Raw genomic sequence first — 71318 nt, forward strand, 5'->3', positions numbered from 1 at the left:
CAGTGCTCATCACCTTCCCACATCCCCAGCGAGGGTGTCAAAGCATCTGTCACCCTCCAAGCAGTGGGGCTTTCCCCTGCCCCTTGCTGACCAGGATGTGCTCCTGAGTCCCCAGAGAAAGGGAGAGGCCCCAGGGATGGCTGTGGGGTTGGTTGCCAAAGGAGAGCATAGCTCCTTGAGGTTCCACTACCAAGAGCCCATGGCGGGCCATGGGGGGACAGGTACTGCATGGGGAGCAATGGGGTTAGAGGGGGCCCATCAGCCAATCAGGGCAGTTTGGGTTGAGCTTGCTCCTGCAGGTTTCTGATACCACTGAGCCTTCATTCAGCAATCAGGAGCCCAGGGGTTACTTCTCACTGCCGGCAGGGATTGAGCAGAGCCTAGGACCGGATCCAGCCCCCTGCTAAAGGGAGCCCTCTGCTCTGTGCTTACCTAGGAACCTGATGGCCAGTTCTCTAATTGGAGCCTGCGTGTTCTCCAGAAAGGCCATAGTCTGACACAGGAAGGTTTCTGCTCTCCCCTTGTAGCGCGCCACCGAGGAGCCAGAACAAGGGAGCACCAGGTTATGAAAGGCCTTTCCGTCCCGCAGGCTGGGTTCCAGGTCTGTGGAGTGTCCTGCTTTCGCCCCTCCTTCCTGTGCCGGGGGATCACGGAGAGGGACTACACCCAGGGCCAGGTGTGGTCCCGGGGCTGGGGCTCGGTGTGGGCACAGAGCCGGGCAATGGGGGGTGCCCTATCCACCGATTCGCCCACTCCTGCCAGCGAGGGCTGTCCAGTGAATGACCCGAGGGCTCCCTCACCCGGCAGTCACAGCTTCGCCACCGCTCCTTTTGCTGGATGAGGGCACTGAGCTGGCGCCACCTCAGGAATTGCGCAGCACTGCTGAGGGTGTCCCAACACACCTGCAAAACAAGAGGGGCCGGAGCGAGCCGGCCACGATTACGGGAGCTGGAAGCCGGGGCCATCCCTAGGCATATGCAGCTGCGTAGGGAACCAAATTGCCCCAAATTTCATGGTGCCCCTAGGCAGCTGCGTTCTGCATACGGAGCAGCCCAAGCCCCAGCGACCAGCCCCATCTCTCGGCCAGCCCCACGCAGGCTGTGCCCACTACTAAGGGCAGGGCAGTCCGTGTGGGGGGTCCCAGAAAACTCCCTCCACCCTGCCTCTTACCCTTCCCCCTGCTCCGCCCCTGGCCCGCCCCCATTCCACCTCTTCTCCGCAAGCCTCTTCCCCCAGCGACCCCACACTCACCAGCAGTGGCAGGAAGTGGAGCAACCCGGTCCCAGCCCACTCTACTCCGCCAGCTCCCAGCCACGGCGCTTCACTTCCCTGCGCCAGAGAGTGTGGGGAAAGGATCGCCCCCCACACTCACCAGCAGCGGGAAGTGGAGCAACGTGGGCCCAGCCTGCTCCACTTCCCTTGCCCTGGCCCCAGCCATGTCACTCGGGTGGGGAAAGGACTGCCCCACGCTCTCACCGGCGGCGGGAAGTGGAGCGCCACAGCTAGGAGCTGGCAGAGTAGAGTGGGCTGGGGCCAGGCTGCTCTGCTTCCTGCTGCTGTCAGTGAGTGGCGGGGTAGGATCCCTTTCCTGAAACCTCTTTCCCCAAGTGACACGGCTGGAGCTGTGGCGAGGGAAGCAGAGCGGGCTGCTCCTGGCTTTCCGCTAATCCACCGGGCCACTCTGGGCCTGTAGGGCCCCCAAAAGTGGTCCCCCACAGCTCCTGCCTCCCAGACCTTGGTGGGGGGTGGAGGGGGAGGCCTGGAGCTTCTCACAGCCCCACCTCAGGGGGGCTGCATAGGTCACCCAAATGGCTAGGGACGGCCCATCTCTGCTGGACTAACCCTCCTCAGTCTCTTTGGGACAGGACTCTTAGTCAGCAAGGAAAAAGGAAGAGGGTCAGGGATGAGATGTTCAGCAACATGCTCTACAGCACTGATTACCTGCTGGAGTAGTAGAAGGCGAAGGAGGAATGGGACGCCCAGCAGGAGGAAGGAATACTGGCTCAATTCCTCAAGCATGAAGAGAGCAATTGGGACCAGGACCAGTTGCCGATGGAGCAGTTGATCGACCTGGTGGCCATTGGGTACAACCTCCACCTCCAGTACCAGGGCACAGCCCACTACAGCACCAACTCCATGAGTACAAACTTCCACTCCAGGGCTGCACTGTTCTGGCTGCAGGACGTGGTAACCTGCAGAACAGGCCCTGGAAACTCTGTGGTTGGGTGGTCAGTGAACAGCTGTATGTGCTGGAATGGACAGAGGTTCCCTGTGCACACCACCCACATCACCTGTACAGCTGTGTGCAACATGGGCAACACATTCTGTTGGGGGCAGGAGAGCAGGGGCCAGACTTCTGACAGATTTAGTGCAACACTATGAAACCTCCCTGCATCACATTCCCCCAACACATGCCCCATCACTGCATTACAGGCTCCTCATCCCTGCGTTGCCAGGACGTGGGCACACAAGGCATCCCTCATTTCCCTTCCTTGCCTGGATCCAGCCCCAGTGAGGATAGGAGCACTGTCTGGTTGCTAGTAGACAGGGCAGGTGAATCAATTGGAAGCTCCCAGCTCAGTCAAGGAGGAGCTCAGCTACTGGGAGGCCAGAGAGCAGAACTCAGCTAGCTCACAGCCCCTAGAAGGAGGGCCACAAACCCTGATCTAAAGGAGTGAAATTACAGGCCGGACATGATTTGAACCACAGAGCCCCAGAAGGCAGATTGTGGAAACCCTGACCTGAGGGGCTCACTTTGGGGAACTGAACTAGGTTGAATATATTAGACCCCAAGAGAGGAGGAATACTGCTTTGAAGACTTCTTGCTGTGAGTGGATTACTTTGGGGAAGCTAATGGGAAACTGATGGGCCACCCCAGACCACGAAGGGTTGCCCTGGGACAGAACCTGTCTACAGTCCCAATCTGGGATGGGATCTCCATTTTATCTTTTGAAAATTTGCAAGATGGAAAAACCATCCCTCCCCCAGCTCTACTATTTAGGTTTGCTTCTTTCCTGTGTCCCTGTAACGGGGTCGCTGCTTCTGAGCAGCGATCATGGCTGGGGATGGCTCTGCAGGTGCCTTTGCCTCAGTTTCTCCTCACCAGGCTTTTCCATCTCTCCCAAGAATTCACATTGCTCAGCCCTCCGGCCAGGTCACTCCCAGACTTCAGCCCCTTTCAGGGTACTCAAAATACAAAATAAACATGACCTGTGGCAATAGTCTCAAGTTAACATGAGGTGATGTTATGAGTGTAATATAATCTCATTGAAGGGTGACAGGGCCAGAAAGAGTTCATTAACTCCCAGACTGACCTGACCCATGGCGCAACTTCAGAGGCTGGTTTGGAAGATATGTAAATGAATAGAGCTTTGAAATGCAGCCTGTATTGTTAGAGATAGAAGAGTAGCTGTTTGCTCAGGTCTTGTGATGTAAGCAAACAAGTCTTGTCTATGGCTATAGCTTTGATTCAAAGATCAAAAAAGGAATATTAACATTTAGGAAGATACTTGAGTGAAACAGTATTATTGTCTATATGTCTCTTTGTGATATATGTGAACCTGTATCTGAACTGTTTAATGGATAAATTATCCTGTGCTAATTGCCATGATGTTGAGAAGAAGAAAAGTTAAGCCTATCGTTTTCTCAGGCCAAAAGGCTGCTGGAAATGTATAAAAATCTTGGGACACAATCCTTCATCTCAGATCCGCTTTGGGTTTCAAGAAGGGGAAACCTTAAGCCAGAAGGATTGAGATCCCCCGTCACTGACTGGAGTCACCCTGAATATGGACATTGGACTATAACCTATAGGCTATTTCTAAAAGGACTTTTGGCAACTACAAGCTCCTCTCTGCTGTGTATCTGAACCTCAAGAACTGAATTCAAGTCTGTCTGGATATTGATTTTTTAACCAACACTCTCTCTTTTCTTTAATACATTTTAGTTTAGTAAATAAGAATTGACTGTAAGCGTGTATTTGGGGTAAGATCTAAGTTATTATTTGACCTGGGTCTGGGGCTTGGTCCTTTGGGGTCAGGGGAACCTTTTCTTTTATATGATGAAATAAGATTTTCAGAATTTATCATCATATGTTTGACATGTGTGCCTGGATGGAGGCCTGAAGCTGGGTACTTTAAGGGAACTGCATTGTTTGGACTTCTGAGTAACCAGGGAGGTAATACAGAAGTTGTTTTGTGCTGGCTTGGCAAATCTAAGTATTAGAATATCTACCAGCGTTTGGAGTTTGTCTGCCCCGTTTTGTTTGCAGTTCACCCTATTTGAGTCATCTCAGCTGGCTCCCACGGGCAGCACCGTCACACATGAATTAAAGGTTTTCCATCCCTCCTGTCATGGAGTCCCCAGGTGATGCTCTGGAACTGCTCCCTATGAAGCCAGGCAGGACTCTGGGGAAGTCTCCTTTCTGTGAGCAGACTGTCTTCAGGACACACAGCTCACACAACTTCCACCTTCCTGAGTCTGACCTCGGAGCATTCAGCATTCTCTGCCCCTCCATGTGCTTCCCACAGCAAGTCCGCCCAGGTGGGGTCCTGGGGAAGCCAGAGGGTCCTGCACCCCAACTTTGCAGTCAGATGTGACTCTCAGCCAGCCAGTAAAACAAAAGGTTTATTAGAGGACAGGAACATGGTCTCAACCAGAGCTTGTAGGTGCAGAGAACAGGACCCCTCAGCTGGGTCCATTTTGGGGGGCAGTGAGCCAGACAACCACATCTGCACTTCACTCCAGGTCCCCAGCCAGCCCCAAACTGAAACTCTCTCCAGCCCCTCCTCCTCTGGGCTTTGTCCCTTTCCCGGGCCAGGAGGTCACCTGATTCCTTTGTTCTCCCACCCTTTAGCTCTCACCTTGCAGGGGGGAAGGGCCAGGTGCCAGGAAACAGGGTGTTGGCCATTCTGTGTGTCCAGACCCCTTCACACACCTGTCCTCTAGGGCTCTGCAATGATCATACATCCTTACCCCACCACCTAGATACTTAAGAACTGCATAGGGGAAATTGAGGCACCTCCACAATATTCAGAGGAAACATTAAGAACAGTCCCATTTCATCACACCTCCTGAGCTCAACTCACAGTTCTTCTCTCTCTCATGGGAGCACTCTCTGGGGTTTCCCTACTGGGAGTGCAAGTACAACACAAACAGAAACAGACTCCTGCGCCCTCCTAGGCTTCACACTCTCCTTAAACAAACTTGGTCTTAGTCCTTACCAGAGCGCTGACTCCCAGAGCTTTTCCTGGAGCCTGGCCTCTTCTCTGCCTTGGCAGGTCACTCCCAGCTGTACCTACCTGGAGACGTTTTCTCCCCTGCAGCCTCAGGGTCTCCTGCAGGAGCCTTCTTGCTTTCTGCAGCCATCTGCCACTGCCCCTTTCTGCCCAAACTGCTAGGCTAAATAAGGCCAGATTGTGTCATGTGACCCACTGTCATTCTCCCCACATGGAGAGAGTCACGGGTGGGGCTGGGCCCATTTCCCATTAAAGGGGCCAGTCACTCTGCAATAAATCCCTTTTCCTTGCCACCTCTTGTTTTCAGGGAGAGGAGGTAGGAAATATGACAAGCAGCTTCTTCCCCAGAACCTCACTGATTATAGACATTGGTGTCCTGGGAGGCAAAAGTGGAGCAAATTTCCATTGATCATGTGGGTTTATGGCTGACCCACAACACAGAGACTCAGAGATTGTAAGGCCAGAAAGGACCATTGTGATCATGTAGCCCAGGGGTGGGCAAACTTATTGGCCCAAGGACCACATCGGGTTGCGAAACTGTGTGGAGGGCTGGGTAGAGAAGGCTGTGCCTCCCCAAACAGCCTGGTCCCAGCCCCCTAACTGCCCCCTCCCACTTCCCGCCCCCTGACTGCCCCCCTCAGAACACCCGACCCATCCAACCTCCGCTGCTCCTTGTCCCCTGACTGCCCTCTCCCGGGACCCCCCCACATAACCGCCTCCCGTGTGAAAAAGAGCAGCCCCTAAAGTCCTTTTCCACAGCTCAGCACCAGATGTCAGGGTAGAGCTCATTCTGGCTCTGCTTACATATATATGTTTTCGTATAATTATACTTATGCTTGGATTTATTTGGATTTTAAATAAATTTAAACAAAGTCTTCCTGTTCCTATTTGTGTGATTCACCAATCTCACTTGATAATAATCTTAGATAGCTCCCTGAGTAAGGAACCTGTTATTAGTGACCTGTTCAATTTGCACCCTAAATTTATCAAAGGCTACACCTGTCAGGTAGCCACTTTTTAATCCATAACCAAGTTGAACATTATTTATCAACAAAATTTGTAGTCTCACCAAAAAGGGACATCAAGTTAATTTGACAGGATCCATTTTCTATAAACCCATGTTGTTTGGCATTCATTAAATTATACTCATTTAATTCTCTATTGATTGAGTCCCATATCAGAAGTTCTATTATTTTGCCTGGAACCAATGTCAGCCTCACAGACCTATAATTACCTTTGGGGTTTCTCAAACTGGTTGGGGGGGGGCATGACCCCTCAAGGGGTTGCCAGGTTATTACATGGCGGGTTGCGAGCCGTTAGCCTCCACCCACAAACCCAACTTCCCTGCCAGCATTTATAATAGTGTCAAATACGAATATATAATAACAAGTGGATAAATAGGTACCTGATATAGATAGATAGATAGATATTTTAATTTTTATAGCAGCCTTCACTTCCCCTCAAAGCCAGGTTGGTTTATTTTTAACTGCTGCAGCCCTTCTTCTTTCTTCTTTAAACCCCCTGCTAATAAAGCAGGAGATGGATTAATTGTTTATTATTAATAATAATAATAATTAATAATAATGATCAAATAGTTATTACATTTAAATTATTGAGGCACCCAAAGGCCCATTCAGGTCACAGATATAGACACACTCCCAGCTCCAGAGACCTGACAGTCCAAAAGACTCAAGAACAGATGCAGGATTGGATATGGGAGAAATAACATAAAAGCAAATTCACATGGTGATGATTGGTACAATTTCCTGTTTTGTCATTACTGTTTGTTTAAGTAGCAGTAGGGCTGAGTGAGGGGGAATGGCAGGATTGGGGAGCGGAGGTTGGTTAAAATAAGGAGAGGGAAAGAAGTGCAAGAGGCACACCCAGAGCTCCTCACCTGCCAAGCTAGTCACTGTCAAGTGTTTTTCCGGAATCACAACAGAGGGAGGGATCTCAAGAAAGGATTCGAAGGAGGATCAGGTGTTGGCTGCACAGATTTTTTGGGGGAGTTTTCTCCATAAAGAAAGGGCAGCATGGGAGAAAATGGAGAGGTAAAGAGTTAAAGATGTTTCCCTTAATCCCAGTATTTGTAACAGTTCTCTTGAGGAAGAGACTGCGGTAGGTGTGATGCCAGCCAGTCATTATTCTGAGCTATATGCCCCTTGCCTTGTGCCTGTTCCGTTATTTGTCTGTGTCCCAAGAATCAAGTAAACTTCTTTCCAAGGAGTCATCCCCCTACTGACAGCACTGATGGGCATAATGTGTGCCAAACATCCTGCTACCGCAAGAGAGGGTCATGGCCTACTCAGGAAGCCCTAAGATCTGCCTCTGCCACTAATGATCATGGTCTAGGCAGGAAACCCCAAGGTCTATTAGTAGAAGACTGTCAATATTACAGGTGGTGCTGAGGTAATTCCTCTTGTACAACGGCTGATCTCAGTGACACAACCTGGTTCTAGTGATTTGTCCTTGTCTCCAGTTGGGCATGTCCTATACTGGGAATTGGTCTTGTAATGATAACCTTTGGCACATGGGATTTCTTCCCTAGTTTTTAAGATAACCTGCCTCTAATGTCTCCCAACTGATGTCTAATACAACATAGAATCTATGAGGGTGAGAAACAGCTTAGATACATACAGTTTGTACAGCAGTTTTTCTTCCCGCACCAGAGATGGGGGTTAGCCGATGATCTGAGGCTGTGGTAAACCTGACGTCAGGAGGGGGCTCATCACTCATATATGGTGATGTTTGTTGCTTTTGAGTTTTATTGGATGTTTTAGCTTCATACATTCACAGATAAAACCACTGATAATAACTAAAAAGGCAGATGGGTTTGCTATTGGTTCCTTCCTGCAGCTGATGACAGCCTCTGAATCTATATATTTCCCTTCCACTGCTTTGTTGTCACTTGTCAGACATAGAGGAGCCCTGGCAGGTGTTTAGGGGCAGCCAGTGCAGTGAGTGAGGAGACAGCAGGTCAGGCTGGCAATGAAGGGTCATCTCTCCACTCTGGTGCTGTGGCTTCTTCTCCTCACAATTCAGGACACAGCAGGTAAGTCTCCTCTGTGTTTCACCAGGGGAGCTGGGTTAACTGGAACTAGGGTTGTGACTTTTACTGTCAACTTTTTACCATCGGTGCAAGGCTTGGACTTTTCCTTTTGGGATTGGATCTTGCCACTGTTACAGAGGCTTTTGTTACCTTGAGATTGGACTAATGCAATGACCTCTGTGTGGGGCTGCACCTTAAAACCTTTCCGAGAATAAAGCTGCTGGAAATGGCAGCGACTTACTGAGCGGGGCATCTGGCTGGGAGCATGTTACAGCCGTGCTGCAGGGTCTGCACTGGCTGCCCAGCTCTATGTGGAGGTTAAGGTGTGGTGATGATTTATAAATTCCTATATGGCCTGGGACGGGCCTCCCAGAGGGATCACCTCTCTACCCATGCTGTACGGCCACATCTGTCATCAGAAGGTTTGCCTGAGCTGGTTCCCCCTTTTATAAAGGAGAGAGTTGGCTGGTAGGGTGCTCTCTGTGAGGGCTCCAGGATGCTGGAACTTGATCTACTCTTTGGGTCAAAATAGCCCAAATTAGGTGACTTTCTGGGCACACTGCAACAGACACTTGTTTGGGGAGGGGGTGGGAAGGACTGACGCCATGCATCACATAATGAGAAATGGGTGGGAAGGAGTTTATGTAGGTGTCTGTCTGGCTGAGATCCTGTTGAAATGGTCACTTAATGTGGCACGGATTTGAGTGTGTTACCAATGCGTCCGGGTGCCCAGAGCCTTGGCTGGGGATCACTTTAGCATTTTAAACCCAAACAAATATGTCAATAATTTGGGATCCAACAGAAATGTTTGTTTGGTCCAGAATCTAACAGCTCCAAGGGCCAAGTCCCGGCTCCTCACTCCTCCATTCACTCACTGAAACCAGTAGAAGTTTTGCAAGTTTGAGGTGAGCAGGATTTATCTAAATAAACCCAGAGGTGATTCCTCCCTCACAGGTGTGTGTGTTTGTGTGTGTTGGGGTGCAGTGTGCAATGCCCTGTGCCCTTGGGGGTACTGGAAGCTCTGCCAGCAGGAAGATCTATCCTGCAGGAGCCCTGCCTCCCTCCCCCAGGGCTTCTGCTGGAGCAGAGAAGCTTTGAATCCTAGCTGGAGTCTAGAGAAGCCCGACCAGCACAAGCTGCATGGCAGAGGTGCTTCATCAGGGCCTCTCATGGCCATATTGGTTTCATTCCCTCAAGGCCACCCCTGCCCAGTTTCAGGTCCACTCTCATTCCTCCAGCACAGAGGGGGCTGCAGGCTCCTTGCTATCCAGTGTCCCAGCTGCAGGCAGACTTAACACCAGTGGGGGGAGAGGGGGCGGGGCAGGCAGACCATGGGTTACAGCAGCATGTGCTGTGGCAATTCATGGTGTGAATCTGGCCCAAAGACTCCAAAACTGATTAAAAATAAGGTCCCAATCTAATGTGGGCCCAGATACAGTTCAAATAATACAGTGACTGGAACCTGCTAGGCTGGTGTTAACAGCACGAGAATGATCCATGTGTCTGGCAGGGCAGTGAACTGCTCTTCAGTAGCTGGGTCACGGGAACCCTATGTGCTGCTGCGCCAGCCTGAGAAACTGACCCTGACCTTCATAATCAGCAAGGTCAGTCTCAATTATTGTCTTAGAGAAAAACCTGCCCTGATGTGTATTTCACAGACAGCTCAGTCACTGTGTGGTGAGTAGGGGGCTGGAACCCAGAAAATCCTGAGTAAACTGACTGTTCATCAGGTTACTTGGAGTTTATATTTCAAATTCTCAAGAAGTTCATATATAATGTGCTGGGGTTAGAGCCCATGACACAGCTGTGCATGACCAAAAGGCAGAGAATTCTATAGTGACCCCTGGTGAGGGATAAAGGACTGTGCAGTTATTTGTGGATAGTGTCCTATAATGATGCCAAGCACATGTTCAACTCAGTGGATTTTTGTTGGACTGATGAACATATGTGCATCATCCTCTAGAAAGTTTTTTGTTTTCTTTAGGAAGTTTGAGTATGTTTCACATGATGCAGACAGAGTGAGGCAGGGGTGTATGCAATGTAGGGGATATCACCATGTAGCTACTTTTTCCTTTCCCTCAGTGCCCCAATCCTCCTCCCTGAGCCCTGAGTAGAGGCCATGTCAGTCTTTGCCAGAAGATTGTGTTTCACAATTATTGGCCTATTTAAATTGTGTGGAAAAACAAATTTGTACAATGATGTGGGGTGCAGGCAAACAAATGAGAAAATATCAGGGACGGACCAAAGCCACGAGTTTCATTCCCAGACCCAGATGTGAACTTCCCCAGGGTTCAGGGTGCTGCATTTGGGTCATTATTCCAAGTTGGGCCACAGAATTAGTGGAAATATAAGATAGGTTCAGCATGCAAATGTGATTGTTATTCTCAGGGTCGGATTTACACCTTATGCACCCCTAGGCACAGCATCTTCAGCACCCTTTCCCCTCCCCATGTGGCCCTGCCTGGAGCCCCCCTCCCACATCCCCATGTGGCCCTGTGCCCCCCAGCAGCCCTGTGTGGCCCACTCTGCCTCCTGACTTGGCTCCAAGAAGGCTGCTGTAACTTTTCACTTGAGGAAAAAATGCATTGTCATAAATATAAAGGGAAGGGTAACCACCTTTCTGTATACAGTGCTATAAAATCCCTTCTGGCCAGAGGCAAATCCCTTTCACCTGTAAAGGGTTAAGAAGCTAAGGTAAGTAACCGCTGGCACCTGACCCAAAATGGCCAATGAGGGGACAAGATTCTTTCAAATCTGGAGGTGGGGGAACAAAGGGTTGGTCTGTCTGTGTGATGCTTTTGCTGGGAACAGATCAGGAATGCAGCCTCACAACTCCTGTAAAGTTAATAAGTAATCTAGCTAGAAAATGCCTTCGATTTTCTTTTGTTTAATGGCTTGTAAAATGAGCTGTGCTGGAGGGAATGTGTATTCCTGTTCTTGTGTCTTTTTGTAACTTAAGGTTTTGCCTAGAGGGATTCTCTGTGTTTTGAATCTGATTACCCTGTAAAGTATTTACCATCCTGATTTTACAGAGGTGATTCTTTTACCTTTTCTTTAATTAAAATTCTTCTTTTAAGAACCTGATTGATTTTTCATTGTTCTTAAGATCCAAGGGTTTGGGTCTGTGTTCACCTATACCAGTTGGTGAGGATATTATCATCAAGCCTTCCTCAAAAAGGGGGTGTAGGGGTTGGGGGGAGGGGATATTTTGGGGGAAGATGTCTCCAAGTGGGCTCTTTCCCTGGTCTTTGTTTAAAACTCTTGGTGGTGGCAGCATGTGGTTCAAGGACAAGGCAAAGTTTGTACCTTGGGGAAGTTTTTAACCTAAGCTGGTAAGAATAAGTTTAGGGGGTCTTTCATGCAGGTCCCCACATCTGTACCCTAGAGTTCAGAGTGGCGAAGGAACCTTGACATGCATCCACAACCCGACTGCTAGGTGTTTGCTGCTGCCCTCCAGACCAGTCAGCCTAAGCCTGCTCAGGCTGTTCTGGTACCACAGTGGCCTCTGGTGGGCAAAAGGCAGAACCGCAGCACCTTTTCTGCAGAAAAAAAAATTCTGCCTCCCTCAGACAAGAATTCTGCACGTGCTGCAAATGTCACCTAAGGGGAGGGGGCATGACGTGAAACAACATGAGACAAGGGGCTTGTGGGGCGTCTTGGCAGGGAGCGGGGCAAATAGGAGGCTCCCTCCCAAGAAATCCTGAGCAGTGCAGGCAGGGGGGAGGGATAGCTCAGTGGTTTGAGTATTGGCCTGCTAAACCCAGGGTTGTGAGTTCAATCCTTGAGGGGGCCATTTGGGGCAAAAATTGGGGATTGGTCCAGCTTTGAGCAGGGGGTTGCCTAGATGACCTCTTTAGGTCTCTTTCAACCCTAATCTTCTATGATTAGCAGCAGTAGGGCAGTAAACTATCCCAAAATACCTCAAATTGTGACTGCTAACCCCCCCTCCCACCCAGCAACTTACAGCTAGAAAATCTCATACTTGGCAACCTTCAGTGCCCCTACAATGCCAGAACCCCCTGGCATGTGCCTACTTTGCCTAACTGGAAATCCAGCCCTGGTTATCCAGAGAGGGGCTGATGGCTGCAATCAGGGAGTCTTCAATCCAAAGACAATCACAGATCTCATGAAAGCCAATGGCTGGGCCAATCACTCTCTTTTAGGCTCAACAGATGGAGCAATCAAGATCCTTTATGTAGTTGTAACAATGTTGGTTCTGATGGGACCCAACTGAGAGTGCCAATTCAGGACAAATTGCTTAAAGCAGGGCAGTTATAGCCCAAGGCTGGGGTTTCTGTGCACACCAAGGCAAACCAAATGAGCCAAACAAAGAAGACTTCAGTTTCACCCTACTGGCTTACCATAAGTCACACAAGCAATTCCCTTAGACACTCCAGTTTCCCAGTATCACCACCAGTGCCACTTGTTATGGGGACAAATGGTTATGAAACCAATACCCCAGTAAAAGAAAAGAGGTTCTCTCGATCCCAAAGGACCAAGCCCCAGACCCAGGTCAACATACAAATCAGACCTGACCCGCAAATCACGCTGTTGCCAATCCTTTAGAATCTAAAATCTAAAGGTTTATTCATAAAAGGAAAAAGATATAGATGAGAGCTAGAATTGGTTAAATGGAATCAACTACATACAGTAATGGCAAAACTCTTAGTTCAGGCTTGTAGCAGTGATGAAATAAACTGCAGGTTCAAATCAAGTCTCTGGAGAACATCCACAGCTGGGATGTGTCATTCAGTCCTTCGTGTAGAGCTTCCGTTTGTAGCAAAGTCCTTCCAGAGGTAAGAAGCAGGATTGAAAACAAGATGAAGGAGCTGCAGCAGTCTTTTATAGTCTTTTGTCATGCGGACTCTCTTTCTTTACTCCAAAAACAAGCATTGGCGCACATGGCAAGAAAAAACCTTGGCGATCTGTCCATAGGCAGGTCCCTGCATACCTTGCTGAGCCACAAGGTGTATCCGCCTTCTTTCAATGGGTCAGTTGTATAGCTGATGGTCCTGAATGGGCCATCCAGCAGGCTAGGCAGAGCTGACACCAACTTGTCTGGGGTGTTCCCCGGAAGCATAGCACAAGTTTGAAATACAGACAGTATAGAGCCAATATTCATAACTTCAACTACAAAATGATACACATATACAGAGAGCATAATTATAATCAGCCAATCATAACCCTCCCATAGACACCTCACACGACAACCTTCGTACAATATTTGATGCAAATATATAACAGAGGTTGCAACAGCGATCTATACGGTTACAGATTCTGTCAATAACGTCACAGTAGTTAAAACAGCTGCAGACAGCGGGGGCTACTGCCAAAGGCACTGGGCACATGGCAGGGCAGAGCTAAGCCAGGGGTTTCCCTTGTTCCCAATGCAGGGGCTAGGATGCTGGCGTCAGACTGTTTGAGGGAGAAGCCAGTAGAAGGAGTTGTGACCGGGATCCTGGAAGGGAGCAAAGAAACAAAGCCTGCTGGAGCTCGCTGGAGGGGCAGGCTGGGGGATTTCTGAAGAAGGAAACTGCCGGCTGTTGTTAGGTTTTACTGTGTACAGGGAAACAGGACTCTGTGTGCTCGTAGCTAGAGCAGCGTTACAGCCTTGGGTCCTGCCACAAGCGAACATTGCTGAGTTAACTCCATTGAAAAAAAAAAGCCCCCTTTTTCCTAGTGCAGACCAGGCCCAAGGGGTTTCCTTTGGGACTGGATTGAACAGAGCGGCACCTGGATAACCTTCCTTGTGGATTGCAGCAAAAGAAGTGTTTTATATTTGTTTGGCATTGAAGGAGCGGGATGGTCTGGCCACGTACTGGTGTGAACTGCACTGTTCTCTGAGCTCCATGAAGGCTCCATAAATGTGGTGTCCCTGGCTCAGCCATCCACTGCTGCAACCAGCCTGTTCCAGGGGTCACAGTGCACTTGGCATGTAGCCGTAACTCATGGGCATTATAATGATGCCCATACTTGCTCTCAGTACCAGGGACAGCCCTGGGTCTTCAAACCCTGTCCTGGGGACCAGTTCTCCCAGCCAATATCCCAGTGACCTCTCCTCACCTTCCCTGTTAACTGCTTCTCTCCCAGCAGCCAGCTTTGCATCTCCACAATCCCCAAAGATACAAAAAAAACTCTTGACACAACTGGGGGCAGGGGGTGGAACTCAGAGCTATTGGGGGAAAACTCAATGGCAGGGAGTGGAAGCAGAGTCTGCTGCTCATCTGGGGAAGGAGCAGCCTGTACTTGCAGGGTAGAGAGGCCAGGTAGAAAGGGGAGAAGAGGAGGGAGGAAGAGCCCAGGGGACGCAGGCGGGAAGAGACCAGCGTGGGGCTGGAACAATTTGTATAGTGGGGGTGCTAAAAGCATGTGGGCAAACTGTAAACCCTGTATATGATGGAAACCACTTCACGCCAAGGGGTGCGGAAGCGCCCCCAGCAGCCCTAGTTCCAGCACGTATGGAGACCAGCGGAAGAGAGAAACGTGTAGGAAGCAACTTTCCTTTTAAGCACCACTTTCCTCTTCTGAGTGTTGGAGCCTGTGGCACTAGTGTCCGTATGGGGGCGCTGATTTCAGTCCAAGAGAGGCCACTGCGGTTTAGCTCAACCCTGTGCCCAGTCGATTTAGCTGAATCCTCATGAGCTGCTCTTGGCCTGAGACTGCAGGGCCCACACAGGGATGTCACCTGTCTCACTGGGGCAGGTCGGGAGAGGAAGCTCCGGTGGGGAGCACTATTGCCAAGCGCCACAGATCAAAAAACATGAGACTATAAAAACCATCCACTCTTGCTTCTCAGTCTGTCTTTGGACTGTAGATCCCCCCTCTACGCCTCTGCCAGCGCGGGGGTGAGAATCGCAGGCTGAAAAATCACCCTTAGTGCACCCGAACTGCACGACTCCCCTGGCTGCTCAGCTGGAGACTGCGCTTACCCTCCCCTCACCCCTGAGACCGGGAACTGCCGTCCATTGCCCAGCACTGCCTTCACTCTCCCATCCTGGTTCAGTTCCTCCGACAGATGAAGGGCTGGCTGGGAAAGAGCTTGACAGCCACTGAGCTAATTCATGCAGCTTAGTTCACACTCACACACAGAACTTCTGTTACTGGTCAGGGGTGAGTTACAGACAGAGATACTGGAGACCTTCACACTGACATCAACCATTGACATCAACTACAATGTCACTGTAAACACAACAGGATTGATTTAGTCTTTTGCAAACAGCAACACTTCCCTGACCCCTGCCCCCAGACTTCTCTGCCTGAGACTGGGAAGCACTGTCCCCATACTAGAGCCCCCTCCCTTCCCTTCCCCATCTCTCCTGCCCCTCCCACTCCTGACCCCATCCCCTCCCTACTCCAGACTCCGTTCCCCTCCCCAATACTCCCTCCTGTCCCCCTGTTCCAGAATCCCTCCCCTACCTCCTGTCCACCAGCACCAGACCCCCCCACTCCATCCTGACTCCTCCATCCTCCCCAATACTCCCTCCTGTCCCCCTGCTCCAGGCTACCTCCACTCCCTCCCATTCTCTGCGCCACACCCCTCCCCTCCTCACCCTCTTGCTGCCCTGCTTCAGGCCCCCTGCATCCTTCCCCTACACATGATCACCCTTCCCCACCCCTCCCTCCTCCTTCCCCACTTATAAGAGCCCCTTTTCTCCCCATGCCTCCTTCTTTCCCCCTCTCTGCTCTCCCCCTTCCCCTCTCTCCCTCCTGCCCTGATTCCTCACCCCCTCCTCACTTCTTAATCCTGTCCCTCACTCCAGACCCCCTCCTCTCTCCACCTCTCCATGCAGACACCCTTCTCTAAACCGCTTCTCCTCCCCTCCCTCCTTCCCCCTGCTCCATAACCTCCTCCAACCCCATGCTCCCTGCTCTACCTCCAGACCACCCTCCGCTCCATCTCCACTCCTCCCTCCTGCCCCAATTTCAGATCCTTGTCCCCTCTCCTACACTCCCTTCTGACCCTCTCTCCTGCTTCCCTGTTAAACCCCACTGCAGACACCCCCCCACTTCTCCCTCCCACACCCCTCTGACCTCCCTCCCACCCTCCACTCCAGACCCTCCTCCCTCTGTCCCTCCTGCCCCCGTTACAGACTCTCTCCCTTCCCCACCCTCTTTCCTCCCCTTGCTCCAGAACCCCCTCTCCACCCTTCCCTCCGGCCGACTCATCGTCTTTACCCCAGTCCCTTGCAATCCTTGAATCTGCCTCCTGTCCCCTCAGTGCCCTGCTCCACTCACTCTCCCCAGCCTCCTTTCACAGGGTCTCTGCTACCCATCATGGTCCCAGGGTCCTCTCCAGCCCCCTCAGCCACACAGAGACAGCCATGTTCCGAGTGGGCTTTAGTGGGAAGTGGCAGCCAGCTTTATTCAGGGCGGCCATATGCCCACATGCTGACAGACTGTAGGGAGATGGCGGCATCTCACTGACTTCAGCCCCAGTGACAGGAGATGGCACCATTTGGAATAAGGGAAACTCCATGAGTTGGCGCCTTTCATCGTGTTCTCATGAGACAGGTAAAAATACCCCAAACCACCAGAGTGGGCATAAAATGGCGAGAGCTACAGCACTGACAGCCCCGAGTGGGGGCCCTGAGACGTGAGAAGGTGGCGCCATGAGGCAGCTCTGGGCATGGCCCATTCTCCTGGTTCTGGGCGCGGATCCCCTGCTGCCGGGCGCGGACTCTGCTGTTATAACGCTGGGGAGGGGGCTCTCTGCTGCTCTGACCCTGCTCTGTGTCTCTCTTTGAAGGTGCCAACCAGCTGAGGCTGGCGGATGGAGGCAGCCCCTGTGCCGGGAGAGTAGAGGTTAAACACCAGGACCAGTGGGGGACGGTGTGTGATTTTCGCTGGGACATGACAGATGCTGGGGTTGTCTGTAAGCAGTTGGGATGTGGAGCTGCTGTCAGTGCCCATCGTAATGCTCATTTTGGAGCAGGATCTGGACCAATTTGGCTTGATGACATTGCCTGTGCTGGTACCGAGTCTGCCCTCTGGCACTGTAGGAACAGTGGATGGAAAATAAATTACTGTGTTCATGACTGGGATGCTGGAGTGACCTGTTCAGGTAAGAATCAGTCAGCTCAGTCCTGAAAGGCAAATCCCCTCAGACAAAAGGACTTGAACACAGAGGACATCATGTGCCTGTGACCCTAGTGAGAGATGAACAAATAACAGAGCAAGTCCTGTCACTATTGTTATTACTGAGCTGTAATTATTACTGTTCAAGACACTGGCCACCGAGGATCCCCCTGTGTGACTGTGAAGCATTTTCATTATCTCATCTCCAGTTGTTTCCGTGCCACATCTTTCCTTTCCCTTTCCCTCAGAACGGGTCTAAAATGCAGATAGGAGAGAAAATGAAAAATGAAAATGTCGCTTAGGCTCCTAAGTCGCTGTGGCACTTTTGAAAATGTTACATTCATGCCAAAATCCAGACCCAGACAGCCAACTACAGAAGTACAGAGGATGGGGCATTTATGTAGCCCCTTTGCCACCCTCATAGGGTGATGGAGGAATGGGCAGATTCTCCCAGCTTGGCCAGAATTAGATTTAGCCGAGAGCACTCCCCCGTCTGCTCTGTTACTTCTCACATTTTGGACCAACCAGTAATAGAAGATTTCAAAATCTGTGATACCCTGTAGATCTAGCATAGCATAGAGGGCTCAGTCAAACATAAAACTCTACCCTACACAGCACAGGAATATCATATTATGGAGGCATTTACTGTGACTGAATAGTTAACATTACAACTACAGACCCATGATGTTTTATTTTTAACTCCTCTTTTTAACATTTAGTAGGAATAATATCATCACTAAGCCTCCTCTTCCCTGGACAGAGGTGCAGGGCCAGCTTATAGGGACAAACCCAGGATTCCTTACTCAGGCAATCGGCCACTGACTGTAATGTGAGTTTGCTTTGTACAAATTGAGTAGAGTCAGAATAAAGGACGCAGCATTTGGCCCATTCAGAATTATTCCAGAAATAACCAGCCAGCCATCAACAAACTAGCCCTGTGCACTGGATATCACTGAGAACAAACACATATTGTAAGAGAGACGTTTCTGCACGAAACGATTTTTGAGAGATGCTGTCCTGACAGAATACTAGCAAACTTTTGTCTGCTTATTTGTAGTGTTGCTGTAGCCGTGTTAGTCCCAGGATATTAGAGAGACAAGGTGGGTAAGGCAATATCTTTTATTGGACCCACTTCTGTTGGAGAGAGACAAGCTTTTGATCTGACAGAGGAGAGCTGTCTGTAGGCTCAGAAGCTTGTCTCTTTCACCAACAGGAGTGGGTCCAATAAAAGATATTACCTCAGCCACCTTGTCTCCCTCAACCACTTCTCGTCCAGCTTTCACTTTTCATTTCTGGTTGGATTAATACCAAACTTTGCCAAAACAGTCTCCTCTGCCAAGGTTCCTGCCTCCGTCAGTGCACAGGCTGGATGGTGCCCAGGGAGTGAATCAGGGATGCACAGTGACAGAGGCTGTTGTCTATAGGCCCACAGCCTCATTGGTTGCAGCAGCAGCATCACCATCATGGAAGATCCCTCCATTCGAGGATGATCTCTACCACAGATTTACAGATGGGTCCTGAAATGACTCAGGAGTCTGATTCTGGAACCAGAGATCTGCCCGCAGTACATACTGATGTTGCCTGACGGGTTTGCTGCCTGCTAGGAGAAAGTTCTTTTTCTTTCCTTCCTTCTCTCTCTCTTTTCAACTTCAAGGGCAAGGCACTTCTCCTTGAAGTGCACCACTGCCTGATGGAGGATATAGCTTCAGTGTGATCGGTTGGTTGCTTGCTCCTCCCAGCTTGTAATGTCCACTTGAGTTTTCTTGAGATACGCTTTCAGTGTGTCTTTGTAGGGTTTCCTCTGACTACCACGGGATCTCTGACCATGGGTGAGCTGAGAGTAGAGGGCTTGTTTTCAGAGGCAAGAGCCTGGCATCCACACACAATGTCCAGCCCAGCGGAGTTGGTGAGTGAGGATCATTGCTTCAATGCTGGTGACATTCGCTTCAATGAGGATGCTGGTGTTAGTGCAGCAATCTTCCCACTTGATGCAAAGGATCTTCCAGAGGCATCATGGGTGGTGCCACTCCAGACTCTTGAGGTGCTGTCGATAGGTCACCCAGGTTTCTCATCTATAAAGGAGTGTAGGAATAACAATTGTCTCATAGACCTGGATCTTGGTTTCCTCCCATAGGTCACAGTCTGTAAAAATGTGCCAGAGCAATTTCCTACAGGAAGCACTTGCACAATGGATCCTGTGCTGGATCACACTGCACATTTTTGCATTTTGAGAAAGTTGGCTACCGAGGTAACAGAAGTCCTCAATGCTCTCCAAAGTCTGTCCCTCGATGGTGCTTAAGGTGGCTCATGTGCAAGGCCTGAAGCAGGCTGATAGAGCACTTTCATTTTCTTGATATTGAGTGAGAGTTGTAGGCTTCGGTAAGCTTATACAAAAAAAATCCAGTGAGGACTGAAGGTCATTTTCAGTGTGTGTGATGCTGACACAGTCATCAGCATACTGAAGGTCAGTAATGGACGAGGAGAGGATTTTAGACTTTGAGAGGAAACGTCAAAGATTAATAAGCTTCCCATCCATTCTGTATTAAATGTCAACTCCAGTGGGGAGGTGGTCTTTAACAAGGACCAAAATGACTGCTAAATACATGGAGAGCAGGACTGCGGCAAAAACACATCCTTGCTAAACCCCAGTTTTGATGACGAAAGGATCCATCTCCAAGCCATTACAGAGAATGGTGGCAGTCATCTCATCATGAAGACGCCTTAGGCCCTTAATAAATTTTGGAGGGAAGCCAAATCTGGCCAGCACCTTCCACAGGGCTTCACGATTGACAGAATCAAAGGCCTTTGGCAAATCAATAAAGGCCATGTACAGATCCTGATTTTGCTCCCAAGTCTTTTCCTGGATTTGATGGGCAACGAAAATCATGTCGGTTGTCCTGCAGGATGGCGTGAAACTGCACTGAGATTCCAGCAATATTTCTTTAGCAAGGGAAAGTAATTGGTTTAAGAGGATACGGGTGAGAATTTTCCCTGCTGTAGATAGCAAGGCAATGCCACAATAATTTCCACACTCCAATTTATCTCCTTTCTTAAAGATTGTAACAACTTTAGCATTTCTCAAGTCTTACGGAATCTTCTCATGATACCAAATTTGAAGAAAAATGAATCTCCCGACAACTTCGCTCTGAGGATCATTGGAGCACACAAGCCCCTTCACCGCAACAAGCTGACGGTCCCCGAAGAGGAGCTGCAGCAGTGGCAAGATATGTAACCAATAAAATTATGCTGAAATTATGCTCCTGGCTGCTGTGGCCAGAGTGGCACCAGGCACTAGAACGGAGATGAGGGAGACTGTATCCACCTATTGGGCCCAGGCAGTGTGAGGAGGAAGCTACCTGAATTGAATGCAGACTGGGGTGGCAGGGGAAAGTAGATGAGGATAAGGATGCAGGGGGAATATTCTGAGTCCGGAGGCTGGTGGATGAAGAGAAACTGGGACTGGGAGAGAAAGCGGGAGATGGGGACTGGCTGGGCAAGGAGACTGGGACTGGGAGGAGCAGGAAAGAGATTAGGACAGGGAGTGGGAGGGGAGAGACTGTGACATGCTGAGCGGGGAGCTGTGGGAGTCTGGGACTCACTGGGGGAGGAGTCTGGGACTAGGAAGCAGTGGGGAGGAACTGGAGGTGGGTGAGGAAACAGACCAGATGAGGAACCAGGGTGTCAGGGGAGTCTAAGACTAACTGGGTGACGAGACTGGAATAAGCCGCCAGAGTGGGCTATGGGAGACTGAGAGCAGATCTACATGAACATTTAGTGCGTGGCAAGCCGGGGTGTAAATCTACCCTGCACTGTCCTGCCATGAACCGAGTGTCCATGTGGATGGTGTTGCTGCGCACTGAGTCCTTGTCGACACTACTGCTTAAGTTGATGTAAGTTACATCGCTCAGGGGTGTGAAAACACCTTCCCCCCAAGCAATGTAACTTACATTGACTTAAAGCAATGTCTCCATCGCACTATGTCAGTGGGAGATGCTCTCCCGCCATCAGAGCTTCTGCCTCTCGATGAGGTGGACTAATTATGTAGACAAAGGAGCGCTCGCCCATTGACGTAATGCATCTTCACCAGACGCGTTAAATCAGCTCCGCTGCATGGATACAGTGGCACTGATTTAGTGTGGGAGTGAAGAGAAGCCCGAGCAGTTCCCTTGTGTGCTTTGATCTCTCCCAGTTCCAAGCACTAGGGGACTGTCAGTTCGCAGCAGCTGGCTCCACACATACACTGAGTGTGCAGCAGGCTAATGCAAGGTAAATCTACACCCCAGTTTCACACAAACTAAGTGTGTGTAGAGAGAAATCCTGAGACAGAAAGAGGCATCCAGGGAGGGGAGCTGGGGTTTGGGGCAGACAGGACAACCCAAGGCAGGGATAAGTGTGAGAAACAGATCAGCTGAGGACCCCAGTGGGGGGGGACATCACAGAGAACAGGGGGGAAACTGGGACTTGGCTGGGGAAGTTAGAGGTGAAGTCCAGGATTGGCTTGTCCAGGAGACTGGGCCTGGGGATGAGAAGCTTGAGGAGTGGAGACTGGCACTGGGTAGAGAAGAAGAATGAGACTGGGACACAGAGCAAGGGATGGAGAAGAGACAAGGACCGATACAGGGACTGCTCAGAGGGGATGGCGCAGAAGGGGTGCTTTGGGGAACAGGAGAAGCGGGTCTGTCACTACCAGGACACACACCTCTCCAGAGCCTGGAATGGAACCAGGATCCCTGAGTTTTGCCATTCCCCTGCTGTCAGCAAATATCTGTCAAACCCTCCAACAAAATGTTCTGATCCCGCTCTAGTGCTGGTCCACAAACAGGATGACAACCTACGACTGTCAAGGTTCTTTCCCCACTCTGAACTCTAGGGTACAGATGTGGGGACCTGCATGAAAACCTCCTAAGCTTACTTTTACCAGCTTAGGTTAAAACTTCCCCAAGGTACACATTAATTTTACCCTTTGCCCTTGGATTTCCACTGCCACCACCAAACTTTATCTAGGTTTACTGGGAAACGGAGTTTGGACACGTCTTTCCCCAAAAAATCCTCCCAACCCTTGCACCCCACTTCCTGGGGAAGGTTGGGTAAAAATCCTCACCAATTTGCATAGGTGACCACAGACCCAAACCCTTGGATCTGAGAACAATGAAAAAACATTCAGTTTTCTTAGAAGAAGACTTTTAATAGAAGTAAAGGAATCACCTCTGTAAAATCAGGATGGTAGATACCTTACAGGGTAATTAGATTCAAAACATAGAGAATCCCTCTAGGCAAAACCTTAAGTTACAAAAAAGACGCACAGACAGGGATAGTCATTCTATTCATCACAGCTCTTTTCTCAGCCATTTAAAGAAATCATAATCTAACACATACCTAGCTAGATTACTTACTAAAAGTTCTAAGACTCCATTCCTGTTCTGTCCCCAGCAAAAGCAGCATACAGACAGATACAGACCCTTTGTTTTTCTCCCTCCTCCCAGCTTTTGAAAGTATCTTGTCTCCTCATTGGTCATTTTGGTCAGGTGCCAGCGAGGTTACCTTTAGCTTCTTAACCCTTTACAGGTGAGAGGATTTTTCCTCTGGCCAGGAGGGATTTTAAAGGGGTTTACCCTTCCCTTTATATTTATGACACGCCCCCCAAATCTCAGCTAGGGTGAAACGCTGACTGGGATTTCTTCCTGGAGCTCTAGGAAAAACAGAGTTAATAAGACACATGCACCTCTAAATATACTACCAAGTACATAAAGACTAACAATATTTTCCACATCTCAAGGACGATTTTAACCCATTGATTCTGGGAAACTTTCACAGGAGAGTGCATCAGCCACTTTGTTAGAAGCTCCTGAGATATGTTGGATGTCGAAATCAAAATCTTGGAGAGCTGAACTCCATCAAATAAGTTTTTGTTATTTCCCATGGCAGTATGAAGCCACTGTAGCGCAGCATGTCGGTTTGCAGGTGGAAACGCCGTCCCCAAACATATAGGCGTAGCTTTTCCAGGGCGTAGACAATGGCGTAATATTCTTTTTCACTGACTGACCAGTTGCTTTCCCTCTCAGACAGTTTTTTGCTGAGAAACACTACAGGGTGGAATTCTTGATCAGGTCCTTTCTGCATTAAAACTGCTCCCACACCACTCTCGGACGCATCTGTGATTACTAGGAATGGAAGGAATGTCTGGGGCCCTCAGTACAGGGTCAGACATGAGTGTCGCTTTAAGGTGGTTAAAGGCCTTCTGACACTCTTCAGTCCACTAAACAGCATTTGGCTGTTTCTTTTTGGTTAGGTCTGTCAGTGGGGCGGCGATTTGGCTGTATTGCGGTACAAATCGTCTGTAATATCTGGCCAAGCCTAAGAAGGATTGAACCTGTTTCTTTGACTTTGGGATACGTCACCTTTGGATATCATTCACTTTGGCCTGTAGGGGGCTGATAGTTCCTTGACCCACCTGGTGTCCAAGGTAAGTCACTCTGTTTAGGCCTATTTGACACTTCTTAGCCTTGACAGTTAGTCCCTTATGCGCTCAAGAACTTCTTGTAGATGTTCCAGGTGTTCTGCCCAGGAATCTGAAAATATGGCCACATCGTCAAGGTAGGCGACTGCATATTCTCCTAATCCCACTAGGAGACCATCTACAAGTCTTTGGAAGGTGGCGGGTGCATTTCACAGCCCGAAAGGAATACATTAAATTCATACAGCCCGAGATGTGTGGTGAAGGCTGACCTTTCCTTGGCGGATTCATCTAGCGGTACTTGCCAGTACCCCTTGGTTAAGTCCAAGGTAGAGATTAACTGGGCCCCTCCCTCTAATAGTTCATCTGTGCGTGGCATTGGATAGTTGTCTGGGCGAGTTACACTTTTGCATGGACTACTGTAAGCTAAATGCTGTATCTCCCCGTCTGGGAAATAGAACCACAGGAGATGCCCATGCACTTTCAGAGGGGTGGATTATACCCATCTGTAACATATCCTGGATCTCCCGTTCTATAGCAGCTTTAGCTTGAGGAGACACCCGGTAAGGTTGGACTTTAATTGGGAGAGCATTACCTGTGTCAATGGAGTGGTATGCCCGTTCAGTCAGTCCTGGGGTGCCTGAGAACGCTGGCGCGTATCTAGTGCACAGTTCCTTGATCTGCTGTCGCTGCATACGCCCTAGGGTCATGGAGAGGTTCACCTCTTCCACACCACCAGCACATTTCCCTTCGTAGTAGACACCTTCAGGCGACTCAGTGTCATCTCCTCCCTGGGCTGCAAACTGACAAACCTTTAATTCTCTGGAATAAAAGGGCTTTAGAGAATTAATATGGTACACCTTAGGCTTTCGGTTGGAGGTGGGGAATGCTATGAGATAATTAACAGCTCCCAGGCGCTCCTGGACCGTGAATGGCCCTTCCCATGATGCTTCCATTTTATGGGCCTGGAGCGCCTTTAAGATCATGACCTGGTCCCCTACCTTGAAGGAACGCTCTCTGGCATGTTTATCATACCAGGCTTTTTGCTCTTTTTGAGCATCCTGTAAGTTTTCTTTAGCAAGGGCTAAAGAGGTTCAGAGGGTGTTTTGTAGGTTGGTTACAAAGTCCAGAATGTTAGTTCCTGGAGAAGGCGTAAATCCCTCCCATTGCTGCTTCACCAACTGTAATGATTCCTTAACCTCACGGCCATATACAAGTTCAAATGGGGAAAACCCTAAAGTGGGATGTGGTATAGCTCTGTAGGCAAAGAACAACTGCTGCAACACTAGGTCCAAATCATTGGAGTGCTCATTTATGTATCATGGCCCCCAAAGTTCCATTAAACTTCTCCACCATGCCATTTGTTTGATGGTGGTAAGGAGTGGCAAGCAAGTGATTTACCCATGAGCTTCCCATAGTTCCTACCAGGAAATTAGTCCCTGCATCTGTGAGGATGTCGGAGGGCCAACCTACCCTGGCAGAAATGTCTGCTAGTGCCTGGCACACACTTTTAGCCCTGGTGTTGCTTAGAGCTACTGCTTCCGGCCATCGGGTGGCAAAATCCATGAAAGTCATGGATGAACTTCAATGATGGGGAGTGGCTGGAGAGGAGCTTTGACCTGGTCTGGGGATTTTCCCACTCTTTGGCATACTTCACAAGACCGGACATAGGTAGAAACATCCTTGCCCATTCCCTCCCAGTGGAATGACCCCCCCCCCAAACGGTCTTTGGTCCTGTTCACCCCAGCATGGCCACTAGGGTGATTGTGGGCTAAGCTCAAGAGCTTGGCCTGGTATTTAGTTGGAACTACCGACTGTCTCTGAGGGTGTCAGACTTCCTGATGTCCACCAGAAAGAGTTCTCTTGTATAAAAGTCATCTTTCTACAACAAACCTGGATCAATTAGAAGAGCTGAGAGGTGGTGGGTTGCTCCGTGCCGCCGTCCAAGCTCTCTGGAGGCTTTCATCTGCTTCCTGTTCGATCTGGAACTGTTCCCTTGATGCTGGAGACATCAGTTCCTCATTGGATTGTGGACCTATGCTTGGTCCCTCTGGAAGCGATGTAGGGGATGGGGCTGTTTCCATTGACTGTGAACTGCTCTCCGCTGGGACACTATGTTGGGGTTCAGGCTCTGGCTGAGCCTCTTGTGTAGGCTTATGGGCTGCTGCTGGTTCAGTTTTGGTGGGGCCCTCTGGTGTTGAGGTTGCAAGTACTGGATTCAGTGCTGGCAATGGGTCTGGTGCTGGTTGTTCCGCTGGTTCCAGGTCTGGGACTGGTTCCATCTGAGTCTCTGGGACTGGATCCACTACTGCTGTTGCAGACATTGGCCTGGGGTCCAGGTCCATCACCTCTGACCGGGTCCTGATAGAAGTTTCCGGAACAGAGCTAGGCCTCACGGCTTGTTTAGCCTGGCTGCGGGTGACCATTCCCACCCTCTTGGCCTGCTTCACATGATTGGCCAAGTCTTCCCCCAACAGCATGGGGATGGGATAATTATCATAGACTGCAAAAGTCCACGTTCCTGACCAGCCCTGGTACTGGACAGGCAACTTGGCTGTAGGCAAATTGAAAGAGTTGGACTTGAAGGGTTGAATCGTCGCTTGGATCTCTGGATTGATTAAATTGGGGTCCACTAAGGAAGCATGGATAGCTGACACTTGTGCTCCGGTGTCCCTCCACGTGGTGACCTTCTTCCCGCCCACATTCAGTTTCCCTCTGCTCCAAGAGTATCTGGGAGGTATCTGGGCCTGCGGATCTTTGGTGTGATTCTGGTGCAATGAACTGTAATCTGTTGGGGTTCTTGGGGCAGTTGGCCTTTACATGCCCCAGCTTGTTACATATAAAACATCGTCCAGCTGACGGGTCACTGGGGCGAGGTGGGTTGCTGGAGAACTGGGTGGTGGGACAATAAGGGGTCTGGAGGGTTCTTTGGGAGGTAGGTGAGGCCTTGGGTGGCTCCCGGTAATAGGGTGTGGTCTGGGGTTGTCCCTTCTGGTCTCCGCTCCAACTGCGACCAGTTTTCTTCTTCTCTGCCACCTCCACCCATCTGGCTCCAATCTCTCCTGCCTCGATTACAGTTTTGGGTTTCCCATCTAGGATGTATCTTTCTATTTCCTCAGGAACACCCTCTAAGAATTGAGGTTAGTCTCTAAATTGGTTAGTCTCTAAGGTGCCACAAGTACTCCATTTCTTTTTGCGAATACAGACTAACACGGCTGTTACTCTGAAACCTCTAAGAATTGTTCCATTTACATTAGGAAGGGCAAATTTACTGGAGATTCAACACTTGCTCCTGATATCCAGGCATCCCAGTGTTTCACAATGTGGTAGGCATGTCGGGTAAATGACACGTCTGGTTTCCACCTTAGGGCTCTGAACCTCCGACGAGAATGCTCGGGTGTTAGCCCCATTCTGACTCTCACCTTGGATTTAAACAGTTCATACTTGTTCATGTGTTCTTTAGGCATTTCAGCCGTCACCTCAGCTAAGGGTCCACTGAGCTGCGGCCTCAGCTCTACCATGTATTGGTCGGTAGAAATGCTATACCCAAGGCAGGCCCTTTCGAAGTTTTCTAAGAAGGCCTCCGTATCATCGCCTGCCTTGTAGGTGGAGAACTTTCTGGGATGAGAAGTGGTACTTGGAGAAGGATGGCTAGGGTTTGTTGGTATATTCTGCTGAGCCTTTACCTTCTCAATCTCCAGTGCATGCTTCCTCTCTTTTTCCTTTTCCTCCTCCACATGCTTCCTTGCCTCCATTTCCCTCCTGTGGGCAGCCTTCTCTACCTCCTTCTCCAGCCGCATGAGTTCTATCTGTCTTTCATGTTCCTTTTGTTTTTCCTCAGCCTGAAATCTGGCTAATTCCAGCTTTTGTTGAGCCGTGGATTCTGTCATCCTAACCTCTCTGTTTTTAACTAACTTTACACCCGAGGTTTAGAAATAAACAAACAAAACTTGGCTGTAAAATTTTGCTGTGCTGGAATAGGATACCTATTCTCTGATAGTGATTGTCAGCCTACAGAAAAAGACAATTCCCTTTGTCTCTGCTCTGGCCCCAAATCAAAGCAAAAACCTCCAACTACTTGGAAACCTGCTTACCAGCAGCCCAAAGGAAAAAAAAAATCCTTTTCAAACCTGTGCTCCTTGTAAAAAAAAATAATAATAAAAATCCTAAAAAAAAAAAAAACCCTGCCACTTTTGTCTCCAGGCAAATGGGTAGAACACCCCACTATTTACTTCTAGGGAAAAAAAAAACCTCTGGTTTGCGAAGACTGTGAATTTCCCTGCAGGAGTTAATTACTCTGCCTCCAGGCAAAGAAAACCTGCAATTCACAAAGATAATCCCCTTTTGTCTCTGCTCTGGCCCCAAAGCAGAGAAAAAACTAGCTGCTTTCAGTTGGACCTCCTTTCCAGCAGCCCCAAAGGAAAAAAAAATTCCTTTTCAAAATCTGTTTTTTCTGGTTCAAAAAATCTCAAATTGATCTCAAAAGGATTTCAGGTTAATCCCACCACTCTGCCACCATGTCAAGGTTCCTTCCCTACTCTGAACTCTAGGGTACAGATGTGGGGACCTGCATGAAAATCTCCTAAGCTTACTTTTACCAGCTTAGGTTAAAACTTCCCCAAGGTACACATTAATTTTACCCTTTGCCCTTGGATTTCCACTGCCACCACCAAACTTTATCTGGGTTTACTGGGAAATGTAGTTTGGACACATCTTTCCCACCAAAATCCTCCCAACGCTTGCACCCCACTTCCTGGGGAAGGTTTGGTAAAAATCCTCACCAATTTGCATAGGTGACCACAGACCCAAACCCTTGGATCTTAGAACAAAGAAAAAGCATTCAGTTTTCTTAGAAGAAGACTTTTAATAGAAGTAAAGGAATCACCTCTGTAAAATCAGGATGGTAGATACCTTACAGGGTAATTAGATTCAAAACATAGAGAATCCCTCTAGGCAAAACCTTAAGTTACAAAAAAGACACACAGACAGGAATAGTCATTCTATTCAGCACAGCTCTTTTCTCAGCCATTTAAAGAAATCATAATCTAACACATACCTAGCTAGATTACTTACTAAAAGTTCTAAGACTCCCAGACCCTTTGTTTTTCTCCCTCCTCCCAGCTTTTGAAAGTATCTTGTCTCCTCATTGGTCATTTTGGTCAGGTGCCAGCGAGGTTACCTTTAGCTTCTTAACCCTTTACAGCTGAGAGGATTTTTCCTCTGGCTAGCAGGGATTTTAAAAGGGTTTACCCTTCCTTTTATATTTATGACAACTACCACTGTCAGTTACTGTATTAGCTCAAGTGGCAGTGGTTTCTGTGGTGGATCTAAAGGTTCCAACCCTGCTGATGACCCATGTGGGTGTCACAGGGTTCCCATCTTTTTCATGGCTGGTAACCGGATCCTTGAGGCTCTACCTCCTGCCCTGCCTCTTCCTCCCAAGGCAACGCCCTTCTCCACCTCTTCCCCCAAGGCCCCGCTCCTGCTCCACCTCTTTTCTCAAGGCTCTGCCCCTTCTCTGCCTCTTCCGCTCAAGGCTCTGCCCTCATCGCTCACTCCCCCTCTCCCCTCGTCACTCGCTGGATCGTCTCAAGGAGCCGGCCTGCAGGTACGAAGCCGCCCTGGCTGAGCAGGGGCTGGCACAGAAAAATAACCTGGTTTCCTGCCACCCCCACCCATGGAAACCAGATTTTTGGTTCAGGTGTCATTTAGGTCCCTTTTTGACCGAACTTTCCAGTAGAAAACCAGGCACCTGGCAACCGTAAATGACACCTGGACACAGAAGCCAAAAAACGGACTGTCTGGGTAAAACTGAGACGGGTGGCATCCGGAGGGTGGCAACATGATTCCGCATCTTGGAACTTCTGTTTTTTCAGTTTGCTTTTTTAAAAACCTCAGAAATTATGCAGAAAACATTACTTTTAAGGAACGTTAAGTTTGCAAAGTTGAGCTGTAAAAAATAGCGAAATGGCAGAATTAAAGCTGTCTTTGTAACTTTATTGTGGCCCACTTGTACATCTGCGTTAAGATACTGTCTTTAATTCCAGGATAACAAGCTATTTTTCCATGAGACCCCTGCCTCATTCAGTGCACAGGACAGACAGCATGGGCATAGTTTGGGAGGGTGCAGGGGGGCATTGGCAGAGGAAAGGCATGGTGGGGCAGGCGGGGTTGGTGCAGGGAACAGGGGCAGGGGGGATGGAGCCACTTCTCCTGAGGCTGAGAGTAGCTGCTCCGGGTTGTCGCTCTGCAGCTGTGCACGGCTGCCTGGGTCCTAGTGCCTGCCCGTTTCCGGTAAAGCGGTGAGTGCCTGCAGGGGGCAGAGGACACTGGGAAAGGGGGAGGGGCACGGGGCAGCGGGCAGGTGAAGGGGGTGGGATGGGAAGAGAAGGAGAGAGAGGAATGGGAGCGGGGAGCGGGAGCCCAGCATGTGGCGTCCCCTCGGCAGCAGCAGCCCCAGCAGGGAGGCGGCTGCAATGGCCCTGGGAGGCCCCAGAGCAGCAACATCTCTGCAAGAGCCGGTGCTGGAGTGGCCACAGCTCCCAAGCTCAGGTCGCTGCAGCAGACAGCAGCAGCTGGGGCTCACCCATTGAGCCATCCTGCCCCGCCCCCAGCCCTGGCAGCCCAGAGACCACTCCAGGCTGGGGGGGGTGGGGGGAGGGAGAGTCAGTGAGCCAAGATAACTGGCTTCAGCATGCGTGTGTGTGTGTGTGTGTGTGTGTGCGCGCTCTGTCCCCCCCAAATACAGCAGTCAAACTACGCCTGTGCTCGACAGGGCTCTGAATCAGGGTTGGTTGTGGCGTGAAGGAGGCTGGTCTGTGTAGGACCCTGCCTCATTGGTTGCAGAAACTGCAGAGTGTGCTGTGTGTGAGGCAGGGGATTGCAGAAAGAGACAGGAGGGTCTCTTGTTAAGGCAGCTGAATCCTGCCCTGGGGAACTGGATTCTCTCCCTGCCTCTGCCACAGAGATCCTATGTGATGCTTGGCAAGTCTCTGAAACCAAATATTTCACAGGTGGTCATTAATTGTGTGTTCCTCATTTTATGGGTGGCCCCCTTGTAACTGTGGGGGTCTGGTTGCAGAAGTGCTGAGCATATGCTGCTGTAAACTGAAGTCAGTAGGTCAGGGGTGCGCAAACTACGGCCCATGGGCTGGATCCGCCCCTCAGGGCTTTGGATCCAGCCCGTGGGATTGCCCCCCGTACTGCCACAGGCCCCGCAGAAGCAGCCAGCACCACGTCCCTGGGACCCCGGGCGGGGGGTGGGGGGGGTGGGCAGAGGGCTCTGTGCATTGCCCTTGCCTCCAGGCACCGCTCCCCGCAGCTCCCATTGGCCGGGAACAGGGAACCGCAGCCAATGGGAGCTTCGGGGGAGGTACGTTGAGGCATGGCAAGGGCAGCGCACGGAGCCCTGTCCCCCCCTTCCCCCAGGGGCCGTGCAGGGATATGGTTCCGGCTGCTTCCCAGAGTGGCGCAGCGTGGGGCCAGGGCAGGCAGGCACGGACCCTTCCCTGGCCCCTGTGCGTGCCGCTGCCACCCCGGAGCTGCTTTAGGTAAGTGGCGCCAGGCCGGAGCCCGATCCCCTCCTGTACCCCGCCCCCGAACTCCCTGCCTGCACCTCGCACCCCTCCTGCTCCCCAACCCCCTTCCCTGAGCCCCCTCATACACCCGCACCCCTCCTCTGCCCCAATTCCTTGCCCTGAGCCCTTTCCTGAACACACACCCCCTCCCACACCCCACACTCCCTCCCACACCCCAACCCCATGCCCTGCATACAATTTCCCCACCCAGAGGTGGCCCTCAGCCCAAAAAGTTTGCCCACCCCTGCAGTAGGTGTTCTACTCTGAACATACTAAGTGCTGCATAATGCTAAGGAATCTGAAAAATCAGGACCTGGGTGTCTCAAGTTGGGCACCCAAAATCAGTCGACACTTTTGATCATTTTGGACATAGTGTCTCTGGGCTTCAGTTCCCCATATGTAAAATAGAGATAACAACACTTCCCTGCCTCCCAGGGGTGTTGTGAAGAGAAATTCTTTAATGTTTGTGAAGCACTCAACTACCATAGGAATGAGCGCCATAGAAAAGCCCATGAGGAAATGAACAATTCTGTTTTGGGAGTTCAGTTTGGACGACGTGCAGAACATAAGGGCTGGGGCCAAACATTGCACAATGAGTATAAAAAGAACGATTGACCATCCACCCATTCAGTCAGCACCACATGTCCTGTGCACTGAGTGAGGCAGGGGTCCTGGGGCAAAAATAGCATTTGATCGTGTAATTAAAGACTGTATCACAATGGAAATAAAAAAGGGACTAATTAAGGTTACAGAAGACAACACAAGTCTGGCATTCTGAATGTTTGAGTGCTTGACTTTACAAATTTAACCTCCTTTTAGAAACATAGCTTTATAGATTTTAAGGGCAGAAGGAAGCATTAGATCATATAGTCTGGCCTCCTGGGTAACAGGCTACAGAATTTAATCCAGTTACTCCTTAACCAAATCCAATAATTCTTGTTTGGCTAAAGTACATCTTCCAGAAAGGCATCCAATCTTCATCTAAATACTTCAGGAGGTGAATAATCTTCTGCTTCCCTTTTTAGTTTGTTCCAGTGGTTAATTGTCCTCGCTATGGAAAATGTATGGCTTACTTCTAATATGAATTTCTCTGGCTTTAACTTCCAGCCATTTGTTCTTGTTTTGTCTTTCTCCACTAGACTAAGGAGGCCTCTACTTATCAGTGTTTTGTCCCTGCACAAGTACTTCTACACTAAAGTACTTATACAGTATAATCAAGCCACCTCTTGGTCTTCTTTATTAAAAATAAACAGACGGAGCTCCTGGAATCTCTCACTACAAGGCATATTTTCAAGTCCTTAAATCATTTTTGTGGCTCTTCTCTGCACCCTTTCCATTTTTTTTTAATATCCTTCTTAAAATGTGGACAACACACTGGATGCGGTATCGGTCTCACCATACTGTATACAGAGGTAAAATCATGTCCCTGGTCAGAAATTATCCAAACAAAATAGAGCTTCATTGGAAAATGCTGGTTTGTTGAACTCGACATTTCCCATGAAAGTGAGTCGGGTGCAATGAACTTTCTCTAGACCACAGGCAGGGTTGTGGCAGAAATCTGCATGGTTAAGTGCCAGCTCGCCTGGGGGGCTCCATCCAGCCCTGCCATGCAGACTGCCTTGGGGCCAGGTACCCCAGTCTTCTCAGGTCAGCTGCTCTGGGATAGCTGCACCTTGTAGATTGCCCCAGGACCAGAGACCCTGGTCTTCTATAGTCTGCAGCTCGAGGGAAACACTGCCATGGAGAAGGGAGTCCCAGCTTTAACCAGGGCTCAGCTCCACAGCAGGGAATTAAGAAATCCTGGGATGGGATCCTGATTCCCAAGGTCTGCGGCTCTGAGGCAGCCCTGTTTTGCAGACTGCCCCAGACTGGGAACCCCAGAGCTTCGATACTCCCAGGCCAGCTAGCTATTTGGGACCCCAGCTGGCCCAGGAGTCTGGAAGCCCAGGGGTCCCCAGCCCAAGGCAGTCTGCATGGTGAGGCTGCCCAAAAGCCACAGACCCTGGGATCCCCAGCAGCCGCTGAGAGAAATTGACCTTTTTGTTTTTCTCTTAGCACTGGAGGTGAAACTGACAAGAATGTCAGTGTCACTCAGAATCTGCTGGTGTCCCTGGGAGCAAATTTCATGTCGGACACACCATGTGTTGGTCTTTCCAGAACAAATTTGAGGGGATTTCTGGTTCACAGGAAGTTTTGAACTAGCAAAATTTCCTGTGAGCTGGAAATCCTGCGTTTCAGCCAGCTCTTCTCACTGCTCCCCTGCTTAAACCACTAAGGATCACCGTAGCCTTTTCACAGCATCGCCCTGGAAGCGCTAGTCCCATTGCTTGTCCACTATGACCCTGCATAGACCATGGGAAATATCTGTATTGTTATGTATATTATGTGTACTTCTGTTTCTTTTATTGCTGTTTTGCCATTTTTTACCAGGTTCAAAGAGTAACTCCTGCTGGAGTTCCCCACATGTCCCAGGAAGGCAGACAATGGCTACAGAGAACCCAGTCACTGGTGCTTAACTGACAATATGGGTGTCAAGGCCTTTGAACTTTTACCTCTGATCAAGCCGGGCACCCCTCCCCCCCTAGCTTGGGAGAGGGGAGGGGCCCTTCAAGTGGGAAAATTAAACAAAGAGCTTGGGAACTATGAAAAGGGGAGTCCTGATGAACAAAGAGGGAGATGCAGGGTCTGCAGGGAAGGAGATTGAAACCCAGTCTCCAGAAGCAGGGGTACCTGGGATAGGTTGGGCCAGCCCAGGTTTTGAGGGAAATGCTGAGGATTAGGTAAGACATATGCCCGTTGGCCTTTAGTTGCCTTAACACTTTTCTCTCTGGTCACTGTGTTCCTATGGATACATAAATAATATCACTCTCCTGGGCCTAGAACTATTCAATATTTTCATTAGTGATTTGGATGATGGAGTACAGAATAAACTCATAAAATGTGTGGATGACACAAGCCTGGGAGGGGTCACAAGCTCTTTGCTTAGAATTCATAATGACCTTAATACATTGGAGAATTGGTTTGAAATCGGTAAATTAAAATTCAGTAAAGACAAGTACAAAGTACTAGACTTAGGAAGGAAAAATGAAATGCAAACAATCCAAAATGCGGAATAACTTACTAGGCAGCAGTACTGCAGAAAATGTTCTGGGGTTATGTTGGATCACAGACTGAAATGGGTGATGCTGTTTTGAAAACAGGAAATGTCATTCTGGATTTTATAAACAGAATTGTCATATGTAAGACAGAGGAGGTAATTGTCCTGCTGTACTCAGCACTAGTGAGGCCTCAGCTGGAGCAGTGTGTCCAGTTTTGGGCTCTCTCTCTACAATGGGTAGGTAGGACAAGAAGTAATCCATTTAGATTGCAGCAAGGGAGAGTCAGGTCAGATATTAGGAAAAACTTTCTAACTATAAGGATAGTTAAGTACTTGAACAAGGTACCAAGGGAGGTTGTGGAGTCCCCGTTGTGACGTTGCACTCCATATGTTTTATGGAAATATGCTTATGAGTGTGAATATGATGTAACTGGAATATGCTTTATGCAAAAGGTCTCATGTAAGGTATCAAAACAAAAGTTATAATCTACTGAATATATTCCTCCTATTTGTATGTATGTATCATTCTTGTATCTGAAGCTAGACATATGAAGTATGACTCTGAGGTCCAATTGTAATTATGCAAAGTGTGGGCCATTAATGGTGGTTTAGAAACTTGATGGCTCCCATTGACTAGGACAATTGGTTGTAGATGGTTTATTTACCTGCAAGCCTTCCTGTGTACGTGTGGGCCAGCCTGTGGGTAATGAACAATGGGGTCTCACAGGACATCCATCTTAAATCCATCTTAAATCTGGTACTTTTCCATTTAGAAGGAGGGGTAGGGACAAAAGATTCCTACCTTGTGCCAAAGCTATAAAAAGAGGTGGAGCAGGACAGACGGGGCTGTCAGTCATGAGAAAGCCCCTGTTTTCCATCTCAGATGTCTGGTGGAACTAATAAGGACTGTAGCAGGGGACAGGATTGGGCCCAGACTAGAAAGGAGTCTAGTCTGGGAAAGAAGCTTATTGGAACATCTCTGAGGGTGAGATTTTACCTGTAATCAGTTTCTTAATGTATTAGGCTTAGACTTGCGTGTTTTTTATTTATTTTGCTGGATGACTTACTTTGTTCTGTCTGTTATTACTTGAAACCACTTAAATCCTACTTTTTATTCTTAATAAAATCACTTTTGTTTATTAATAAACCCAGAGTAAGTGATTAATACCTGGGGGAGCAAGCAGCTGTGCATATCTCTCTGTCAGTGTTATAGAGGGTGGACAATTTATGAGTTTACCCTGTATAGTCTTTATACAGAGTAAAACGGATTTATTTGGGATTTGGATCCCACTGGGAACTGGGTGTCTGGATGCTGGAGATAGGTGACCTGCTGAGCAGTTTTTGGTTGAAGTCTGCAGCTTTCGGGGTGTGGACCAGATCTGGGTGTGTGTTGCAGCAGGCTAGCATGTCTGGCTCAACAAGGCAGGGTTTTGGAGTCCCAAGCTGGCAGGGAAAACGGGCTCAGAGGTAATTTCAGAACATGAGGTGACAGTCCCAAGGGGGTCTCTGTGACCGAACCCGTCACACACGTCATTAGTGACTTTTAAAAATAAGTTAGACAAACATCTGTCAGGGATGGACTAGGTATACTTAAACCTCTCTTGGTGTGGGGGGATAGACTAGATGACTTAGTGAGGTTCCTTCCAGTCCTATATTTCTATTTATTTCAAGATTTCATAAGCTATTCAGGCCTGCTGATTTATTTTTAAACTTTATCCCTACTAGATACTGTTTAACATCCTCCTTAGTTACCAACAGACTGCAGAGTGGTTCACCCTCTTCACATAGTATGAATACACTTCCTGCTTCTATCCCAGAGCAGAAATGTTTATTGAACACTTCTGCCTTATTTGCATCATTATAAACTATTTTACCATCTCCATTTGTAATGGGCTACACCTTTCTTAGGATTTGTTTGTTTGTCTTTACTCCTAATATACTGAAAAAAAGGGTCATTATTGTTCCTAGCCCTGCCAACTATGGAGTTTTCCCTGATAGCTTTAGCTTCACTTATCGATTTTCTACATCTCAGAACTTCCAATGTATATCGATTGCCCTCTTTCCATTTGTTGTACATTGTTTTTTAAAAAAATGTCTAACCTCTGCCTGCACTGTCCCACTGCACCAGGATGGGCTTTTGGCTAAAGTTCTAAAGCAGTGGAACAACGAACTCCCTAAGGCTCCTTTGTAATTTTCATCCTTCATTGGCTTTCTAGGACACATTGCGCTCCAGCTGGTTGGAGGGGACTGTGCCTGCTCAGGACGTGTGGAAGTAAGACATGGAGACACTTGGGCTACAATCTGTGATGCACACTTTGATCTCAAAGCTGCCAGTGTTATCTGTAATGGACTACAGTGTGGAACAGCTCTATCTATCCCAGGAGGAGCTCATTTCCGAGAAGGACATGGACCAATCTGGACTGAGGAATTCCAGTGTGTAGGGAATGAGTCACACCTCATGTACTGTCCCAGGATATCACACGGGAGTCAGACGTGCTCACATGCAAATGATGCAAGTGTCATATGCTCACGTAAGAATTTGGCACAATGTCTCTAAAATCCCAGTTGTGTGTATTCTAGAGTAGGGTGCAGCAAAAAAAAATGATCTCACTCTGTAGGGAGCTGGGATAACAAAGCTGCTATCAGCTTCCAGTAAAACCTAAACAACTCGATATAATGGGAATGGGTTCAATCCCCCAACTTTCCTTTCCTTTATTATTTAATATAAAATATCTTAAATGCTCCCTCTCTAAACCCCTTCTCCCTTCTCCCCTGGGCACACAGGGTTCCGGCTGGTGAACGGCAGCACAGCGTGCTCAGGAAGGGTGGAGATCCAGGTTCTTGGTGCCTGGGGAACCCTCTGTGACTCACGCTGGGATTTACCAGACGCCAACGTTCTCTGTCGTCAGCTCGACTGCGGATTCGCTGTATCAGCCCCAGGAGGAGGGTATTTTGGGAAGGGAACTGGCTCTGTCTGGACAGACACATTTCACTGCAAAGGGACTGAAACCCATTTGCGCCATTGCCCTGTTACTGCCCTGGGGGCCTCTCAGTGCTCACACAACAATGATGCCAGTGTGATTTGCTCAGGTAAGTGCAAGAGAGATGCTGGATTAAGGACACCTGCCCCTCAGTGTGTGATGCTGTCCCACAGTACTTACAACGATTAAAGCCAAAATTCCCAACTCGCTACTTATTTGCGGTGATTGAGCAGCAACCTGAGACCCTCAGGGCCTGATTCTCCAGAGTACTCACCATTTCTGCAGAGCTTTATGTGTTCAAAGTACTCTCCAGACACTAATAAACCCTCACCAAACTCCAGGGAAGTAGGTGGGTAAGTATTATTATTATCTCCTGTGACAGGTTGGATCACAGAAACCCCTTGGGGGCTGCCACCTGATGTGCCAAGACTACTTCTGCCCCTGCTTTCCCTGCCAGCTTAGGACTCCAGCACCCTGTCTAGCTGAGCCAGACACGCCAGTCTGCTCCAGCACAGACCCAGGGTCTGAAGCACGTGCCCCAAAGCTGCAGACTTAACTGAAAGCAATTAAGAACTGTTCCCGTCTTTAACACTCAGATGCCAAACTCCCAATGGGGTCCAAACCACAAATAAATACGTTTTACCTTGTATAAAGCTTATACAGGATAAACTCATAAATTGTCCACCCTCTATAACACTCGGAGAAAGATATACACAGCGGTTTAACCCCCCTCCCCGGTATTAATACATACTCTGGGTTAATTAATAAGTAAAACGTGATTTTATTGAATACAGAAAGTAGGATTTAAGTGGTTCCAAGTAGTATCAGACAGAACAAAGTGAATTACCAAGTAAAATACAATAAAACATGCAAATCTAAGCTGAATACAGTAATAAAACTGGTTTCAGAGTAACAGCCGTGTTAGTCTGTATTCGCAAAAAGAAAAGGAGTACTTGTGGCACCTTAGAGACTAACCAATTTATTTGAGCATGAGCTTTCGTGAGCTACAGCTCTCTTCATCAGATGCATACCGTGGAAACTGCAGCAGACTTTATATATACACAGAGAATATGAAACAATACCTCCTCCCACCCCACTGTCCTGCTGGTAATAGCTTATCTAAAGTAATCGTCAGGTTAGGCCATTTCCAGCACAAATCCAGGTTTTCTCACCCTCCACCCCCCCACACAAATTCACTCTCCTGCTGGTGATAGCCCATCCAAAGTGACAACTCTTTACACAATGTGCATGATAATGAAGTTAGGCCATTTCCTGCACAAATCCAGGTTCTCTCACTCCCTCACCCCCCTCCAAAAACCCACCCCCATACTCACACAGACTCACTCTCCTGCTGGTAATAGCTCATCCAAACTGACCACTCTCCAAGTTTAAATCCAAGTTAAACCAGAACATCTGGGGGGGGGGGTAGGAAAAAACAAGAGGAAATAGGCTACCTTGCATAATGACTTAGCCACTCCCAGTCTCTATTTAAGCCTAAATTAATAGTATCCAATTTGCAAATGAATTCCAATTCAGCAGTTTCTCGCTGGAGTCTGGATTTGAAGTTTTTTTTGTTTTAAGATAGCGACCTTCATGTCTGTGATTGCGTGACCAGAGAGATTGAAGTGTTCTCCGACTGGTTTATGAATGTTATAATTCTTGACATCTGATTTGTGTCCATTTATTCTTTTATGTAGAGACTGTCCAGTTTGACCAATGTACATGGCAGAGGGGCATTGCTGGCACATGATGGCATAAATCACATTGGTGGATGTGCAGGTGAACGAGCCTCTGATAGTGTGGCTGATGTTATTAGGCCCTGTGATAGTGTCCCCTGAATAGATATGTGGGCACAATTGGCAACGGGCTTTGTTGCAAGGATAAGTTCCTGGGTTAGTGGTTCTGTTGTGTGGTATGTGGTTGTTGGTGAGTATTTGCTTCAGGTTGCGGGGCTGTCTGTAGGCAAGGACTGGCCTGTCTCCCAAGATTTGTGAGAGTGTTGGGTCATCCTTTAGGATAGGTTGTAGATCCTTAATAATGCGTTGGAGGGGTTTTAGTTGGGGGCTGAAGGTGACGGCTAGTGGCGTTCTGTTATTTTCTTTGTTAGGCCTGTCCTGTAGTAGGTAACTTCTGGGAATTCTTCTGGCTCTATCAATCTGTTTCTTTACTTCCGCAGGTGGGTATTGTAGTTGTAAGAAAGCTTGACAGAGATCTTGTAGGTGTTTGTCTCTGTCTGAGGGGTTGGAGCAAATGCGGTTGTATCGCAGAGCTTGGCTGTAGACGATGGATCGTGTGGTGTGGTCAGGGTGAAAGCTGGAGGCATGCAGGTAGGAATAGCGGTCAGTAGGTTTCAGGTATAGGGTGGTGTTTATGTGACCATCGTTTATTAGCACTGTAGTGTCCAGGAATTGGATCTCTTGTGTGGACTGGACCAGGCTGAGGTTGATGGTGGGATGGAAATTGTTGAAATCATGGTGGAATTCCTCAAGGGCTTCTTTTCCATGGGTCCAGATGATGAAGATGTCATCAATATAGCGCAAGTAGAGTAGGGGCTTTAGGGGACGAGAGCTGAGGAAGCGTTGTTCTAAATCAGCCATAAAAACACTACAGAAAGAAGGATTCTAGGTGGACTCCTCCTGAAGGTCGAAACAGCAGACTGGACTTCTACATAGAGTGCTTCCGCCGACGTGCACGGGCTGAAATTGTGGAAAAGCAGCATCACTTGCCCCATAACCTCAGCCATGCGGAACGCAATGCCATCCACAGCCTCAGAAACAACTCTGACATCATAATCAAAAAGGCTGACAAAGGAGGTGCTGTTGTCATCATGAATAGGTCGGAATATGAACAAGAGGCTGCTCGGCAGCTCTCCAACATGAGTTTCTACAAGCCATTACCCTATGATCCCACTGAGAGTTACCAAAAGCAACTACAGCATGTGCTCAAGAAACTTCCTGAAAAAGCACAAGATCAAATCCGCACAGACACACCCCTGGAACCCCGACCTGGGATATTCTATCTACTACCCAAGATCCATAAACCTGGAACTCCTGGGCGCCCCATCATTTCAGGCATTGGCACCCTGACAGCAGGATTGTCTGGCTATGTAGACTCCCTCCTCAGGCCCTACGCTACTAGCACTCCCAGCTACCTTCGAGACACCACTGACTTCCTGAGGAAACTTCAATCCATCGGTGATCTTCCTGATAACACCATCCTGGCCACTATGGATGTAGAAGCCCTCTACACCAACATTCCACACAAAGATGGACTACAAGCCGTCAGGAACACTATCCCCGATAATGTCACGGCTAACCTGGTGGCTGAACTTTGTGACTTTGTCCTTACCCATAACTATTTCACATTTGGGGACAATGTATACCTTCAGATCAGCCAACATTATGCCAACATTTTTATGGCTGATTTAGAACAACGCTTCCTCAGCTCTCGTCCCCTAAAGCCCCTACTCTACTTGCGCTATATTGATGACATCTTCATCATCTGGACCCATGGAAAAGAAGCCCTTGAGGAATTCCACCATGATTTCAACAATTTCCATCCCACCATCAACCTCAGCCTGGTCCAGTCCACACAAGAGATCCAATTCCTGGACACTACAGTGCTAATAAACGATGGTCACATAAACACCACCCTATACCGGAAACCTACTGACCGCTATTCCTACCTGCATGCCTCCAGCTTTCACCCTGACCACACCACACGATCCATCGTCTACAGCCAAGCTCTGCGATACAACCGCATTTGCTCCAACCCCTCAGACAGAGACAAACACCTACAAGATCTCTGTCAAGCTTTCTTACAACTACAATACCCACCTGCGGAAGTAAAGAAACAGATTGATAGAGCCAGAAGAATTCCCAGAAGTTACCTACTACAGGACAGGCCTAACAAAGAAAATAACAGAACGCCACTAGCCGTCACCTTCAGCCCCCAACTAAAACCCCTCCAACGCATTATTAAGGATCTACAACCTATCCTAAAGGATGACCCAACACTCTCACAAATCTTGGGAGACAGGCCAGTCCTTGCCTACAGACATCCCCGCAACCTGAAGCAAATACTCACCAACAACCACATACCACACAACAGAACCACTAACCCAGGAACTTATCCTTGCAACAAAGCCCGTTGCCAATTGTGCCCACATATCTATTCAGGGGACACTATCACAGGGCCTAATAACATCAGCCACACTATCAGAGGCTCGTTCACCTGCACATCCACCAATGTGATTTATGCCATCATGTGCCAGCAATGCCCCTCTGCCATGTACATTGGTCAAACTGGACAGTCTCTACATAAAAGAATAAATGGACACAAATCAGATGTTAAGAATTATAACATTCATAAACCAGTCGGAGAACACTTCAATCTCTCTGGTCACGCAATCACAGACATGAAGGTCGCTATCTTAAAACAAAAAAACTTCAAATCCAGACTCCAGCGAGAAACTGCTGAATTGGAATTCATTTGCAAATTGGATACTACTAATTTAGGCTTAAATAGAGACTGGGAGTGGCTAAGTCATTATGCAAGGTAGCCTATTTCCTCTTGTTTTTTCCTATCCCCCCCCCCAGATGTTCTGGTTTAACTTGGATTTAAACTTGGAGAGTGGTCAGTTTGGATGAGCTATTACCAGCAGGAGAGTGAGTCTGTGTGAGTATGGGGGTGGGTTTTTGGAGGGGGGTGAGGGAGTGAGAGAACCTGGATTTGTGCAGGAAATGGCCTAACTTCATTATCATGCACATTGTGTAAAGAGTTGTCACTTTGGATGGGCTATCACCAGCAGGAGAGTGAATTTGTGTGGGGGGGTGGAGGGTGAGAAAACCTGGATTTGTGCTGGAAATGGCCTAACCTGACGATTACTTTAGATAAGCTATTACCAGCAGGACAGTGGGGTGGGAGGAGGTATTGTTTCATATTCCCTGTGTATATATAAAGTCTGCTGCAGTTTCCACGGTATGCATCTGATGAAGTGAGCTGTAGCTCACGAAAGCTCATGCTCAAATAAATTGGTTAGTCTCTAAGGTGCCACAAGTACTCCTTTTCTTTTTAGTAATAAAACTGAATCCAGATAAAATTTCACCCTCAGAGATGTTTCAATAAGTTTCTTTCACAGACTGGATGCCTACCTAGTCTGGGCACAATCTTTTCCCTGGTACAGCTCTTGTTCCAGCTCAGGTGGTAGCTAGGGGATTTCTCATGATGGCTGCCCACTTTGTTCTGTTCCACTCACTTATATATCTTTTGCATAAGGCGGGAATCCTTTGTCCCTCTCTGGGTTCCCATCCCTCCTTTTCAATGGAAAAGCACCAGGTTAAAGATGGATTTGAGTTCAGGTGACATGATCACATGTCACTGTAAGACTTCATTACCCACTTGCCAGCATACAGGAAGCATATTTCAGTTACATTATATTCACACTCATCAGCATACTTTCATAAAATCCGACAGAGTGCAATGTCACAGCTCCATTTTACAGACGGTGAAACTGAGAGAGAAAAGCAAAGTGACCTGCCCAAGGCCACCCAGTGAGTCAGCAGCGGAGTCAGGGGCCATACAAGCAACAGTCTGATGCTGCACAACCCCGATTTATCCATCCTGGGCACTGAAAGTGGCCAGGGCCCTGCGGGAAAATAATTCACTAGAAAATTAATTTAAATGGCCAGCCAATCTGGTTCCCTTGTGCCTAAATGGAGCCCATCTTATGGGTCTATAGATCCATAGAGTTTTAAGACCCCAAAAGGCCATTATGATCATCTGCTTCTCCCCTCACCACAAGGACCCCTCCTGCTTAATGATGTTTCAGCTCCCCTCTCTGCCACATCTTCAGATCCATGTACAGAGTCTCCATAGGGCTTCTTGCCTGGCTGGAACTGGGATCCTTACAGAGAAACCTACTGCAGAAGCCCTGGATTTCAACCTTCTTCCTAATAATGGACACATAGCTTCCAGGACTGACCCCCACAGAGCCCAGAGTCGCTGGTGCCGTTACACACCATGACTAAGCCTATGTGGCCCTGCCCAGAACTCTCAACAGACATCTACTCTCCTCTTTACAACTGATAACTTTGTACCTTTCGGTCAAAAAACCTGGCAGTTCTCCTGCTTCTCACAGAGTCTGCTACCGGCATTCCTCACTGAATTCCCTGCAGCCCTGCCCTGCCTCTCCTAACTAGCTACTCAGCCCAGACCCTGGTTCTCGGAGGGAACTCCTCAGCACATGAAGATGCTGATTTCTCCCTACAATTGCTGGAAGGAGAATCCCTTCTAAGGAAAAACACCTGGTCCCTTCCATACGACCTCCATCTGCCATGATCCCATCCGGCCTTCCTGCGGAGCTGTGGTACCCAGTTATATCCATGAGCCTCCTCGGAAAGCCCCAGAGCTACTCTCTGCCCTCACACTACACTAGTGGCATACCTAGGACAGGAAACTTGGGTGGGCCTCAGCTTTCGGGGGTGGGCAGTGACGGGAGGAGCAGAGGGAGGGGTGCAGGAGGAATCCGGTGCCCGCGGAAGGGGGCAGGAGGGAGGGGGGCTCCAAAGCTGAGGCTGCCCAGGGCACACAGGCTGCGGGGCGTGCCTAGGGTAACCAGATAGGAAATGTGAAAAATTGGACAAGTGGTGGGAGGTAATAGGCACCTATATAAGAAAAAGACCCAAATATCAGGACAGTCCCTATAAAATCGGGACATCTGGTCACCTAGGCGTGCCTTTTGGGCAAAGTGGGGTCCCACTAGGGCTCAAGCTCTGCTCACCCTTCCTGACCCTGGCTCAGTGTCCGTCAGCCCAGCCACATCCCTTTCCTGCCGGTGCCGGGAGCTGCTGCCCCAGTCTCTGGCCCCAGCACTAGTCCCTCCCAGACCTGCCCTCAGGAGGCACACCCCCTGTGGGGCTAGTGCTTGGGTCAGAGACCAGGGAAGCAGCGCATGGCGCTGGCAGGAGAAAGATGTGGCCAGGCTGACGGACACCGAGCTGGGGGTGGGAGTCCCAGCCTGTGGATTCGGGGGGCTCCGGCCCTGATTTGGGTGGGCCTGGGAGATCACTGGGTGGGCCACAGCCCACCCGTGGCTACACCCCTGCACAACACTAGCTGCATGCAGGCAGTCTCCTGGTTCAGTCTTTGGGCGAACTCCTGGCTCCGTGGAAGTCAATGGAGGTTTTACCATTGCCTTCAGTGGGGCCAGGATTTCACTCTTAGCTTTGAAATGTTATTTGGCTACGAAGATCCTTGAGCTGTTTGGATCCAGTGCGCACACACTGCACCCGTCAGGTTGCCATACTAGTACATACTGTACCCGACACAGCCAGTGGGTGTGCCCTGCACTGACTCTGCTGTTGTCTTTTAACATTGTCAGTCTCTCCTGGCTGCACCTGGGTCTGAACTCGGTGAGTAATTCCTAACTTACCACCTTGTTGTCGGACTCTCTGATTCTGAGACAGACGGAAAGACTGAGATTCACATCCCAAGGGAGTCACAATATTCACCAACAAAGCACGTCCCCTTCCCCGCCCCACACACAACCTGCTTCTTGTGCTATGAATTGATCAGCAGGAATCTCATGTTGGACTCAGAGATGACACCACACTTCAGGGGACAGCTCCAGTTAGAACCACCAGTGCCGGGAACTATCTAACACTAGGAGCTCCTGCACTGGATCTCTGTGAACCAAGAAAGTTGCCACTTGCTGAGCAAAGATCAGAGGGAGCTAAGGAAATTTACCAATAATAACCTGTTCATGACCACCGTGAATCCTGCTCTTCCATTGGCCAAACTCCCTCAAGGCAAACTTGCCTAAATCATTCATGACCCACCTGCTAAGTGCTTGTGCAGACACCGTTCACTGGCTTCCAGGCATTTAAGCCTGGATAAAGTGACTACAAACCTCAGCAGCCATTCCACCACCACACACAGAGACTATTTTCCCAATCAGTAATCGGCAGGAATTCCCTCGCTCACTCATTTAGAGAGTCCGTTGGCAAGCCCTTGTGTCAAGCTCAGAGTTTTAAAATCCTTGCAGCACCTTCCACTTTTAGATTCACAGGAATAAGTGTCTTCTGACGGAGGTTGTTCCCTTCAACACTGTGACACACTCTGATCACTGGCTTATACCTTCTTATTGAGAAATAGTCCACAATTTCATGTGCATTATTTCTAGTGTATAAGAGAGAATGTTATTCAGTGTGTTTCCCATCTCTCCTGAGCCCAGGTCACTCTGAATCACTCAGACTGCTGAACGGAGAGAGCCGGTGTGATGGGAGAGTTGAGATTTCCCTCCGTGGTGTGTGGGGCAGAGTGCTGGATGACCAGTGGGACATGGACGATGCCAGCGTGGTGTGCAGGGAGCTCCAGTGCGGAGTCGCTGAGAAAGCTTTTAACCCCCCAAAGACTGAGAATGGAACGGGCCCTGTGGGGCTGAGAAGGGTCCAGTGTGCAGGAAATGAGACTCGTCTGACTCTCTGTGACATCTCCACGTCTGAGACAGCCCAGGCAGGAATTGCTGAGGACGTCGGTGTCCTTTGCTCAGGTGATTCATTTCCAAATCTCACAAACATTTTCTGTTCAGTAGGAAAATACATATTAACAGCTGGGATCTATCCCTGCAGGTAGCTGGCAGATCAGACTGGTGAATGGGACAGGTCGCTGTGCCGGGAGAGTGGAGATTTATTACAATGGCAGCTGGGGGACAGTCTGTGATGATTCCTGGGATCTGTCAGACTCCGATGTCATTTGCAAACAACTGGGATGTGGACGCGCCATCAGTGCAACTGTCTCTGCTCATTACGGGGAAGGATCCGGGCAGATCTGGCTGGACGATGTGAACTGCTCTGGGAATGAATCCGATCTCTGGGCGTGTGCTTCCGGGGGCTGGGGCCAGCACAACTGCAGACACAAAGAGGACGCGGGAGTTCTCTGCTCAGGTCTGTTCTGGGAATGCTCACGTGAGCCTGGTGACCAGGGGATTAAATGGAGGGGGCAGATGTTTAAGGAGATTGCTGAGAATGACACTCTCACTGACTGTCTCTGCCTCCCTTTCCGTTCTGTAACTGCCTACCAGGGTCACCATTAGAAAGTCCTCAGCTCCCACCCAGAGGCGTTGGAGATATTGCAAGATTTCCCTTAGAATGCTAGAAGGCTGCATCTCAGGTATCTAAAGGAGATTGTATCATGGAAAGCAGTGACTGAAAAGGATGTAGGGTCCTAGTGGAGAAATAACTGAACATGAGCTCCCAGTGCCATGTGTGGCAAAACGGGCTAATGCGAACCTTGGATGTATAAACAGGGGAGTAGTGAGTAGGAGTGGGGACTAAATTTTACTGCTGTACATGATGCTGGTGAGACAGATACTGGAATACTTTGTGTCCAGTTCTTATGTCCACAAAAATTGGAGCAGAGAAGAGCCACAAAAGTGATCTGATGAATAAAAGCCTTACAGTGAGAGATTTCAGCTGCTGAATCTGTTTAGCTTATGAAAACGACCAAGAGGTAACTTGATTACATGGCATAAGTCTCTTCACAAGGAGAACATACCACTTCCTAAAGGGCTCTTTAATCTAATGCAGAAAGGCAGAACAAGAGTCGATGGCTAGAAGCTGAAACCAGACAAATTCAGATAAGAAATAAGGCCCAAGTTTTTAACAGGGAGGGTGATTAACCATCGGAACAAACTACCAGGGAAATGGTGCATTCTACATCTCTTGAAGTCTTTCTGTCTAGACTGGATGCCTTTCTGGAAGCTATGCTTACATCAAACTCAAGTTATTGGGCTCTATGCAGCTGTTTTACAGAAGGTCAGACTATTTGATCTCATGATCCCTGTCACACTGTCTGGAGAGGCTCACGGCACTGAGTGCCCACCTCAGGGCAGATGGTGAGAAACAAGGCAATACCCCAAACTGCTGGTGTGTTCTATAAGTAGATTTCACCAAGCCAGCAACAGATGTGAACTCCTGGACCAATGTTCCCTCTAATTTTTACATGCATATGTGGAATTAATTTTGTTCTGTGCACCAGTCTAGAGGTGATGTGCGGTGGGGTTGGGGCTGAAGGGTTCAGAATGTGGGAGGCAGCTCAGGGCTGGGGCAGAGGTTGGCTGTGCACGGGTGAAGGCTCTGGCTGGGGGTGCGAGCTCTGGGGTGGGGCCAGGGATGAGGGATTTGCAGTTCTGGCTGCCCTGGGGCTGCAGCAGGAAGAGAGGACTCCCCCAAGGCCTCTCTTGCTGCAGCAGCCTGGGGCTGGGGGAGAGGCACCTCTCCCCACTGCGGCAGCTCCGAGGCTGGGGAAGAGGTGCCTCTCCAGTCTAGGCCCCTGTGGCTGCTTGCCTACGTGGCCTTTGATAGCCTTCTGTGCGTCCATATGGCCACGCAGCTCAGAGGGAACTTAGTCCTGGATCACTGTATCTATCTTACCATGGAGTCACAGACCGTCCCCTTAGACTCTCCAGTCTATTGTCACCCAAACAAACTGAACTTAGTGATAAGTGGTCACTTACACCTAAAATCACATCACATTCAGGTTTCTTCCAATCCCAAGAGACCAGCCACCTACTCAGATCACTTGGTACCCTGGATCTTACATCAAAGACAATGCCTGTAGCCAATCCTGTAATAAAGTATATACAGGTTTATTCACGAGGAAAAAGAAATAAAAGGGTTGTTTACACGATTAAAGCAAGCAATCACCTACACACAAATGAGTTACCATTTATATCCTCGGAGTGACAGAGTTGTAGTGATCTGTCAAGTCCAAATGTCCTTCAGCGCTGACCCAGGGGTAACCCCTTGGGGTCTCGGGCTTCAGTTTGGATTCTTTAGCCCTGTCACAGTTCAAACAGCCAAAAAGATGAAAAATCTTCCCATCTATTATTTTTATTTCCCTCTTCCAGGCTTCAAAGCAATAGGATAAGACCTTCTGCATGTACTACATGCAGGGGATGGACGGTGGGGATCATTCCCGTGCCTGAGTTCACAAGTTCAGAGCAAACATTTTCAGTTATAAAGCAAAACTTGCATATGTTCTTGTAGCATGGACCACAGACATCACAAGTGAGATTAATGCCAGCAGCAACTAACCAGCATTTCATAAAGTCTAAACACTCAATACATTCTTACAAGACTAATACCTGTTTTCAGCAAAACTAACACACATGTGACCCTGCCTGGTCTCCAGCTATGAGATTGTAAGTTCTCAGCCAAGGCCTGCAGCCTGGGCAAGAGCTGGCATCTGGCCTGCCAATGTCACAATCCTTCCCGGCCTTTTATCTATTACCATCTGTATGTAGCTGCTGCTAAATGGTGGCCTTCCAGAGACGCCCACTGTATTTCTATGGAGCCTGTGGTGTCTAAAAGAGTCTCTTACTACTGGAATGGTTCTCTAGCAGTTGCTCCTGCAGAATGATGCACAGGATCGTTAGCAATCGCTGGGATTTCACTCTTCACACCCCAGTTCATTTCAGAATCAAATTATTTAAATTCCCTTTTTCTGCATTTTCTTCTAGAGTTCACAGATCTGAGGCTGGTGAGCAACAGTGACTGTGCTGGGCGGCTGGAGGTTTTCTACAATGGGACGTGGGGCAGTGTTTGCTCCAATCAGATGTCTGGAGTCACCCCAGCAATTGTCTGCAAACAGCTGAACTGTGGGGACGGAGGGCAGATTGCAAGTCACTTTGAATATGGAGCAGGTTCTGGTCCCACGTGGCTGGACCACGTTGCATGCAGTGAGCAGCACAGCTCCCTCTGGCAGTGCCTGTCAGACCCTTGGGATCCAAAGTCATGTGCTAACCGAGCAGAAGAGACCCATATTTCTTGCACTGGTAAATCTGAAACTACCTGCATGCGCGTGTGCAAACATGTGTACGCAATGTGTTCAATTAATTGAAGGGTTAGGAGAGAATTTTTGTTGTTGTTCACATCTCAGTGTAGGCAGATTTAAATTCTCAACACAAGTTACAAACATATTTTCATGATGTTTTATAGGAACAAGCATTTGTCTGACTAACAACAAACATGGAAGTTAATCAATTAATCTTAAAAGAGACCGGTGTTAGACACTGCGATAAGGTAGTCTGAGAGCCGAGAAAAGCCTCTCCCTAGAGACGGACATTAGGCAGCTCTGTGGTTATTTATCCTTTTGGGATGAACAATCAGAGGTGGGCCCAGGCTGTGCAGTTTGGGTCAGAAATGGAATCCCCCATAAGTCTGGGTGCATGCCGGCCTGTGTGTCTGAGTAACAGCTGAATAGCAAATTAATGAGGTATTAAATGACCCAGAGTTCACATTTCAGTTTATACAGTGCTGAAATTAGGGGGTTAAAATACAGATAAATTCTACTCCCACCTTACACACACAACCCAGTGCATTCACCTCAGCTTTTTCTCTCCATAGGAAGAAAACCAAAACCAACTCAGACCCTGTTTGCCGAATGCCCGAACTCTCCAAGCTGCACAGGTATCTCTGCTTCTCACTGTCTCCCTCTTGGTCCCTAAGTTGTCCCAGTAACATGTGAGGTTTCTGCATTTCTAGACCAGGACAAGTTACGTGTCGTGGGAGGAGAGCACAGATGCTCGGGGAGAGTGGAGGTTTGGTACCGTGGCTTCTGGGGAACAGTTTGTGATGACTCCTGGGACATGGCGGATGCTAACGTTGTGTGTAAACAACTGGGCTGTGGATCTGCTCTATCTGCCCTGGACAAGGCTGCATTTGGCGAGGGGACTGGTCCCATCTGGGTGGAGACGTTGAATTGCAGAGGGACAGAGTCATCTCTCTGGGACTGTCCTGCCAGGCCCTGGGGTGAGAGCAACTGTGGTCATAAGAAAGATGCTGCCGTGAATTGCTCAGGTGAGTGACAGGAGATGTTTCTGCTACATGCTGTAATATTCAGAGAGAAGGATGGTTTAGCCCACCCATCCCCTTTGGTCCCAGACCAGGCCCTCCCATCTCCTGTGTGCCGGAGCATCCTGGATGTTGAGGGGTGGAACCTTTGTGGGGTCAGACTGGCTCAGGCATCAGCCCACATAGCCCCTGCATCCATCACAGGCCCCACTGTGCTGGTTTGTTATGAAAGTCCTCATTGCTGCACAGAGCACAAGGGACTTGGGCCCTAAATCACTAACAAACAGGCCCTGTGCTGCTGTGAGGGAGTTTGTGGAGGTGACAGCTGGAGACAACCAGGGACTCTCAGAGGTGAGGATCCCCCCCAGGAACAAACACGTCACCTCCCCCTTACTACAGGTTCCAAGTTTCCTCCCTTTAATTTTGCAGGTCTGACAGAGAGGACAGATTTTCCAAATACCCCAGTTAAAGCATCCCCCTCCTCCCATCAAGGGTTAAATTTCCCTGGGGCTGGGTCAAGGCGGAGGAGCTGCAAGCTGCAGCCTGAGGGAAGGAGCTCCTTTCCATGGCTTGTGACATCTGAGGGCGAATGACACCGGGGTGGGAGCTGCAGGCCATGCTGAGCCAGAGGATTCCTGTCTTCTGGCTCCAGCTGACCGGGCAGGGTCCATGATTTAAACAGCATCCTGTGAGCTGCCCCTATGGTGCACAGACTGTGTCATAGCCCATTACCCTGCTGTCCTGGGCCCTGCAATGAGTGACTGGGGAGCTCCCTGGGCTCCCACAACTCTCACAGGCTAATCTCTCCCTGTCGCATGTTCATTTCCATCCAGCTCCCCCACGCCGCCCTCTGACCGACAGTGGGAGAGTCACGGTGCCCGTGGTCATCTGCATTATCCTGGGGGCCCTGCTCTGCCTGGTCTTAATCATCCTGGGGGCGCAGGTGCGAAGTGCCAGGGCACAGCGCAGAGGTGGGTCCTGATTGGTGTCACTGTGTGAAATGCTTCTGCAATAGCAGGGGGGCTGCAGGGTGTCAGGGTGAGGGGCGATACCAGGCTGGGTGGGGTGGCCAAGGGTGCCTGTTAACGCCTCTCTCATTGAATATTTCATTAACTGTCTGGCAGTGGAACAGTCCAGCCATGAAATCTGGAGATGATACTGGCTAGGGACCTTTACAGTTTCAGAGAAACGGCATCTGTATCCCCACCCGCCCTCACCCTCCGGTGATCCACTCCAGGAATGCCTACTCAGGCCTCCAGCCCTCACCTTTCTCTGGGTGGGAAACCCCTGTCCCATTTCCTTGCGGCCAGGGGCTTTTAAGACTGCACAGCCCCCTGCCTTCCACTGTGATACCCCCAGCAAACCAGTCTGCCTACAGGCCAGCCCCCATGCTGTGCTTTCTCCCCAAGGGCTATGAGCAGGGCATTGCCAGCAGTTACAAGTTACCACCCAGCTCTCTCTCAGCAGATTACACCTTATTCCGAGGATAAAAGTATGACAGAGAAAATATTAAAAACAATAAAAATTCCTCCACACTTGCTGAACATACCAGAATTCACCCATCTTCCTCATGGGCAGCCTGGTAGACCAACATCCCTCCAACGATTCAGTGTTGAGATCCCTAAGGACAGAAGGTCCTGCCCATTTGCAGAATCAACATGAAAGCCCTGGGTCTTTTTAAACTCAGCCTTTCATATCAGAAGCCCTCCTTTGTCTCTTGGTCTCTGGTAACCCAGTTTGAACCAGTCTGTATAAACCACCCTGAAGGTTTTTACCTTTCTGGAGTTGTTTACAATCTCAGTGATTCACCTTAATCACCCACCCACACACACCCACACACACGCACACTCAGTGTTTTTTCTTCCTGGAGGAGCTGTGGTAACCCTCCAACATACAGTAGAACATAAACCATTCATAGCTTTAATATAGTGATTCCCAAAGATACTGCCTGGAGCTGCAGTATCTGCCACAGGGAGGGGATCTGAATATCATGAGGAGAGACATCATGGAAAAGGGACCGAGAGAAACTGGAAATATTATCAAGGAAAAAAGGTGTATAAAAATAGAGCTGTGGTAAATAGTTGTGAAGAGAGTGATCCAGTAGAAAAGACAATCTTAGGAAGCAGAAGTGTGGGAAAGGAGGATTTTACTATCTTGTACTCAAGGCTGGCACTTGTCGGGGATTTTACATCTATAACACACTTTATACAAATATTAGTGACCAGCTCCTTGGCAAGAAGATAGAAGATGGGATTGCCATCAACATACATGTAACAGTCACAACTTTGCAGTAAGACAATGACTATAATCAGATCTCATGCTTCAGGGCTTCAGCCAGTCACCTGCAGGGGTCAGGAAGGAATTCTGGGAAGCCCCTATCTTTGTGTTTTGTTTTGCTTCGTTTTGTTTCTTGCCCTCCTCTTAAGCATCAGACTTTAGCTACAGAGGGAGCTGTGACACTGGATGGGCTGGACCAGTCCTCTGAGGTGATACAGAGAAACCTCTTTCGAAGATATCTGGCTGGTGTGTCTTTCCACATGTTCAGGGTCAAACCAATTGTCAGATTTAGGGTCAGGAAGAAATTTCCCCCCAGGTCAGATTGGTAAAAAGGGACCTTGGGGGATTTTCCTCTTCCTCTGAACCATGGAGCATGAATCGCCAGCCACGATTATCAAGGCATCTCTCAAGTAATCAGTTCCCTGCCACTGCGGGGCCCTTGGGCATTGGTGGTACCTTACTCGCTCCTGCTTTCGGCCTGTGGCACACAATAGCTTATTCTTCTGAGGACTGAAATGCTTTACTCGAAGTGCATCTTTGGGCTCAAACCTACTGGTATCTGGGTGAAATGCAGTGGCCTGTATTATACAGGAGGTCAGACTAGATGTTCTAATGGTCCCGTCTGGCCTTAAACTCGATGAAAAAAAAGATGTTCTCACCATTTTGCAGAGAAACACCTGCGTGGGGGAAGAATTATTTAAGCTGCTCCAAAGGGGAATAGCCAGAAATAATGAGATGAGATTAAAAAACATTTAAGATGAATGTGAGGAAGCTTCCTGACAGAGAATTAGCCCTGGGAACCATCATCAAAGGGCTGTTGTGGAAAGAAATACTGTCACCTGGCTCATTTAAATTCCAGCAGTGGGAATGTGTGGTAGGGTTCAGGGTCGCACTGGGCCCACGGGGAGGGGCTGGATGATCCCATAGTGTTTCCCATCTCTGGTTTCAATGACCCTGTGCAAACCCTGCCTTTTGTTTTCAGGCTCCAGAAGACCCTTGGATCCCTTCTCTGAGGCCGTGTATGAGGAGATTGATTATAACCTGATGAGAAAAAAGCAGGAGATGTTCAGTCGCTCAGGTCTGTGGGTCTCACTCTTAACAGGGAGCAGCTATCTAATGCCCTGTCCATCTGAGGCCCTGACCCAGAGTTAAATCACTGCAGCTTCCACCCTGTGAGCTTGTCATTGGACCTGGGCACAAGTCTCCATTGCAAAATGTTTTGGTGAAAAATGCAGATTCAGAGACACCAAAACATTTCACAAATTCTTGTCGATTTCAGCCAATTGTTCCAAATACACACAGAACGATTCATTTCATTTCAACACTTTCTAAAGAAAACATTTTGTTTTTTTCAATTGGATATTACTTTGCCATTAGAAATTTCCTTTAATATTATTGAGAAAAAAAACAAATAAACAAAAATTAACGAATGTCCAAAAGAACACGAAATGGTTTCATTCAACATTAAACTTTTTTTTTTACTTTTGCATTTCCCAAAAATTTCCCAAATAAGTCATTTTTGGCTCAACTCAAAACAATCTTATGTTTTGCTTTTTTCCCGAACGGTCAGAAAACCAAACCATCTGTTTTTTTTGCCAAGCTCTAGCTGTGGGAGCTGGGTCTGTGGTGAGAGCAGCAGTTACTCATGTAGACTGAGAGAGATGGGTTTCCTTCCCACCATACGCTGAGTGTCCCAATTCTAGGGGCAGTTAATTTCCCATCTGCCCGTCCTGCAGCCTTGGCGTGTAACCAGTGAGGGGTCAGGAAAGCGACTGTCTGGGGCAGGCTAAACTATCATTTGAAAACTTCTTTGGAGCAGGGGATGTTCTTTGCCCCCCTCCCACCGCAGCCACTGGTCTGCAGGGTCGGCTCCCTCCTGCCCCCGGAGCAGAGAGATCAGCTCAGGAGAGCCTCATGACTTTGAGTCCCGGCCCTTTTATCCTTTGTGCCATTTTGTCTCAATGTCTGATGGGAACATCCTGCCCAAGGGCTGTGCTGTGGTGGGGCTCTGGGAACATGCTCAGGGCATCTCCCAGCATCACTGCCAAGATGGTTACAGTGAATGACAAAAAGAAAAGGGGTACTTGTGGCACCGTAGAGACTAACAAATTTATGAATCACAGACTTTGCTCTGGGCCTTTCTTGGTTTAATCTGGAAACACCATGGAGGGCTGATCGACTGATTCATGGGGGAGGTGGGTATTTACCCTTAAGAAGGAGGAGTCCCCTCTGTGGCTGAGGAGGCCAGGAGAATTGTGGAACTTCCCTGGACCAGCAGCCAGAGACGGGCCCTTCACTCACCACAGCATCCTTCAGGTCAGATCGTATCATCCCCTCAGTCACATTTATCACAATAACATGGAGATTTCTCTTGGGGAGTCTGTGTCAGCCTCTCACCGCTCAGAGTTGCTGTGAGTCACCATGTCCTGTAGAAGAAGGTATAGACTGAGACTGGAAATCCTGCTCCAGGCCCCAGATGTGTTCCCAGTCCTGCAGTTCTGCTGTTCTCACTGTAATGAATGTCTGGTTCTCGTCTCTCCAGTCTCCTATTCAGGTGACTCAGTGACAAAGCTGCAGTATTACACCGGGGACAGCGAGGGGGAAAACGATCCTGGATCAGAAGAAGGTAATGGGGGAGGGGCCGAGAGACGCACATCTGGGCAGAGAAATGAATTTCTATCACACTTTCTGCAATCGCAGCCATTTCCACACACCCCCCCACACACACACACGGTTCCCATTGTACACAGTCGGGTCTCATCCCATTGAACAGGATTTCTGTCAGAATCTCAGGATGGGAACATGTGACCATCTCCTGAGCACACACCCCTCGGAGTGGCTCCCAGTGACCTCCCCAGGTGAGGAGCTGGAGGAGACGGGTCAGTCTCTTTGGGTGGAAGGCGTCAGTGCCCAGCAGGGCTCATCTCTTGTCCCCGAGAGAGAGAGGAAGATTGTCCTATGTTACAATTACAGATGGGCTAAGCCCAACTCACTGATCCGAACCCACCAGAACTTTGGGGGGCAGAGGGATTTGCAGATTCTGACCCCAGGTCTGGATCTCAGTTTTGGGGCTGACACCTGTCGCTGTAACAGGCTGAAGCAAAATCCTGGACCTGAACTTCCGGGCCTGGTCCCATCTCTAATCATAAACGGGGCGGCATTTCTCCCCGAGCTGCTCTCAAGGGAGTCCATGATTTGGGCCCTGTGGGAGTTTAGCCTGTTGCTGGGGGAGGAGATACTGAGCAGATGAGCCAGTTCTGCTGAGAAGCTGGAGCGCTGCCAAGCTGAGCCCTGGGCTGCCTAAGAGGCCAGTGGAGAGCAGGAGCTCACAAAGGATCAGGCCAGTGACCTCCCAGTAGGAGCTTTAATTCCTGCAGAGGGGAGTTTCCCCCTCCCGAGTGTAACAGGAAAATTCAAACCTGTCTGCAGAGATCAGCTGGATTCACACAGGCCGGCTCTGGCCTGGCAGCGCCCGTGTTCCAACCTGTTATCTCAGCACAGGCCCAGATCCTGCTCCCACGGAAAAACGTGAAAGAGCTGCTGTTGGATTCTGCAGGGACAGGATTGGCCCCTTGTGATTTCTGGGACTCCTGTTTCACTGTAGTTCTCTGACTTGTGCCCTTCTCCCCATGGGCCCCTGCGACTTCCCCTCTCACGTGCCATGATACACAGCTCTAGTTAGAAGGGTCACCTGCGCTGAAGAGACGCTGCTGGTGCCCTGGGCTGAGTGTGGTGTTTGCTGTTCCAGAGGGAGTTTCCCCAGGGGGGTCTCAGTTGGATTACGATAACGTGGAGGAGCCTGCCTTGAACGACGTCCCCCAGACTCCAGACGGCCGAGGTGAGCAGTGAATCCGCCTCCTGGAAGCAACGTCACCCTGACGAAAAACTAACTGTATTTCCCAGTAGGGACAATAGTGGTTTGTTAAGAAAACCAGGAAGTTCACCCACCAGTATTGTTTATTGGTGTAACGCTGGGGGCGCTGACCAGGTGCATGACAAGACCTGTGTGGAGGTCCAGGGGTAGGGAAGCATGTGATGTCCTAAGGCATAATAAAGGCCCATAGCAGGGACTGAAGGAGCAGTTTGCTCAGGAGCTGCCCACGCTATACTTGGCTCAGGTCACTGCCCCAGCTTATATACATCTGTGTCAGACACGCTGTGCTGGGCGGGACATAGAGATTTTACACCCAAGGACCTATGTCCCGACCTTGTTAGCTGGCTCAGCTCCAAGTGGTGTCAGTGCCTTGGAGACTGATGGCAGTTTATGGGGTAAACTTTATCAGGAGAACGCACTGAAAAGTCATTTTTAAAGTAATGTCAAGTTTAGGAAGCCAGGGACAAGCTCTGGGCAATTCCAAGTCATTTCTGTTTGTAATTATTGTAACCAAATGCCTTGTGGAGTAATCCCTCTGGACTAGATCCAAGACACCCTTTCTAGACCTTCCCCCATCCCACGCTTGTAATCTAGGAGCTCTAGGATCCTCTCAATTAGCTCCTGAAACATATCAAATCAATGTGATATGTGAAATCCCCCAGGCTGAGGGTTTCAGAGGAGGGCTTCTCTTAATGCCCTGAAGTTGGAAGTTAAGTGTTGAGAGATCCCCCAGGGACCAGTGAGGCTGGTGCAGCTGCAGCTTGTAGTTTATTTCTGTCTTCACTGTGAATATTCTCTTAATTACTGCACATCTTCACGTCAGATGCTCCTGCGCTGCCTGGAGATGTCCCAGGGGCTGTTTACGATGATGCCAGAGAAGTGTCTGTCCCTGAAGGTGACCCTGGCTTGGGGCAGAATGGTGAAAAAGGCACTGGGGCGAGTGACAGGGACAGGGATGCACAGACAGGTGAGTGGAAAACTTTTTGCACTTCACAGTGTCTCTGCAGAGTGGGGTAGCTGGAAATGTGGGATGCACAGCAAGGGAACAGCCCTGGCCAACCCAACGCCTGTGAGAAAAACTCTCCTTCTCTCATCTCTCCATTCCCTCAAAGAAGAGGCTTCAGTGCCTGAAATAGAGAGAGGAAAAGTAGAATCTGTGCTGGGTGGTACTTCCTGGTCAAACCAGCAAGATAGCTCGGATTCCCTCAAGCTCTAGGTTCAAATCCTTGGGTGTGGCTGCCCTACTCTTGATGTACTGGATTCCTACCTATTTACTGAATGTGTATCTTTTGGGCAGAATCTTATAAACCAAAGTCATGTTACTGCTGCACAAATGCTAAAGAGCCCATGACACTTCCTGTAAAAGTCGGGCTTAGCCCATTATCCTTGGCCTAAGTTTCCACTCCCCTCCCTGTTGTGCCATGAGCAGAGGAGGTGCAGTGGTGATGAAATGTGCATTGCTTAGTACTTGATGCTTATCTTCATTGTTAGGGCAGAGTGAAAGTTCTGATGTCCTTAAGTAAGTGCTCCTGGCTGGTAAGTGCTTGGGATTTTTTTCACCAATGTACAGGTAGCTATAGCTGGCACTGGGCAGTGTTAGCTGGTCTGGAAACCAAAGGTTTTAATTTCTAGACTATGTATCGAGATGATGGATTAGAACTTGTTCTAGACGAAGCCAGAAGACTGAAGGGGGAACAATTCCTAACCCACACCGTAGAGCAAAGGTTCTCAAACCGTGGAGCATAGAATATATTCTGGGGCAGCATGAGAAGCCAGAGCAGAGAGCAGCGGCTCCTTTCCGGGCACCCAGCTTCGAAGGCAGCGCTGCAACCAGCAGCAGTGCAGAAGTAAGGATGGCAGAGAATGGTGTTGCCACTCTTACTTCTCCGCTGCTGCTGGCGGTAGTGCTGCCTTCAGAGCTTGGCAGCCGGGGAGCTATGTACTTACATGGCTCTTTGTGACTCAATGCCCGACTGCTTTTCATATTTAGTGAGAGTTGCACATTGATTTTTGTAAATCGGTAGATGTACTTGTGTGGTGGGGGTGGGGGGCGTCAACTACAATGGACACAAAGAAGGGGGTTGATCAAATAAGTTTGAGAACCACTGCTGTAAACTCTGCCTTGCTCTGCTGCTGCCCATCACCGTAGAGTGGATCCACTGACTGTATGTGTCTCCCTTGGTATTTTCAGGTGGGAGTCTGCACTCACGAAGGAGTGAAGGTGTATCTGGGATGGAGAAGGAAACCCTGTTCCTGCCTCTGGGAGATACTGGTTATGATGATGTGGAACATTGTGACTCTGGGGGATCAATATCAGAACAATGTGATTGGACAAAATAACCTTGTGCTGATGTAAACGCTTCGCCTCTTTCTCTTAGAAATGCTCCCCCTGTTATGATGGTCCAGAGACAGTCCCTTCCAGTCTGATAGACAAAGCAGGTGTTTTTATAAGATTTGTGTGAAGTTGCAAGAAATACAAGTGTGAGAGGGAAAAGATTCATAAACTTTGTATAATTTTCCCTTGTTTCAAGGGGTGGAAGTTTCCTGCTTTTTTTATGCCTGTAATTTCTTCATCTTGAATTTGTGCCTTTTTACATATTAAATCCTTTCTGAAAGTCTTCCCTGTTGTGGAAGTGTTTCTTGACAGATGAATTGTGCAGTTTCCAGGGTTCATCACAGGGAGAGGCTGAGATACAACAAACCAAGAGACAAGGGCGGGCCACCTCTGGGTATGGACGGCTGTCTGATGGGAGGTGAGTTTACACTGAATGTTCTGTCAGGCATGTGGTAAAAGTGAGACACCGGCAAGAGAACATTCTGAGATGAGCAACATGGTTGTTCCTAAACCTAATTCAGATCTGAAACTTTCCCTGAATCCAAGGAGATAAATGGGAAATTCTCTCTGGGTAATTCACACCTGAACTGAAGGAAACGGGTAAAAAGAATTCCCCATTAGCGATAAGTACAGAGGATGAATATTTCTGCTAGGACAATAAATAAATTTTATAGAAAATAATGACAAGAGGACGGTTAATAAGAATCTGGGTTTCCACTGAAGCAATAAGGCTAAAACAAGTAACAAGTCACTGAATTATTACTAGAAACCCCAGTAAAACTGATCGTTTTCACACAGTGGAATATTTACTTCCATGACAATCTACGAATATAGTTTAAAGTCAATGCTGAGCTGAGTACTGACTAGTGGAGAAGCCAGAGGTGTTTTCTGGATGAACCCTCAGTGAAATCAATACCAGAATGCCCACAGAGTACATCGCTATTTCGCAGAAATATCTTTCTTTCCTTCACCACCAATCCTGCGTGTAGTTTGGTCACTTCATCTGTAGAAGGATAGAATGGAAATAGAAATGATGAGAGAAGGAGTTTCCAATCATCTGCATTCAACAGGGTCAGGGGTCATATGAAGACGCAGAAATACAGCAATTTACTTTCAAAAAGAGAAAAAAAATAAAAAGACAAAACTGAGACATGTCACTGACCCGTGGCGACTGAGGAGGGAAATCTCAGGGACTGTGCTACCCTGTTCCAGGGCAAAGAGAGGAGGAGAAGTCCCCCGAAAATGACACCTGCAGATCCTGGAGAAAAGGAAAGAGAACAGGGACAGCAGCAGGTGAAGGTAACTGAGTGGGGGATTCCCTTGTATAAGTGGGGGATGTTATAGAGATATTGTGATCTGGATCACTTGGTAAGCTGGGTCCATTCAAACACTGAGCTTTAATAAAACACAAGGTCATATTTCTGTGACTCGGAAGAATTTAGGTGTCATAGCGGACAAACAACTCAGCATGAAATCCCAGTGCCATGCTGTGGCCAAAAGGACCAACGCCATCTTTGGATATTTTCATGGGGTCAACTCACTGCACGTGGTGCCTCCTCCTGGCAGCTCTGGGGATTAGCTCTTGCCAGGCACTACCCTTCTCTGATGGTGTCTCTACCCATCATCTCTTTCCCCCTATGGTCCCTCTCACTCTTCGAGCTGCAGCTTCCTTTTAGTGACCTGGCCAGAGAGCTGAGCCACGAAGGTTCTCCCCTTCCAGGGAATTCAAAGTCCTTGTGGAGGAGCTGTCCAGCTGGCATCCCCAGCACCCTGGGCCACTTCCCAGTGGCTAATAGGAAACCCGGGCCTGCCTCTACACTGGCTTCCAGCCATGCAACCCTCACACAAGCATCCAAGGGCTGTATGGTCCTACTCCGTGCTGCAGTTGCCCTGGGCTTCTTACTACATATCTGGATTCCCCCTTTCTGGCTCCTACGCGTAGGGGCAGCTAGGGGGCTCTGCACACTGCCCCCACCCAAGCACCACCCCTGCAGCTCAACACTGGCTGGGAACTGTGGCCAATGGGAGCTGCGGGGGCAGTGCTCCTTGGCTGCTCCTACGCACCGGAGCCAGAGGAAGGACATGTCACTGTTTCTGGGAGCTGCTTCAGGTAAGTGCGGCTCAGAGCCTGCACCCCTGACCCCCTCCCATGCCCCAACCCCCTGGCCCAGCCCTGATCCCCCTCCCGCCCTCCGAAGCCCTCAGTCCCAACCAAGAGCCTTCTGCACCCCAAATCCCTCATCACCAGCCCCACTCCAGAGCCCACACCCACAGCCAGAGCCCTCACTCTGCCCCCCCCACACCCAAACCCCCCACCCCAGCCCTGATCCCCCTCCTGCTCTTTGAATCCCTTGGTCACAGCCCAGGGAACCCTCCTACAACCCAAATCCCTCATCCCTGGCCCGGCACCAGATCCTGCACCCCTAGCTGGAGCCCTCACCCCCTCTTGCATCCCAACCCACTGACTCAGCCTGGAGCCCCCTCCCGCACTCTGAACTCCTCATTTCTGTCCCCACCCTGGAACCCACACCCCAGCTCCCTGAGCCAGCCTGGTGTAAATGAGAAGAGAGTGAGTGAGGGTGGGGAAAGTGAACGACAGAGTGGGGACAATGACAGGATGAAGTGAGTTGGGGGCAGGGCTTCAGAGAAGGGGGGGCAGGGGACAGGGCAAGAGTGTTCGGTTTTGTGCGAGTAGAAAGTTGGCAGTCCTATTCTTCAGGCACAGCCTGGGAAGTTAATTGTCCTGCCTAGCCACTTTAACCCCTCAAGACCTTGTGTGGGGTGGGCACCCAATCACAGATATATAGTGACAAAGTTCCTGCTCTACCTTGGTGGGTCTTGCACTTATTGGCGGATTTGCTGGCCTTGGAGCTTCACGGCAGCCCTCAGCTTGGCCATTTTTTCTGAACTCACAGTCCAGGTCAACTCCTCCTGTGTCTGACCAGGAGTTGGGAGAATTTGGGGGGAACCTGGGCCCGCCCTCTACCCCGGGTTCCAGCCCAGGGCCCTGTGGAATGCAGCTGTCGAGAGTGCCTCCTGGAACAGCCGTGTGACAGCTACAACTCCCTGGGCTACTTCCCCCTGGCCTCCTCCCAACACCTTCTTTATCCTCACCATAGGACCTTCCTCCTGGTGTCTGATAATGCTTGTGCACCTCAGTCCTCCAACAGTCCACGTTCTCACTCTCAGCTCCTAGTGCCTCTTGCTCCCAGCTCCTCACACCACACCACAAACCGAAGTGAGCTCTTTTTTAAAACCCAGGTGCCCTGATTAGCCTGCCTTAATTGATTCTAGCAGCTTCTTGATTGGCTGCAGGTGTTCTAATCAGCCTGTCTTAATTGTCTCCAGAAGGTTCCTGATTATTCTTTCCTAAAGCCTACTGGCCTGGATTTTTCTTACTTTTGGACCCTGCCTTAGTTTTCCCCCCCGACTGGGACAGATACTTTTTTGTTTCGTTTAGTCTTTCTGCCGTTTTTCTGTTGCTGCTGAGTGCTGGTCCGCTGCCAAATTGCCACCAGCACCCCCCCGCCACGCCTGTTCCCGGGCGCGGCTATTTGCCTCAGCTGAAATCCCCGGAGGAGGGGGGGAAGATTGCCGACCTGTTATCCGGAGAGGGGAGTGGAAGCCCCCAGACCCAGCCGTTTTGCTGTCACCTTATTTTTGTAATTTTTCTTGGCCGGCCGGAAGCCTTGGAACACAGCCAACATAGCTGGAGAAGAAGATTTCAGAAGACAGGAGAAATAACCCAGGGAAGCTACAAATCATCGTAAAGGGGGCCGTAAGACGAGTAATCTTCTGAATTATACTCTCGTGGGGGGGAGTTTGACTGTGGTTACTTGCGTTTGTGGCGGCACAGGGGGTGTGGCGCGGAGCCCTCCCCGATCCATCGGTGCCCCTACCCCCCCGACCATTACTACAACTGTCACGGCCCCCCCGCCGTCCGTCCCTGCTGGCAACCTGCCATCTCCCTTCGGATCCAGCTGTTCGCTTTGAACTTTGCCTTTCGGACCGGACATAACAGCCGACCAACCGAGACTTTTTGGACAAACGTGTGTGGGTCTGCACCCCCCCCCCGGATTGCTTATCCCACAGCTTGCCCCTATTACCGGACCCCGATTTTGTTTTTCACCCCCCCTCCCAGTCCAACCCCCTCGGCATTCCCCCCCCAGCCTGCAGCCCAGCGGGGAGGAGCGGTTACTCTGCTTCCCCCTCCCTCCTCCTCCTTCCGGTGGCTCCCCGTCTCTCCCTGCTCACAATGGTGGGGAATGAGAGGGGCGAGGCCCCTCCAACAAAATCAGTTGTCCCTCCCCCACCTTCCCCCCTGCCTGACCCCCAAGGCCCCCCCTCCACCACTATTGTTAAGATACTTGCCACCACCCCCCGCTGGGGCACCGGCGGCAGGAGGCACCGGGTGATCACTGCTGCTACTGCGCCCACCGCCCACCCAGATACTAGGAAACCTCCCCCAGCTGGCCGGAAGGGCCAGGAAGGGAAGAAAGGAAAGGGCCCGCTAAAACCACTAAGCCCTCCATGGCAGGGGCTGCCCCCACCGCTGTGGCCTCATCATCAACCGTGACGCCCCTCCCTGTGTTTCCCTCCACCAGCTCTGCGATTGTCCCTCCCCCGGCCCCCAGGACGTATGCCCGGGCGGTGATGGGCTCCCCGCTGCCTGCTGCCTCGTCATCTCGCCCTCCCCGCCTCCGCTACCATCAGCAGCGGCCGGGGCCCTTTCCCCGCCTTGACCAGGAGGCACGGTGTCCGTTGCCTCCTGGTTCCCGCCTCGCCCCATGTGGAGACATACGTGCAGGCGTTGGCGAAGGTGCTAGGACCCACGGCTTTTGTGGCGGCCTCCAAGATGTATGGGAAGGTTGTTTTTTTCTTAGCTTCGGAGGTTGCCGCCCAGGAGGCAGTGGAGAGGTGCCTGGCGGTGCGGGGGGGTGTGTTTGTCCCTCTAGAGCCGCTAGAAGACCTGGGCGTTCGCCTCGTCCTCACCTCCGTTCCTCCCTTCTTACCCAATGTTGCCCTGTTACCCGCTCTCTCCACTCTGGGGAAACTTGTCTCTGTCATCAGCCCTCTCCCGTTGGGCTGCAAGGACCCCACCCTCCGTCACGTCCTTTCGTTCCGCCGGCAAGTGCAGCTTCTACCACCGGCAGGGGCACGTGACGAAGAGGCACTCGAGGGGTTTTTCCTAGTCCCCTACCAGGGAGCCCGCTATCGGGTCTTTTACTCCACCGGAGAGGCCCGGTGCTACCTCTGCCGCTCAGTGGGGCATGTCCACAGAGACTGCCCTTTGACCCGGGGTGGGAGGGGCACCCGAAACCCCGAAACCCGGCAGGACATCGGCCCCGTCGCTGCCGACACCCCTGGCTGCCTGGCACCTGAAACCAACCCTCCTCCTACTCGACCCATCACTGCCCCCGTCCGGGCCCAAGAGATACCTTCCCTACAACGCCCGGATGAGCAAGGGAGTTCCACCCTTGCTATTACCAATCCAGCAGAGCCCATGGAGGAGAGTGTGGCAAGGATATTACCGGGTATAGGAGAGGGCCCACCCCAAGGAGAAACCCCCACCCCTCATGCTGCCTCACCGCTACACCCCCGAACCCCTGAACCATCGCCTCCGCCCCCCGACACGACCCTGCTAACCAACCCCCAGATGACGCTATGGAGGGCTGGACCCTAGTCCAGGGGAAGCGAGGCAAGCGGAAGGCTCGAGCTCCGCTGCATCCATCCGACGCGGAAGCCCCCCGGAAGACCAGGAAAGGAGGCACTGATATTGAGCCTCCAGCTACGGCCACGAGTGAGATCCATCTGCTGGTGTCGGGAGGGGAAGACGGACTGGCATTGGAGGGCAGAATCCCCCCTCCATGGGAGACTCTCCCCTCCGAGGCTCCTGAGGATGCCCCTTCTGCCTGGATACCACCCGAACCCCCCGCGGACCCCGAGGCGACCGTTGAGGCAGGCCCTAGAGGAGAGGCCCCCGGGGTAGCAGGAGCTGGCCTCTCCCCCGTGTATGCAGAGATTGAGGCCCTAGATTTGACCCCGGTCACCCAGGGAGAGGATGATCTACTGCCGGCTGGCCTCGAGCTGGGCAACCTTACCCCAGCCCCCCTTTCCCCATGCTCCCTCCCCCTAATTGCCTTCCCGGGCGAGCACCCTGCAGAAGGTGGTCCACCACCTGATGCCATGGCCGCTAAGACCACCATGGAGCCAGCGCCTAGCATTATTTGGAGCTCCCTCCCTTACCCCTTAACCCTTGGCTCTGCTCAGGAGGCACTTTCCTTTAGCTGCTTGCCTCCTGAACCCCAGAGCCTTACCCCTGCCCCCACCCCTGTCCCTACCCAAGTCCCCTCCTCCTGCAATGCTAATGCTGCCCCGGTGTTATTTCCTTCCTGCCTTTCGCAGATTCCCCCCAGGGAGCAGTCTTTGCACTGTCTAGTCGTGACCCATTAGGAGTTGCAATTTTTTCCCTGCCATCCCCCTCCACCCCAAGGCGTGAAATGAATTTAATAACCCCAGGATGTCAGACGCCCCGTCGGTGGTCTGCACCCTGTCTACCCGCCTTAGCGGACCACGAAGCTGTATTAAGAGTCCCACCAGGGAACCCGGAAATTGTAACCCCACCCCCCCATGAGCTGCGGCATGCACTATGGAAGTTCCTAGAACACACCCGTGGCACCCGCAATAGGGTACAGCTGGCTCTTCAGCTATGGGGGGACTTTGATCAAATCCTCCAGGCCGCAAGGGCCCTTATACAGGAGGGCAGGGGGCAAGGAAGGCGCGGTGCTGCGGCCTACGAGCGAGCCCGCGGCTTCTGACACGATCTACTCATCCACGGGATGGGTCACTGGTTGCTGCGCAACCCGTCAGGGGCCCTGAACACCCCCGCCAACAAGAAACCCCCACCCTTCCAGCCCTCCGCATGACACCTCTTATTATTGCGACCCTGAATACCAGGGGCTGTAGGATGGCTCTCCGCAGGTCCCAGGTGCTCTCTTACCTTCGGGAAGGGGGGTACTCAGTAGTTTTCCTGCAGGAGACCCATACGGACCCGACCGCCGAGGACAGGTGGCGGCTGGAGTGGGGGGACAGGGTATACTTTAGCCACTTCACGACTTGGCAAGCTGGAGTGGTGACCTTGTTCTCCCCCAACCTACGGCCCAAGGTGCTAGGGGTCACTGAGGCCATGCCGGACCACCTGCTGCACCTTCGAGTCCGTATGGAGGGGCTTGTGGTCAATCTTGTTAACATCTATGCCCCGCAAATGAGCTCCAGGTGGCCACAATTCTATCAACGGGTGTCCGACTTTCTCGGCACCCTGGATTCGCATGAGTGCCTAGTCCTGGGAGGGGACTTTAACACCACCCTCGAGGAATGGGACCGCTCAGGGGCCGAGCCGAGCCCGGCCGCCGCAAATATTCTCTGAGGGATAGTTGAACATCACTCCCTAGTGGACGTCTGGCGTGACCATCACCCAGATGACACTTCCACGTTCACCTTTGTCCGGGTGGAGGCCCATCGGTCACACCACTCTCGATTGGACCGTATTTATTTATCCCATTTCCATCTTTCACAGGCCCACTCCTCCGCAATTTGGCCGGCCCCATTCTCCGTTCATCATTTAGTCACCGTAACGGTCTCCCTCCGTGTAGAGATACCGGAGCCGGCCTATTGGCACTTCAATAACAGCCTGTTGGAGGACGAGAGCTTCATAACGTCCTTCCGGGAGTTTTGGCTGGCCTGGCGAGAACAGTGGCGTGCCTTTCCCTCGGTGCGGCGATGGTGGGATCTCGGGAAGGTGCGCGCCAAGCTCTTCTGCCGTGACTACACTCGGGGCACCAGCCGACGGCAAAATGCGGCAATAGAGCAGTTGGAAGGGGAGGTCTTAGAGATGGAGAGGCGCCTGGCCGCCAACCCCGAGGACCCGTCCCTCTGCGGAGCGTGCCGGGAGAAGCAGGAGGAGCTCCAGGCCCTTGAGGACCACCGGGCCCGAGGTGCCTTCATTCGGTCCCGCATCCGCCTCCTTCGGGAGATGGACCGCAGCTCCCGCTTCTTCTATGCCCTGGAGAAAACGAGGGGGGCCAAGAAACATGTCACCTGCCTTCTTGCGGAAGACGGCACCCCCCTCACGGATCCGGAGGAGATGTGTGGGAGGGCCCGTGACTTCTACACAAGCCTTTTCTCCCCGGATCTGACTGATCCTGGCGCTTGCGGGGTGCTCTGGGAGGAACTCCACATGGTCAGCGTGGGTGACCGAGACCGACTAGAGCTGCCTTTCACCCTGGCCGAGTTCTCGGAAGCCCTCCGTCGCATGCCCACCAATAAATCTCTGGGCATCGACGGGCTGACCGTGGAGTTTTACCGCGCGTTCTGGGACATCCTCGGCCCAGACCTAGTCACCGTCTGGGCTGAGTCCTTGCAGAGCGGGGTCCTCCCTCTTTTGTGCACGCGAGCGGTGTTCACCTCGCTGCCGAAGAAGGGGGACCTCCGCAATTTACGAAACTGGCGTCCCGTCTCACTCCTTAGCATGGATTACAAAATCGTAGCGAAAGCAATCTCGCTGTGGCTAGGGTCCATGATAGCGGATGTGATCTAACCAGACCAGACCTATACTGTCCCGGGTCGCTGCATTTTTGACAACCTCTTTCTAGTCCGAGACCTTTTGGAACTCGGGCGGAGAGATGGTCTGTCGTTCGCCCTCCTGTCTCTTGATCAGGAGAAGGCGTTCGATAGAGTAGACCATGGGTACCTCCTGAGCACTCTGCAGGCGTTTGGATTCGGACCTCAGTTTGTGAGGTTTCTCCAGGTGCTGTATGCCTCCGCGGAGTGTTTGGTTAGGCTCAACTGGACCCTGACTGAACCGGTCAGCTTCGGGCGAGGAGTGCGGCAGGGGTGCCCCCTCTCAGGCCAGTTGTATGCTCTGGCGATCGAGCCCTTCCTCTGTCTCCTCCGCAGGAGGATGACAGGGTTGGTGCTGTGGGAGCCGGAGCTGCGGCTGGTCCTGTCAGCATACGCCGATGACGTACTCCTCGTGGTCCAGGACCCGGGCGACTTGGCGCGAGTGGAGGCATGCCAGGCCATCTATTCGGTAGCCTCCTCCGCCCGAGTCAACTGGGTCAAGAGCTCTGGCTTGGCGGTGGGGGACTGGTGGCAGGTAAGCTCCCTCCCACCCACGCTTCAGACCATCCGGTGGAGTGCGGGTCCACTGCTCTATCTCGGTGTTTACCTTTCCGCCACGCACCCTTCCCCGCCGGAGAACTGGCAAAATTTAGACGGCGGGGTGATAGAGCAGATCAGGAAATGGACAAGGCTGCTCCGATGTCTCTCCCTCCGAGGGAGAGCACTGGTGCTTAACCAACTAGTCCTGTCCACGCTCTGCTACTGGCTCAACACCCTGGACCCGGCCCCGGGTTTCCTGACCCACCTCCGGAGATTGATTCTAGAGTTCTTCTGGTCAGGAATGCACTGGGCCCCTGTTGGAGTTCTTCATCTACCCCTGAAGGAAGGAGGGCAGGGCCTGAAGTGTCTGTACACTCAGGTCCGCATTTTCCGCCTCCAGGCCCTGCAGAGGCTCTTTTATAGTGCAAGTAGTTTGGCGTGGAGCATACTGGCGCTCGCCTTCCTGCTCTGCTTCCAAGGGCTCCGATACGACCGGCAGCTCTTTTGATCTTTGTCCGAGGGGTTTTCCGCGAGACCTCTCCGGGCTGCCGGTCTTCTACCAGGACCTCCTCCAGACCTGGAAACCGTTTCTAACAACCAGGTCCATGGCGGCCACCGTGGGAGCAGATCTCCTCACGGAGCCCCTGCTACACAACCCCCAGCTCCGTGTGCAGGTGGCAGAGTCCCGCTCGGTGCGCCAGAGGTTGGTCCTGGCGGAAGTCACGAGGGTCGGAGACCTCCTGGACTATGACCGGAGAGACTGGCTGGATCCCCTGACGCTTGCTCGGCACATGGGGCTCTCCAGGCCCCGTACCCCCCGGTGCGTACTTCAGGAGGTGAAGGCCACCTTGACCCCCGCTGCTCGGGCTTATGTCAACCGAGCCTTGCGCGAGGGCGCACCCCGCCCATCCTCTACCCCAGGCCTGCCGGACCTTTCCATTGGGCCCCAACCCCGTAGATCCCAACAAACCCCTCATCCTTTCACTGCAAGCCGGCTGCATGAACTGCAGCCGGTCAGTTTTCAAATTGCACCACGGAAATATTTATACACACTCACGCTTCACACCCTTCACGCCCACACCCTGGTGTCCTGCCCCGATATAAAGTGGCGGGACCTCCTGCCACCTTTGTAGGGTGAGCAACCTCGATGGTCCAGCCTGTATTCCACCTTGGTCCTGAGGCCCGTGGGGGACATCAGTTGGCGGCTCCTTCACGGAGCCGTGAGCACGGGCATGTTTCTGACACGGTTTACCCCCATCCCGGATACTTGCCCTTTTTTTAATGTGAGGGAAACCCTGGCGCACATATATTTAGAGTGTGCCAGATTGCAGCCCCTTTTCCAGCTCCTCACAAATATTCTTTTGCGCTTCTGGCTCCATTTCTCCCCTCACCTTTTTATCTATACACTTCCCATCCGTGGCCACACAAAGTCGCGGGATCTCCTGGTTAACCTCCTCCTAGCCTTGACTAAAACAGCCATTTATAAAACCAGAGAGAGGAGGTTGGCCCATGAAACGTCCTGCGATTGTGGGGCCTTTTTCCGATCCTCAGTACATTCACGTATCCGGGCGGAGTTCCTCTCGGCAGCGTCCACCGACTCCCTTGATGCCTTCGAGGAGTGGTGGGCGCTGTCCGGGGTTCTCTGCTCCCCGTCCGGTTCCTTCCGTCTGACCCTTTGATTGAGGGGAAGAGCGAGAGACGCCAGCCCCAGCCATTGCCGCTGTGGATACCATCATTACTGTCATCTAGGAGGGGTCCTATAATACATGGGTGTCTACCACCCCCACCCCCAAACCGCCCACCCCGCAGCCGTGCCCATCTTGCCGGGCACTCTCAGGAGAGGGATAATCGGTGACACTGGGCATGGCACTAGGTAACTCGAGGGGGTGGAAGACCACGAGTGTCGAGGAAGCCCCCCTGCTCTAGGCCACCAGGTAACTAAGGAGGGTGGAAGAGCACGAGTGTCGAGGAAGCTCCCCGGCTCTGGGCCCAGGCTAGCCTGAACACTTCTCCCTCCTGAAAGCTGCTGTGTTATACCTTCTGTTTGCGTTGTTTTGTTGCATAGTTGTTTTGTTTCTTTGGTAATTCTTTGCAAGTGTTACACAATAAAATTCTTTTCTGTTTCAAAAAAACCTTCCCTGTTGGGAAACGGGACCTCCCTCGCTTGCTCCTCAGCTATCTGCTTTCCATTCTTTCCTAAAGCCCCCTGGCCTGGATTTTTCTTACTTTTCTCCCCTGCCTTAGTTCCCCGCCCCCCAACCCCCCCCCCGCCCCCCGTCCGGGCCAGACGCTTTTTTGTTTTGTTTTGTTTTTCTGCCGTTTTTCTTTGCTGCCGTTGAGTGCTGGTCGGCTGCCAACTTGCTGCCAGTACCCCCCCCCCACGCTTGCTCCCGGGCGCAGCTATTTGCCTCAGCTGAAACTCGCGGAGGAGGGGGAGAAGATTGCCAACCTGCTATCCGGAGGAGGGAGTGGAAGCCCCCAGACCCAGCTGTTTTGCTGTCAGCTTATCTTTGCAATATTCTCGGCCTGCTGGAAGCCTTGGAACACAGCCAACACAGCTGGAGAAGAAAATAGAAGACAGACAAATCACCCAGGGAAGCTACAAATCATCGTGGAGGGGGCCGTAAGACTGAGTAACTTCTTGAATTATACTCTCGTGGTGGGGAGTCTGACTGTGGTTTAATTGTGTTTGTGGCGGCACAGGGGTTGTGGCACGGAGCTGCCCCCCGATTTATCGGTGCCCCCCCCCAACATTATTACAACTGTCATGGCCCCCCGCCATCCGTCCCTGCTGGCAACCTGCCATCTGCCTTCGGATCCAGCTGTTTGCCTTGAACTTTGCCTTTCGGACCGGACATAACAGCCGACCAAATGAGACTCTTTGGACAAATGTGCATGGGTCCACACACACACCCCGGACTGTTTATCCCACAGCTTGCCCCTATCACCGGACCCTGATTCCTCTTTTTTCCCCCTTCCAGTCCAACCCATTTAGTACCCCCCCACCTGCAGCCCAGCAGGGAGGAGCGGTTAATCTGCTTCCCCCTCCCCCCTCCTCCTTCTAGTGTCTCCCCATCTCTCCCTGCTCACAATGGTGGGGAATGAGACGCGCGAGGCCCCTCCACCAATATCAGTTGTTCCTCCCCCACCTGCCCCCCTGCACAACCCCTAAGCCCTCCCCCTCACCACTGCTGTCAAAACATCTGCCACTGCCCCCGCTGGGGCATCGGCAGCAGGAGGCATCGGGGTGATTACTGCCGCTGCTACGTCCACTCCCTCCCCCCGATTCTAGGAACCCCCCCCGCAGTTGGCCGGAAAGGCCAGGGTGTGAAGAAAGGAAAGGGCCACGCTA

General features: G+C 50.5%; 1 protein-coding gene across 1 annotated transcript; it reads left to right on the top strand.

Moving 5' to 3' along the window:
- Nucleotides 1-8222: 8222 nt before the first annotated feature.
- On the top strand, nucleotides 8223-58946 carry LOC144268931 (antigen WC1.1-like). The gene is made up of 17 exons (XM_077824281.1): nucleotides 8223-8286; nucleotides 17030-17344; nucleotides 36703-37022; nucleotides 37267-37576; nucleotides 45701-46018; nucleotides 46098-46412; nucleotides 48989-49303; nucleotides 49875-49937; nucleotides 50013-50327; nucleotides 50751-50785; nucleotide 50986; nucleotides 51155-51292; nucleotides 53581-53676; nucleotides 55141-55224; nucleotides 56347-56436; nucleotides 57296-57439; nucleotides 58664-58946. The coding sequence occupies exons 1-17, from the start codon at nucleotides 8223-8225 to the stop codon at nucleotides 58810-58812; spliced, it is 3072 nt and encodes a 1023-aa protein (XP_077680407.1). The 3' UTR covers nucleotides 58813-58946.
- Nucleotides 58947-71318: the final 12372 nt, after the last annotated feature.

The sequence above is a fragment of the Eretmochelys imbricata genome, chromosome 1, assembly GCF_965152235.1.
Source record: "Eretmochelys imbricata isolate rEreImb1 chromosome 1, rEreImb1.hap1, whole genome shotgun sequence".
NCBI lineage: Eukaryota > Metazoa > Chordata > Testudines > Cheloniidae > Eretmochelys > Eretmochelys imbricata.

Bases quoted from the DNA above. Each gene is read 5' to 3' on its own strand.
- LOC144268931 (XM_077824281.1), top strand. From the start codon at position 8,223: ATGAAGGGTCATCTCTCCACTCTGGTGCTGTGGCTTCTTCTCCTCACA. The intron at 46,019-46,097 runs GTGATTCATTTC...CTATCCCTGCAG, and splicing joins CGTCGGTGTCCTTTGCTCAG to GTAGCTGGCAGATCAGACTG. The intron at 55,225-56,346 runs GTAATGGGGGAG...TTGCTGTTCCAG, and splicing joins CGATCCTGGATCAGAAGAAG to AGGGAGTTTCCCCAGGGGGG.